Source organism: Salvia hispanica, chromosome 6 (genome assembly GCF_023119035.1).
Source record: "Salvia hispanica cultivar TCC Black 2014 chromosome 6, UniMelb_Shisp_WGS_1.0, whole genome shotgun sequence".
Taxonomy (NCBI): Eukaryota; Viridiplantae; Streptophyta; class Magnoliopsida; order Lamiales; family Lamiaceae; genus Salvia; species Salvia hispanica.
The window spans coordinates 10,137,201-10,194,631 of record NC_062970.1 but is presented as its reverse complement, the minus strand read 5'-3'; the positions used below and the strand labels follow the sequence as shown (position 1 = coordinate 10,194,631).

Below are 57,431 nucleotides of genomic sequence, written 5' to 3'. Positions count from 1 at the left end.
CTTCAATTTTCGATGCTATCTGAATTTTATCGGATAAAAGCCCTAATTCAATTGACACAATCTCAACATTTTTTAGAATCGAATCATCCCCAATTTCCCTGTTGACTATCTTCCTCAGCAATTCCTTCACCACCGTCTCCGGCTCCGAATCGCCGACAAAAATCGGGTTCCGTTTCCTGCTTCTCGACATTATCTCCAAAGCCTTCTTCAATTCCTCCCCCTTGGCAGCCCCGGAGAGGCGCGGATTCAGGTACACGCTCTGATTTGGCTGCGGAGAGGTTAATTGGCCGGGATTTGGGAGGAGCCTAGGTCCGATTCCCCCAATTCCAGCTCCGAAATTGACATTATTGGAAGCGACGTGGTGGTGATTGTGATGAGAATGAGGGGTGGAGGTGCTCAAGGACTGCTCGATGGCGGCCTTGACGGCGGGGCTGGAGAAGCTGGCTTCTCGCATCACGCGGCTGACGCTGGGGTCGTCGAGGATGGAAATAATCAGCTGCTCGAGCTCCACCTTCACCGCGAGAAGCGGCTGCTGCTGCTGCTCGGGGCAGCCGCGCCGCTGGTGAGCCTGGGCCCGCTTCAGCGCCGCCATGAGGGCGTTCGAGATCGGCGGCTCGGCTCCCGAGCCGTCCACGTTCTGAGCCGTCGGCAGCCGCTCGAGAGCCACGCTGAAACAGAGCTCCAGCGCCCTGCACTGGAGCGGGTGGCTCGAATTCGGGTGGGACCGGATGCAGGCCTGCCGCAGGAATCCGGAGGGCGAGGCCAGCAGCGTCGCCGCCACGTGCAGCGGCGTCGTCTGGCCGTGGTTGCGGCGGCTCGCCTCCGCGATTGAGAGGTTGAGAACACTCGCAGCCTCTGGCGTTAGGGTCTGCTGAATAGTGCTCAAACCTGCTCTCATATTCCTTCTTCTTCTCTATCAAATTCCAAAATTGGCTTCGAAATTCCCCAAATTCTGAGCTCAAAATCGAAAATTGGATCTTGATTCAGTTGAATTGGAGATTGACGGATTTGTTGGGCTCTAAAAATATGATCTTTTTGTGAGACTAAAAAGGTGTGTGTGAAATTCAAAGGGAAAAGGATAGATCGGACCAGCCTCCTTCACACAAACGCCCCTCTCTCTCTCTCTTCTCTCTCTTCTCTCTCTATCAGAGGGGTTGAAGATATGAACACCCTCTTCTTTAGCATTCAATACACACAAAATTATCCCTTCCACAACAGATGGTGATGGCGTAATAAGGCTTTTATTATTTTTCTAATCAAACTTTTTCTCCCATTTGTGGGGTGACATAATAATGAATAAAAAGGAAAAGAAATAAAAAGGAGACAGTACAATATTCCTATTTAAATAACAGCATAAAAAGCCAAAAGGTGCTAAAAGTTTAAGTAAGAGGAGTCAGAGAAACAGAGCATGCAGTGTTTGTTTTCTTGTTTTATTTAAATAGGCTGGGAAAAAAGAGGATGAGGAAGAAGGAATTTGTGGAAATTAGAGCCTTGGAACTACTCTCAATTTCATGAAACTCAAGTTAATGGCCACGGTTAGCACTTAGCATCAATTTATATTAATTATCTCAATATGTAAATAACCTTGTGATAGTAGAGAATAAAATAATATAGTTACTGTGATATTATTATAGTATTATCTTGGGAAAGATTATGGAAAGGTGAGAAAAGAAAGATAAATGAACCTTTTAGGCTAAGATGATGACTGGTAACTTGGTAAAGATTGCTCTCTCTCTCTCTCGCTTTTCTTAATGTAACTCGCTCTCTTAAACATTCATTACTAAAACTGTACATTGACTGCCTTTTTAGCCCTCACTTTATTTGTGATTAGTTCGCATCTATCATTGACAAAGTGGAATCCCACATCTATTAACCTGTGCGTGTTGGCACGCGCTACTAATATTTTAGTGTTTAGCTCACTTTAAGTGAAACATTTCTAATTCAGCACGGAATTCATGCAACATTTCTAATTCAGCACGGAATTCATGTAGTATTTAATAAATAAATAAATAGAAACAATAAAGTATAATAGAGAATGAAAAAGTAAAAAAGAGTAACCATTCTACAATTACAAATATATCATTGAAATATCTTAAATAATTGTTATATTTTTTTTATTTCAATCTATTCTAATATAAAAAAATATTATAATAATACTTTAATCACATTTTCTTTATGTTTATCTCATATTTTACTAATTTTATTATAATGGTTTTAAGCCATCCTTAAATTCTGTATGGAAATGAAGAAAGTATATTTCAATAGATTAAATAGTGAAATTAACTATTCATTTTGTTAATATTGAATGTATTTTTATAAATATATAAGTATAATATTATTTTATATATTAGTGAATAGAGAGTAAATAAATAGAAAATGAAATATGTATTTATTTTTTATATTTTTAAAAAATATTACCATAATATTTCAAAAATTAAAACTTTTTTGAATTGCATGAAAGAACTAAAGCGAAAGCAATGTTAAACCATGACAACCATCGTAATTTCCTCAAATGTGTCTATCTACTTTAATGAATTAATACGGAGTACTTAAATATATAAAACTGAGTAGTAATATGTTTACGTACAAATTTTATGTATTTGAAAGCCACATAGGATCACTGAAATATTTTTCCGTGGTCGCAAAAAATTTAATTTTGAATAAATTTGATGTAAAAAAAAATCATCCGCAGCAAGCTACAATTTTCTCAATGTCGATAATTCAAGTTAAATATATAAAACTGTGTCAGTTTTGGATAAATTTAATATTATTGAACTTACAATGTAATATTGCGTTAATTCTCATAATGGAAGTGTTTTTTATTCCTTTGCTGCTGAAGAAACATCGAATTAATAGATTCTTTGCTTTAAAGACTATGTTAAAATAGTAAGAGTCTCGACTTTTAAATTCTTTCTATTTTTTCATCATTACCTGAAAAAATAATTTTATTATTATTCATCATTTTCACTCCAATAAGAAATAAATTATCACATCAATATTTCACAAATATAGATGGCGAAATTCTTTTTTAAAAAATGAGGGAAATAAAACAAGAGATTAAAAGGAGAATTTTCTTATCCATCGTTTTTCCATGATCAAATTTCTTATCCAATTAGCATAAGAAACTTGATAACAAAAAAATCTAACTTATGTAGTAATTGAAGTTTGATGTCGATTAATACGAGTCATCTATGCATTTATGTTTATTGATATAGCTTTTTTAGATGGTGTACGTAAAGATTTCTTTTTGTAATAGTCAATGGAAATTATTTAATTATCAGTTAGTCCTAAGGAGAATGTGTAGTTTATATCAATGTCTGGAACTATTAATAAAGCTGACTTTCTCAAGTTGTTTATAATTTTTTTAGTAGAAACCTAGTTATATAATAATTCCATCTTGAAGTAAAAGCATGGCCTCTAACTACATTTAGTTGCTAGCTAAACTAATAGCCATTAACTAACTCGCACAACTTGATTAATTAGCAATTAAATAAAACATAGATGTGACAAAGTTCAAAATACACTATAAAATAGGTAATTTCCAAACAAAACGTGGAAGCTATATGATAATTTCACTCCTTTAATTTAATGTTACCTAATTTTATTGCTACACTAATAGCAAAAATGCAAGATAGGGATGTCAATATAGTCTGAAATTTGTGGGCTAACTCGAATAGCCTTTTAATTGTAGAAGGTCAAGGATGAAAATTTCTAGTCGATAAAATTACAATCGGATTAGCCTCGATAGTAGTATATGTTTTTTCCAAGGCATTTCACTAGCCTTACAAACAATCGCGAACTTTAGCAATTTTCAATCTAATTATATTCTTCATTTAATTATATTTAAAATTTCAAGAATAGTTAGTTACGTGCTCCTATTTGCTATAATTGATGTATGAAAACATGAATTCAACAAAAATACATAAAATTTTGACTTTCTAACTTGAAACATGTTTTTGATATTACAAATCAATTAAAGGGTGTTATAAAAAAACTAAAGGGAGTTATTTTGTTTGAATTCGTTTTATTTATAGTCAAGAGTCGTGTATATATGAAATTACATAACTAAGCTTCATAATAAATAATTAAATTAAAGAAATTAAAGTTAGTTCCTTAAGCATTAAATCCTTTAATTAATGTACAAATGTTTAAAACTTCATAATAAAGAGAGTAATTATGTTATATGACATAAAGACAGGGTCCAATTTCATGAAGCTGAAAAACAAACAATATATGTGTACGTAAAAAAGTTATCAAACTTATTAAATCTTACTTCTAACTATTAAATTCCTGTTTTATTTGCTAAAATTATTATTTAATGTTTTTTTAGTATAGTAATTAATTTATATGCAATAGTTTCTTATTTATTTCTCCACTCATTATTTCCACAAACGCTAAATGTGATTATTTTAGAAGAAAAAAATGTTTCAGATCGTATTAAGAAGTCAAATAGTATATTTTGGAGCATTCCAACTTTTTCTCCTACTTTTATATCTCTTCTATGTATTCAACTTCAAACTTCAATCATTTCAACTCTATTGATAATGGATGGAGTTTATAGAAAATTTAATCATAGATGATTTTTAAAAATCAATAATTGCATTTAGCAACTTAATTTTGTTTTATCCTATTTTTCAACATTACTGCTGTAGTGCAGCACGCGTAAAATATGTAATGTGAAAGAGTTGATAATTTGAGAAGCATTTTTTTGGATGAAACAAAAAATTGAACTTTTTTAGCACGCAAACGCAAGCCGAAAGTCCATCCCACATTACCCCTTTTTACATTAACACTATGCTTTTCCCTCTCTACCTTTTTAGTGCATTAATCATTTTGGGCAAACAGAACTTAAAAGGTTTACTTATCACATTAAAATTAGATGGTTTTCTGAGATGATATTAAAATAAAATAAAAATAAAGGACGTTGTCTAGGACTTTTTCTAGTCATTTATAATTCACTGGATTAACTAAGGAGGTTGAAAACATCTTATCATGTTATATCCATATGAATTGTATAACTCTAACCAATTGCTAATTTACTTATGGATATGTGAGGAGAAATAAATATTACTTCCTAGGTTCCGTTTTAGATAACCATATTCTTGAATAACACCTGAGTTTAGATAGAGTAGTATATTGTGATAAAGTAGAGTGGAAAAAACGACTGAATATTTTAATAAGTAGAGAATAGAGAAAAATTTATTCTCAAATATAAAAGTGGACATCTTCAGTTACATAAAATGAAAATATGGTCATCTTATGAGATGGAGAGATCAAATGACAATACTTCCTTGGTCTGAACTTTTAAAGGGTCACAAATTTTAATGCGCAATTTGGTAACATAAGAAAGATAAAAAGAAAACATGATTGACGTAATATTGGTGAAGAGTGAATCACATCTCATTAGAGAAATTTTTTTTTATTAAATTGAAAGTTTATAATTTATAAAGACAACTAAAAAAATGGAAATATTTTATATGGAAGGAATATAGAAAGATAACAAAAATGTTAGGAAAGGCGATGTCCTTTAGAAGGACATGAATGAATGTGACAGAAAAATGAAGGGTGCTTTTTGTCCAATTGAAAGCATACTTTTAATTTTCATTACTTTTTCAATTTACTATTCTCCATGGAGCAGTTATTATGCATGCGTCTTCTTTTTTTGGGTGGTTTAGATTCAGTACGTCTTATTGCAGTTTTAATAGCATCGTTAATTAAATGAATTTGGATCATATCCCACAAAATATATATTTAATTTAACTCATTCTTTTTTAATATTTCATTTTTTTAGTATTTTTTTAATATCTCATTCTAATTGATATTTTTTAAAATAAAAATATCATTCTCTCTACTTTATTCTTTTTTTTTACTTTATTATCTTTTCAATAAATATACAATATATTTAAAATTTAATGTCAAATAAAAAATGCTCTACTTAAAATGAGATGAAAAAAAATATAATTATCATATTATTGACATTAATTAAAAGAATAAAATATTGAATAAAAGTAAATGCAAATAATGATATGCAAATAATCCATACAAAGAATAACTATACAACAGGCTCAAGCAAGTACGTGAAAGGTGCTTGCTGATTGTGTGCTAACGTAAGATATGTAACGTGGAATATCATTTATATGAATAGTGATTAATGCATAACCACTTCTTAATACATATCTAGAAACCAAATTTCAACCATTAGATCAAAATATGAAAGGATGAAACTAGAAGGATTTTGAAAATATTTAATTTACTATAAAGGCGTTTAGGTTAACACCGTGTTTTCAAATCTATGTTATGAGCTAATACATCCTTATAGTTCACTAAAACACCCTTATATAGTAAACTCTGTATTTTCTAAACCGAAAGTTTTAAAAGTCAATATCAACCTTCCATTTTTTTGTCTGATAGTTCAAATTTGGGCTCTAACTATGCACTAAAAATGTAGTGGCTACTCTAATGCATAACTAAGACTAATTCTACACTATTAGATCTTAAAATGAAACTAGAAGGATTTTGAAAATATTTAATTTACTATAAAGGCGTTTAGGTTAACACCGTGTTTTCAAATCTATGTTATGAGCTAAAACATCCTTATAGTTCACTAAAACACCCTTATATAGTAAATTCTGTATTTTCCAAACCGAAAGTTTTAAAAGTCAATATCAACCTTCCATTTTTTTGTATGATAGTTCAAATTTGGGCTCTAACTATGCACTAAAAATGTAGTGGCTACTCTAATGCATAACTAAGACTAATTCTACACTATTAGATCTTAAAATGAGAGGATAAGATTAAAGCCCTTAGATTTTAATAAATACTCCCTCCGTCCACTTTAAGAGTAAGATTTAGTTATGACACGGGTTTTAAGAAATTGGTGAAGCGTGTAATAAACAAAGTGAGATAATGGTCGTTGGAGTGTGTATTAATTGAAGTGAGATAGTGGAAAGTGAGACCCTTTTCACTTTTTGTATGTTTAGGATTTTGTTTTGTTTTATTTTTATGAAAGTAATGGCATTTGAGTGTAAATTTCATCAACAATGAGGTTAAATTTTATGTCCAGATATGGTAAATTCTAAATGAAACTCTTAAATTGGGATGGACGGAAATGACAAAATAAGACTCTTAAACTGGGACGGAGGGAGTAGTAGACAAAATATCAATAAATGGTAAAATCATCAATTTATTAGAAACTAGTAATTTTAGTAGTTCTTGCTATATCAACATAGTGTATTAAAAATATCTACACAATGACATATGTATATGAACTCAATTACACTAAAATATCAACCGAGTTATATTGATATTGTATTCTTTTTAATCCGTCCCACAAGAATATGCACTTTCTAATTTTGGAACTCTTTTCTCTCTAATGAGGTGGGACCCATTCTCCACTAACAATACTTTATTTACTTTTTCGCTATACTTCTCTCTTATTTTACTAATTTTGCATTAAAATCCGTGTTAAACTCAAAGTGAATATTTTTTGGGGACAAAGTATATATTTGTTGATAGTAAAAGTGCTTGTTGAAATATACAAAAATTCAAATAAAATTATCAAATTTTATCATTTGAACGTTATTCGAATATAGTATGCAATTGAGATCTAGTTGGAATCCTTCCTTTAGTTATCATTTTTTTTCGACATTTCTAAGGAAAAAAAATAAAGATCCTAATTGCATATGTTCTTATTGAAATTTTGATAATTTTATTTATATTTTCAATATTTTCAATAATCAAGTGAATGTCAACCTACTATCATAAAATATCAATGCATGCATGTAAAATATCAACATAATTTTACTGATATACCATGTCATTGTGTTGACATTTTTCATATATTATGTTACTATCATCAGAATTACGAAAACTATCTTATATAAAAATTGATATTAGTACCCTTTTATATTAAAAGATTATTTTTAAATTAACACATAACATCATTTCAAACTATTAAATCATTAAAATTCTATGACCTAAATTTGATTATAGTTAGCATTTACGGAAGAGTTATTATTAAATTACATCCCTATATATCTAATGGTTACTAGTTTAATATTTTCTCATGGTAGTGTTACAAATGCCCATTATGACTATATAATCTGAAATGTAAATGAGGCAATGACACCCATGCCATTATTAGAATTATAGCAAACTCATAAGGATTTTGCTTGTAAAGAAAGACTAGTTATTTCTTGCATCATAATGTTATGATTAGAAATAATGTATGTGATATGGAAAAGGTTCATTCGTTTATTTGGCTGTCCATGATATTCAATTATGCGATCTTGTAGATATACATCTATAGTCACAACATTTTATTATTTTCATATTTACTTGGATATACAACAAATCGTCTAAAAGGACGCTCTTTTCATCATTTCACAAAATAATACTCCTAGTAATAAATAAATTCTTGGTAAACATAAGGCTCTTTATATTTTATTTTAATCATTTATGAGGATAAATGTGTGTTGTGCACGTGGGTGGTGGTTCATAAAATGATAGGGTGAAAACAAAATATAGCAGCCTTGAATAAGACGCTTGGAGCTTTAGAAAGTCATGAACGTGAATTAATGATAATAAAAACTTACTTTTCCGCTAGCGATTTAGGCTGTTAATTAAATACTATACTGTTACGTGTTATCGGTGATCAGACAAAAATATATTGAAAAAAATACTTATTCTTTTTCGACTATTTGTAAGAGAAAATTATTAGAAAAAAAAATCGACAATCCCAAACTATCTACTTCTAGATCAACGAACTTTTCCAAAGAACTGATAATTAATTTTTGGGAAGCAATCTACTCCATAGCACTTTAAATGTCACGTTGTTTAATTATGGCTAAATATAATAAGAAGAATTTGGTACACCTATTATCACTAGAATACTAGCTTAAAATGTCCAAAGTATCTACACTTTTCTTAATCTTACCTTTTCATACTTTTAATTTTTTGATTGATTCATGACGAAATATGATTATGATTTGATATAGGATGGCCATATTTCTATAATAAGCCAGTTATATTAGAGTTTCTCTCAACACTAAGGAATAAACAGATAATGAGGTGTGCGTGAGTTAACTAAGCGGTAAAGAGGTAATGCATGAGGTTAAAGGTTTTGGGTTCAAGTCCTTTGTCGCGCGGTCTTTATATTTAAATTCGTTTACCAATTAAAAAAAAGATAACGGGAAAATAAGAGAAAGAAACAAAAATAAATTGAAAGAGATTATACGAAGATGGAAATGCATGCGTTGGTGGCGATTAACGTGTGAAAAAGTTGTATCCAAATTCACAATTTTCAACCTTTCACTTTAATACTTTCTCAAAGTGGTGATAATGATATTTTCGCGCTGGACTCCTCACTTTCACTTCTTATCAAAGCGTTTTATCTATCATGGGATTCTTGTTCTCTACTTATGTCTTAAAATCATATATATACTATTATTTAAAATCATGTTTTCCGAAAACAACACAAACAACAACATGCTTGATCTATATTCTCTATTTAATCTCATCCAAATAGCCGCAACAAATTAGTTGCATACCTATCGAGATTATATTTTGGGCAATAATTTCGCCATACCAATTAAATTGAATAAATAATACAATTCTTCTTCAAATTACAAACGAAACGGCCACAGGCCTATTACACCAATTATAACCTTTTTCTTTATGACATCTGAAAAAAATCATATTCCTATGGTTTTATTTCCATATTTCACCGTAACAAAACAATAAGGTATCCATTTTTCCTTTTCTTTTCTAATGCCCTTCATGAAAATACCCAAATACTTCCTTCTCATCTAAATTACACATCAAAATCATCTTCTTTAAATCATCACGATAATTTTTTTCCGAATTTTACTATAGTGAATCCTCCCAATGATTTCAAGGGTTCCTTCAAGTAAGAAACTAAGATCCAAGCAATTTATCATTCAATGTAAAATAATACTCTTGTCGGGTTCAATATGTCCACTTTTCCTTTTTAGTTTATTCCACTCAAGATATTCACTTTTTATATTTGGAAATAAATCTCTCTCTCCTCTCTTCTCCTTTTTTTTTCTCTCTACTTATTCCACTTAAGAACTCCTGCTCAAATCGCGTGCCATTGGAAATGTGGACATCTTGAGTGGTATAGATGGTGTATATCCATTGGAATGACTACTGTAGGGTTTGTTTATTCATGTCCCCAAGTTTTCAACAGTCTTATTGATGCACTTTTTATTAGCACAAAAAATATCTGCAAGTATACAATAGATCTAGTATAGCTAAATGTTAGTACCGGATATCGAACACTAGGACTAGTTTCAAACGAATGAATTTTGGGATGAAATTTTGCAGAGAAATAGATCATATATCATAGATCATACACACCAAATTTCACCTAAATCTAACTACATTTGATCAATCCTGTCATCCAATCAAAACAGTATAAGAGCAAGGACCAAAGATAAATAAACCTAATCCAATGAAACAATAAATCAAACACCAAGTAGGCAACTACGCTATATGAAATCATATTGATGTGATTCCATTAACCCAATGATTTTGCCATTTTGATGATTGATCTATAATTTGAAACTCAAATCAAAAGGAAAAATAAAGATAGAATGAATCTAGCCTTCAAAAACTAGATCCTAAAGGAATTGATGGAGGAATTAAAGATTGAGAATGTGAATTACGAGGATAAACCCATTGATGGAGAAAGAACACCCTAAGCTAATTTCACCATGCTAGATTTATCAATGGCTCCACTACTCAAAGAATTCACAAGCTTTTGATTCATACCTTTACTTGATCGATACTTGATTAAATTAAGTGATGAAATAAAAAACCTATAAAATACGAATTAGATAAGAACTCTCATAAAGAAGAACAAATCTCACAAGCTACAATTTTAATCAGCAACCAACCAACAAAATGAAACAAATGACTATTTATAGTTACGTCTTCATTCCCAAGAAAATGGTCCATAAAATACAAGCATAAAATTGACGGATAAAACACCCGGCCGGGCGTTCAGGCACTTTTCAATCACATGCTCGGACAAACATTAGAGAACTCCAAGTAAAGAGCTCACAAAATTAACTGTCTATATATGCAATTCATCTATATATATCTATAATACAAATTAAATAATCTACGGAGGCAATGCAATCTCTCTATATGTACAATGCGATTTCTCTATATCTACAATGCAATATGGGGAATCCATTTACAACGACCATTAATTTATATTGCATTATAGCGTTAATAACTTTGCATGTTACGTGACATGTGACAGCACAAGATTGAAAGAGTCACTTTAAAAAAATTGGAATTATATGCAATAATAAAGAAATTAGAGAAAGAAATAAGACAGGATAGTGATGAATAAAATACCAAAAGATAAGGAAAAAGAGTATTATGGTGCTTGTAAATGCCCTAATTGTATAAACATTTCTTTAGAAAGCATAAAGCTAAATCATGTAGTACTACTACGTATTTCATAGGCCGAATTTTGACAGCCATTTCATAAAGTTCTTTTCACAAAACCACCTGACTACACCAGAAAAAAATTTCTTCCTTTTGGTTATTATCTTAAAGTGATAGCATTACCGTTTTAAAATGGTTTAGTTTTATGAGCTCATAAAAAGTGAGGATATAATTGTTTAAACTTCAATGATAGGAGGGAGTGGGAAATAGTTGGTAGTTGGCTCGGAAACGCGTAAAAGACAAGTGAAAGCGTGCGATACCAAAAGGCAAAAAGGAAAATAAGATGATGATTTTTGTTTGTGAAGACTTCTTAAAAGGTAAACAATTTTGGAGGAAAAAAAATAAAAAGGAGGGAGGGCACATTTCTAACGACTAGGTGGAAAATATCATAATGGGGTCACCAAACTTTTTTATGTGAATAGAAAGTCATGTTTAAATCAAAGAAATACACGATGACCAATCAATGTTTAATACTACTCATAAAAAGACAAACCTTAAACCCCAACTTTTTCTCCCCACTCGGAACCTTCTACTAAAGATTCTTATGTGTGAGAGTTAATTTTATTAATCATATATCTTGATATTAGGCATAACGTAAATTGGTGTATATATACCGATGGAAAAGACATGCATAATGAATGAATGGTTAATAATGTAATTGGAATACATGTGTATCATGAGCAGATATGAATCTGATCGCCCCTTATTCATCCTCTTAAAAGACCTGATAAGAATGACTATCAAACTTGCACTTGCAATAATGAAACACATCACTGACTTGGGCATATTCTGGTAATAATATTCATCCTTTAAAAAGTCTTATAAAAGGAAAAGATTGTCCACTTATTATAAAAGAGTCCATTTTATTTATTCGGAACAAGTTAAAAGGGATTTTTATCAATAATCGACATGTCTATATTTCCATAGCATGCAAAAACGGTGGTCTTTTTCTCAGTTTGCAATCAATGGCTAGTGGATACACAAGGCGGGAAGAAAATGTAAGTGAAATAGGGAAGTTTCTGCCTTAAATATAATTTCATGTACATGACCTACAGAAAAATATCATTCCCAGTACTAAAGAGAGAGAATTAATGAAAACTGTATCCTAATTTTATGAATGTCCGAAAATGTCTTTCGTGTCTTGGGGGTGGGGTGGGGGATGGGGATATTGGGCCAAAAAATTGTCCAAATAGTAAAAAGGTATTATAGATATATATGATTATACCCTAATTTGGTGATCCTCCCATTATATTTAAAATTTAGAGACTAGTTATGTTCAATCCTGAAATATCAAGGATTATTTATATATTTCACTTTTAATATAAAAACAGAATTCGTGATAGATAATTTAGTTTTTTAAGTTGAACATAGGACAAAAAGTCACAGTACACTTGTACAAAACTTCGTAATTAAAGATATAAATTAAATGAAAAACTCAGTACATGGAAATATGCTAATTAGTCGTGGTGCGCATTAGCTAGAGCCTCTAAAAATCAAATACAGCCCCCCACGTTTGACTTCAAAGTGCATTGCAAGTAGTACTAGTTAGAGTTAAGTGACAATAAGGAGGAATAACACTTTTGGAATTGGACGGTTAAGTGCAAAAGCCAACATTTTAAGGGTAGTGATTTAGAAAGATAATGTTATGCTATAGTACCCTTATGGTTTTTTGCCATATGTCATGACTAATTTACTCTAATAAATTTTTTAAATAGATGTATCTAATTAAGGAAAACTAAATTACATTAGGCACTACAGATAAAGCTAATATCTAAAACTTGAAGTATGGGATTTCACATTTTTTTTATAGGTATATATATCATTCTTTGTGTTAATTTAAAGCTATTATTTTCAAATAAATCATTGATTTATATTATAAATTAATGGTTATAGTATTATAACACCACATAACAAAATTATTATATTTAATTGTTAAATAATTTGATAGCTTAATATAGCACGATATGTGTTCCAATATTTAAGAATTTAAAGATATTAACTTTTTTAGAGTAAAGAAGTAAAATTCAAAATAAAAGAATTCTTAAATTTAAAACTGTAGTCAATTAGCATTAGTGTATCATGCATCCATTTTAATTTTTTTTCGTAATATTGTGAATTGAGCTAAAAACACTATATTTTATAAAGGAAAAAGATGAATATCAATTATATAGCTTTAAAATATTAAATAGATGAGTTCAGAATATGTTATTTCTTTTTTTTTTTTCAAGGTTCGACTATAACATTCCACATAATTAATAATTTAAAGAAATTAAAATTTTGGAAAGTAAAGAATTCAAATCAAAATTGTGAAATTCTTTAATTTAAAATCACAATCTCAATTAGTATTTATATACTATCAAATTACGGTTCGGAACTGCCGGTTCCGGTTCCAAAACCGGCGGTTACGGTTACGGTTCGGAACCGCCAATTTTTCTGCGTTTTTTTTTTTCCGGTTTTTCACGGTTCTTAACCATCGGTTTCCGGCGATTTTGGTGGTTTCGGCCCGGTTTCACGGTTTTCCCGCGGTTTTTCGCAGTTCAGGCACGGTTTCGGTTTCAGAATTTTTGAACCTGAACCGGACCATGGTTCCAAAAGTGACAGTTTCGATCCGATTTAAATCTCACGGTTCCGGTCCGAAACCGGAACCATCGATTACGATTTCCTGGTTAACCGCCCGAACCGAAAACCTTGGGCATCTCTACCTGAAACGACTTGGTAGTTAATTGCAGGGATCAGATCAACACGATTCACTAATTACCAGGACATATTTCGATTACACTGTCTTATTGAGATGGCGAATCTTAGAGTAAACATGCCTAAATATAAATGAAAAAGTGATTATACAATTTGGAATCTAAATACAAGATACGGAACTAGATTCTAGTTAAGTCATGTCCTTGACCGGGACGGAACCTCCAGCTAGATCTGGTATTATCTGCGCACTTAGACACACAAATCAGTAACACAAGGAACAAGATCCTTTCGGATCCAAGCAAAAGAAAGACGAAAGAAATAAGAGATTTGGAATATGACTCAGGTCACAACAGTGACAACACTAGGCCAAGGACCTCCCCAAATCTCAACCGATTGTCACAAAGAGAGAATGTCGAACGGACAGAACCACCAGAGACCAGTTTACCCTAGGTCTCACCGATTACCGCACACCACGGTCTCCTCCTACATGTGAATCAACCTACCAATCACGGATCTGAGCTCCACACACAAGGAGATCTAACCACAATGCCAGATCTAACACCAGATCTCAAAGGAAATCAAAGCAGTAACCTAAACTTGAGAATTTCACCGATACATCTCACTAAAATAAAGAATCATCGGTGGAGAAAGAAGATCAGAGAAGATGACATGCGAAACTGCCTTAGAGAGAGAGTGCGTGTCTGTAGAGAGAAGAGAGATCATATCATCGAACATAGAGAGTGAGGATGAGGGAATCAGAGAAGAGAGAGAGCGACGTTTTGTTTAATCACTTACAAAACAAACACATCGCACATCCAATGGCTCACAATATCTGTGCGGAGTGCACACGTGGTAGTCATTAGGAGTATCGGGTAAGTGGAATAGTTAAATGGGCTTCCATAAATGACAACTTTAAACAAGCACAAAGCACATTTTCAAATTTTCGTAACACCCTGTTCCCATCTACTCTTTAGCCCATCATACTCTAAACAGGTAAAAGAAAGCAGGTTGTAACACAAATCAGACACATATCTCACATCCTTCAATTTAGAACACACCATTGTTGAATTTCAAACACACAGAACAAATGCCAAGAATTTGACACTTCTTGTTATTGGCCATAGATGCATAGGTATTTTCCACAGGTTTGAAAGCAGAAAACACATATTTGATAGGAGTGATGTGATAGGTGCATCCAGAATTAATTAACCAATCATCCTTGGTAAAAGAACAACCAAGAGTAGAGTTCACAGAAGAATATCATGAGTCATGAGCAAACACCTTCAGAGTCAGTAATCTTAGCCAGGTTAGCAACTGAATGCAGTTGATTATTAATGTTCTTCAGATTTTAGGATTTGGACACTCCTTTTTATAGTGACCAACCTCACCACAATTAAAACATTTTCTGTAAGCCTTAGGATTCTTGCTTTTAGACCAAGATCTACTCTTCCCCTTCTTTTTACCATTACCATTAGAGCTACTGTCCTCGTTACCCCCTCTTGATTTAGATATACCTCTAACATTCAAAGCTTTAGACTGAGCATTTTTTAAAGCCAAGTTTTCTTTAATTTCTATTTTCTTTGACTTCAAAGAACTTATGATTAAATCAAGAGGAGCACTATCCCTGCCATAGTTGATAATAGCTTTGGCATCACTATAAGTATCAGAGATAGAGTTCATAAGGGCAATACTAGTATACTCATATATGGTCTTATCACCGGACCTCTTGATGTCTTGAACCAATTTATGAAAAATATCAATATTATCATCAATATATTTAGAAAGATCAAGTTTCAATAGTTTTTCAAAAAGATACATTCTGAAAGACATGGGAGTTTCAGTGTAGAAAGTATCTAGTTTTGTCTACAGATCAAAGGAAGACTCAATGGATCCAACCTTTCTTATTACAGAACCAGAAAGGTTGAGAATTATGGTGGACCTGACTAATTCATTCATTTCAGCAACCTTATCAGGCAGACTCAGTATCAGGAATAGTTCCATCTACAACCTGAAACACTTTTGCTGAATCAAAATACATTTTAGTTTCTATTTCCAGATTAAAAAAAAAATCAATTTTTCCATTGAAAGGTACAATTCCAACAAGTTGAGACATTTTTGAGAATATTTTCATACACCCAAAAGAGAAAACACACCCAACAACAACATAGCCACTGCACAAAAACTTGCTATCACAGAAGGGGGTCTTAAAGGCAGATAAGACATAGAAACCACATGAGACAATCATGCAAGGACTTTCCTAAGCTATGACAACACAAATAACAATTAAAACCACCTAAATTGCACTCACAAGCAGACTCATGCTAAATTTGCAATCAATATGTCACCCACAAGTGTATGGGGTATGTAGCACGTGGCAAATTGAAATTATCGATCCTCAAAGACTAAATGTCGGCTTGAGTACTAAGACCCAACTTTGAACACTATCTAGACTAATAAAAGGGGTTTTTGGTTTTTCTTAAACTACGAGCTAAGAACAAAGAACAAGTAAGCAAATAAAAGCAAATTAAGAAAGTAAAGCAAATAAAAGGTAGTTTTCACACAAATTGGGAAGGTAGGGATATGGATCCGTTGGTATGGATCACGGGTGTTCACCTAGGGATCATGCTCATCTATTCGGTCTCATGTGTGGCTAGGAAAGTCGGGTTATTTGGTTAGACCCCCTCTCGGGTGCATCTAACGCGTTGATCGGCCTCAAATGTCAGAGTCTCCTCCCTACACTTCAAGACCGACTCCTTAGACCTACGGACCCAAGCCCTCTCTCTAGCTATGCATCTCTCGATAACATAAAACGCACGGAGTTGTTGATTATTGAAAAATCTAATCAAGCATTTCTCAATGACAATAATTAGAACAAGACATATCCAATTGGTAGCTAAGCAATTAGATAATGAAAAAGCCCAATAACCAACAAAACTATCACAAAAGAGATAGATAAGCACAAATCAAGGTTTAACCTATGGATTCCATACAAACTTCACCAATATCTCTAATAAAGACTTAGCTACTCATAGTGGAAGCTAAAACAAAAGAAAATACAAGAACAACAAAGGAAAATATAATAGGAATGGAAAATGGAACTCCCTAAGGTGGACTTGATGTCGGGGAGAGTCTTCTTCTTCGATCTCTTGAAGATGGAAGCCTCCTTGCCTTCAATCCTCTTCAATCTCTCGATTTCTCTCTCAATTTTGCACTGGGGGAAGTTAGGGTTCGAAAATGAGTGAGAACCCTTTTATACTCGGAGTGAAAAATGGGCGAAAATGGGTATCTGCGTAAAATGTCCGATCGCACGATTGGCAAGATGAAGAACGCCCGATCGGGCAATATGGAAGTATCGCGATGTCAGCCAAAATGCCGGATCGGGCTTTTTGTCGGATGCGAAAAGCCCGAACGGGTTTTCTCTCTGGAATTCACTTCAAAACGCCCGAGCGGGCGAAATCTCTGGAATCAGCCATTTGCTCCGTTTTGCTCCGTTTTAACCTGTTTTTACTTCAAAACTCTAACAAACTCATTATTTCATCTAATTAATGACTATATGGGTGAAAACCTATTATAAACACCTCAAGTCAACCAAAACATGGGTTAAACACCTCTAAAACCATTTTAAACTATGAGTTTGTCAACACCCCCAAACTTAAACACTTGTTTGTCATCGAACAAGAAAAAAAAAAGAAAATAAGAAAACAAACTCATGTAAGGATGTGGAGTGTCATCATTGCCTCAGTAGAAATAAAATAAACAACAAGTATCAATGGCCTCGTATGCATGTAAAGTATTATGAAATACAACTTCAAGTTACTATCATGTAATCAACCTTGCCAATTTGCCCTTACAAGGAGAAAATGCAATGTGCATTTTAGAAATTTCACTCACTCTCAAAGTGTATAAGCTCATGACATAGCTCTCCAATCATCAGGGCATGCATAGTTTATCATAGGCTTGCTCGAAATCTACACTCTCCTCTACTACGGTGTGACTAAAGATCTAAGGTCCAAAAGGACTTCTCTATAGGTTGTAATGCAGGCTCTTTGGATAGGTGAGGTAATTTTTGGCTAAAGTGACTTTAATCCCCAAGATGTGACATATTCAACTTCACCAACTTTCTTCTCCAATCTTAGCTACTTCTAGGCTTTGCCTAGACTCTTCTCACCTATCAACATTCCACTTTTGTCTTTTCCAACCTTCAAGGCACTATTCTCACCAAAAGCCAAATTATTCACCATTTTTCACTTTCATTTTTCTTTTCTTTTTGTCTTTTTTTTTTCTTTTCTTTTTCTTTTTCTCCATGCTTTGCATGGTATCATCACTATCCTTTCTTTCCTTTTCTTTTTCTTTTCTTCTTCAATAAGCTCGTATTTACACTTGCTAATACCCCTTTCACACTTGCATTTCTCTTTGATATTCCAAAAGTAACACATAGGTAACCCAACCCTTGGTTTGTCAAAGAAAAGGTTTATAGGCTCAAAGTGGGCTAGTAAGGATTATTAACATAACGGGTCAAAATAGGATTTGGCTAATAAAAATGGCCTAACGTCCTCCCTTATCTCCATTACCACTATGTAGACTCAAGGAGATCGCGAACAAGTTCTAGAAACATATGACATGCTTGAGATAAAACACACATTTAGGAACAATATAGGCTTAATTCCCACGACGTAATTTTGGCAAAAGACAAGACACCATGCAATTCACTTTAGGCAATTTGAAATGAAAATCACACGTTACTTAGCCATATCAACAAGATTTTCGAAAATTTTTGCACAAAATCATCATTGGCAACTCCTCCAACATGTCTCACACTCGTTCAAACTTCACTCTCTCACCCTACTATCATTTTATCCAAGGGAGCTTATTAAACACACTAAGAAAACAAGAAAGACATTCCTAAAGAAATAAACTCAAAAACACACGAAAAACAATCCTAAAAACATAAGTGGAACAAGGAAAACATTCCCCAAAATCCAAAATTAAAGAAACACATAAGTTAAGATTACATGCCTAAATATCATCATCAAATATAGCCAAAATAATAGGGGTACAGGCCGGGGTATCATCAAATCAAAATAAAAATAGCATAAACAAACCACGAGGGAGAGAGAGGTGAAAAGAGAACCCACTAGACACCCCCCCAAACTTATTCCACGCAAAGCTAGGATAAGTTTGAAAGAGAGTGGATTTCTCATGGACCTTCACTGCGGAGGAGGGGGCGGATGCTGCCAGTAGCCTCTGAACTCAACGAGCCGGGCATTGAGGTTGGCCCATTGTGCGTTGTTGAAATCAGTAAATTGATTACAGTTTGTCTCATACTGACTCCAACGGGCTTCATTCTAAGCCCTGTACTCATCCTGCCTAACCTCCATCCGAGCTACTCTGTCGATGAGAGAGCTCATATCCTCATCCTCTCGCTCTTGTCGATCACGTTTCATCGAATTGCTCGTGCCGACCTCATCGTGGCGAGGAACCTCCTCTTCATCATCATCATCACCAACTTCTTCATTGTCCGCCTCCTCAACTCCAACCATGTAATCGGTTGTCATCCGCATACCGCGAACTAGGGTCATATGACTGCTATGGGAGAACGGGTGGATTGCCTGCCTTGCAAGCTCTGTGGGAGTCGGAATTCATGTTCTAGTTCATCGTATACTCGGGACCGTTCACATATGTGTTCAACGCGTCCAGAAGGGGGTAGTGATCATCATCTCTCTGACAAAGATAAGCCCGCAGGCGTCGGTCCACTGCAATAAATCCTGTTCTCCTCAGATAATTGAGGTCCATCAAGGACTCCCCAATATCCCTAACTAGGTCATCAGTGTATACTCCCAGATGGAGTGCAATGGACCCTATAACACCCCCACAGCATAGTGTGCCCTTATCCTTCTTGGATGCTCGCTCAAGGTGCTTGATCATGTAATGAGCAAGGTTGATTGGCCTCTTGTGAAAGAGACTCCATAATAGAAAGAGCTCATCCTGTTGCACGCTGCCTTGTTGTGATTGGGCAAACAGGTGGCCTACACACGCCTTTTGAATCATCCTCAACAAAGGGTTCCAGATCATCGATGTCTTAGCCCTGTTGGCTTGAAAGTTCTCATTCAGCCCGGCGATCGTCCTCCAAAATGCATATTTATCAAAATCATCCGGCTCTGTATGATCATCTGCTGTGAACCCATGCATCCCCTTGAAGTCCTCCATAGTCTACTCATATGGTTCTTCCTCATTCGGAACTTGATAGCTCTAATTCTCCTTCGATCTGCGACCACCTCCAAAGTGGAGAGAAACTCTAGCGTGAGCACTTGATAGGAATGGACATTTTCCCCATTGAAGAGCACTGTCAGTTGGACCACTTCACAAAGCTCGTCAAAACACTGTGCCAAGCCCAATTGAGTGAGGGCCTCCTGTTATGGAAATTTAGACACTCTATAATCGAGCTTTGCGAGTGCCCGCCATCTTCTCCTCTCGTTGCTAGAGTGCAACTCCACATCACAATCTTCGGCTCTTAGCACCATTCTCACCTACAAAGAAAATGTGACAAAATTAGGTCTTATTTGTAACCAAAACATCCACACTTAATGAACATTACCAAAGTGAAGGTACTCCCCCAAACTTGCCCTAAATCATACTCCCTCCGTCCCGCTTTAGCAGTCCCATTGACTTTTCTGCCATCTTTTTGTAAAAATGATAAAAAATAGTTAAAATGGAGAAATGGTAAAGTAAGAGAGATAATAATGTAGATAAGACTATTCTCTATATTATATTCTCTCTTAATTTAACATTTATCCTCTTTAACTATTTTTTATCATTTATACAAAAAGAGGGCAAAAAAAATCAATGGGACTGCTAAAGCGGGACGGAGGGAGTAGCACTTTTCTCACATGTATGCACAAAAGAGTACCCTTCACTATCCAATTACACATCACCTAATAATAGATAGATAACAAGTGTAGACATTACCCCCAAATCGTGCATTTACATCATCAATCGAAGCATACAAGCACAAAATCCAAAAGTGAAACTCAAATGATGCACAAATTTGTCCTACAACTTGGCCTAGCATGTAAAGATCAAAAATTCCACTCCATGAACCACAAATTCATCACTTCACACCAACAATTCACTCCCAAAATCCAAACAATAGCAAAATATAACAATTCAAACAACAATCAACCACAATTTCTCAACTTTACTCCAGAATGTAGCATGTATTCACAAATCATCCAATAATTACCACTTAAATCAAATACAATGCTATTTAACACAATTAAACTAACAATAACCAAGATTAGACCATGGGTACGTGAAAGAGGAGGAAGAATTCATACCTTTGAAGCTTAAAAACGAAAATCCCCAAAATTTTTCTTCACACCTTGAACTTGTGGAAATGGCCCAATTGATCCGATTAAAACTCGAAATTGAAGTGCTAGTGTGGTAATATAAAGATATAACCTGAATTGGTGGAGAGAAATGGGTGGAATTGGCCGGAAATCGGAAATTGGGGGTAGGGTTCGTTGAGGTTGGGCTCCGCTGAATGGACTGCCTCGAGCGAATTTATACTGCGTATAAATGCCCGATTTGGCATTCTGTCAATTTACAAACGCCCGACTCGGATGATGTTTCTGACTCCCGCTGATAAAAGCCCGATCGGACGTTTTTGCATGAGCAAAATGCCCGATCGGGCGAACTCTCTGCCTTGAGTCCCGATTTTGCCCGTCTTCGGTTTTTGACCCTTTCTTTCCTATTTTCATATTCCAACAACTACAAAACAAAAACATACCCAACTTGAAAGTAATTAGGGCATTAAACACACTTAAAACAATACACTAAAACAAACACTAAGAAAACTCCTAAAAATGAGAGAAAACCATATTGACTTAAATAAAATTGTACCTACTAGGGGTTGTCTCCCCCATAGCGCAATTGTTTAACGTCATTTGCCCAAAGGTTTTCAAGCTTTCACTTAATGGTCCAAGCTCACTCGGATCACTTCATCGGGGCCCGTCCTAGCTTTTGCGGCCAAATAGAGCTTGTTTAGCCGTTTTCCACCAAATCGGCTTGTCAATTTCCCCAAGGTCAACTCCATGAGATTCACCATTTGCCAATTTTGGCACCTCCTTCTTTTGCTCCCCCAAACTTGTTTCATTCTCAAGCTCAAAGAATCAATCAGGGACCAAGATCTCCTCCAAGGACTTCTCAACTTCAACATCCTTAGACAGTTGTATCACCTTGCACTCTTCAATTTCCAAAGGCACCTCTTCCACTCTCTTGGATTCTTCCATTTCATGGCGTTTCATCTTGTCTAACATAGAGAGGATAACCGTCTTGTTTCCATGCCTAAGGGTGAGTTCTCCCTTGGTGACATCAATTAGAGCCTTCCCTGTTGCAAGGAATGGCCTTCCAAGAATGAGAGGAACATTAGGATCCTTCTTCATGTCCAAGACTACAAAGTCAACGGGGAAGATAAAATCATTCACCCTTACTAAGACATTTTCAAGATTCCATTGGGGAACTTGACGGACTTATCCGCCATTTGAAGGGTGATGGTGATCGGCTTCAAGACACCAAACTTCAACTTCCGGAAGAAGCTTAAGGGCATAAGATTTATGCTTGCCCCCAAGTCACACAAGGCCTTAGTTTGCCTATCATTCCCTATCACACAAGAGATGTTGAAGCTCCTCGGATCCTTCATCATTGCCGGCATCTTTTGTTGGATAATTGCACTACAATTCTCGGTCAAGTTCACGGTTTCATAATCAACCATCTTCTTCTTCTTGGACATAATCTCCTTCAAATATTTGAGATAACCGGGCATTTGTTGGAGTGCCTCAATGAGAGGTATGTTGAGGTGCACCCTCTTGAAGATCTCATGGAACTTCGCAAACCTCTCATCCAATTTCTTCTTTTGTACCACTTTAGGGAAAGAAATTTTAACCTCTTTTGGATTGGAAGGAGCATTTGCTTCATGATGAATCTCGGGTGGCATATTATGTGACTCCACCTCTATTTCCTCTTCTTCTTTCTTTTCTTCCGGGACTTCCTTAGTTTCCACTTCGGGCATAGGAGGACTCTCATAGCTTGTCCTACTCCTCAAGTAGATTGCCTTGCAATCTTTCGGATTTGGAATTGTAGTGCTTGGAAATTGCCCCGGTTGATGTATTTTTCCAACGGCTTGAGCAATTTGACTAACTCGATGCTCTAAAGCCCCCAATCTTGTGGTGACCTCCACTACCGCCGTTTTAACTTTATCAATTCTCATGGTGGAGTGTGTCATTATCCCATCGGTCTTCTCCATGAGAGCTTTTAGAAGCTCATTTGTGACATCACTCGAAGATTTTGAGGGGCTAGGTACATTGGTGGCCCCACTTGATGCTCCAAATCCGGGAGATGGAGATGGAGATGGTTGGATAGCATTACTTGGATTTCCATATGAGAAGTTTGGATGCGCATTGAAGGGTGGGCGGTAGCCTTGATAATTACCACCCCCATTATTAAGGCGATAATTGTTGAAATTCCTTGGATTACCCCCTTGGTGTACATAATTGACATCTTCAACGGGCGGTTGAGGCCCTCCAATGGGTGCCACCCCCAAACTAAGGTCATCCACCTTTTGATTCAACATCATCAATTGTAGGGAGAGAAGGTTAACGGCATCCGCATCAACTACCGAAGCTACTGGCATTGAACCATCTCGATTTGCGCTCCAACCCTTACTAGTGAAGGCAAGCCTTTGAAGCATCTTCTTGAACTCATCGACCCCCTTGCCCAAAAATGACCCCCCGGAGCCAAAGTTTAGTTGACTTTTGATGAATTCCGAGCATCCATTGTAGAAAAGGCTCACTTGATGGCCCAGAGATAGCCCATGGTTGGGACACTTCTTCAACAAAGCATTGAATCTCTCCCATGCTTCAAGCATAGACTCTTGGCTCTTCATTTTAAAATGAGAGATCTCTGCTTATAGGTTGAGAGTAGAGCTAAGAGGGAAGAACCTCTCCAAGAACATTTTGGCTAAATCTTCCCAACTCGTAACCGAGCCTGACACAAGGTTATCGAACCAATCTCTAGCATATCCCGTCAATGAGAATGAGAATAGCATAAGCTTGATTGTATCTTCGGGAACCCCATTAAGCTTAGTTGTGTTGACAATCTCCAAGAATTTGGCTAAGTGCATATTAGGATCCTCCGTGGGTCTTCCCAAGAAAACTCATTGCTCCACAAATTGGATTAACGCCGTCTTCAACTCAAAGTTGTTGGCATTCACTCTTGGATCAATGGGTGGCATTGGGATATTAACGTTCCCAAATGCATTTCTAACCGGTGCATCTCTTCTCCTTTCCTCCTCTCTTTCCCTTCTCATCTCCTCCATTTGTTGTTGTAATTGGAGGATGATTTGGTCTTGATTAAGGGGACGTGGAGGTGGAGGTGGTACTTCCTCATTGTTCTCATTTGGTTATTCCATTGACTCAACTAGATGTTGAGCTCGTGCTCTCCTCCTTCGTCCTCCTCTTCTTCTATTGGTGGCTTCTATCTCTAAATTAATCGGCTTAGGGGGTAGATGCATTGAGCGTGTGAGCATAAAAACCTACACAATACAAGAGAGGATACAAAGGCAAATTAGAGCTAAACTAGAAAAAAATAAACTAAATAAAGCAAGTAAAATGCCTAAACTAGTATTCTCTATCATATCACAATATCAAACACAAAAGAAAATTAGTTCCCGACAACGGTGCCAAAAACATGACTCGTGCTAAATTTGCAAACAATATGTCACCCACAAGCGTATGGGGTATGTAGCACGTGGCAAGTTGAAATTATCGATCCTCGAAGACTAAATGTCGGCTTGAGTACTACGATCCAACTTTGATCACTATCTAGACTAATAAAAGGAGTTTTTGGTTTTTCTTAAACTACAAGCTAAGAACAAAGAACAAGTAAGCAAATAAGAGAAAATTAGGAAAGTAAAACAAATAAAAGGTAGTTTTCACACAAATTGAGAAGGTAGGGATATGGATCCGTTGGTATGGATCACAGGTGTTCACCTAGGGATCATGCTCATCTATTGGGTCTCATGTGTGGCTAGGAAAGTCGAGTTAATTGGTTAGAGACCCTCTCGGGTGAATCTAACGCGTTGATTAGCCTCTAATGTCGGAGTCTCCTCCCTACACTTCAAGACCGACTCCTAAGACCTACGGACCCAAGCCCTCTCTCTAGCTATGCATCTCTCGATAACATAAAACGCACGGAGTTGTTGATTATTTAACAATCTAATCAAGCATTTCTCAATGACAATAATTAGAACAAGACATATCCAATTGGTAGCTAAGCAATTAGATAATGAAAAAGCCCAATAACCAACAAAACCATCACAAAAGTGAAAGATAAGCATAAATCAAGGTTTAACCTATGGATTCCATACAAACTTCACCAATATCCCTAATAAAAACTTAGCTACTCATAGTGGAAGCAAAAACAAAAGAAAATACAAGAAAAACAAAGGAAAACATAGTAGGAATGGAAAATAGAACTCCCTAAGGTGGACTTGATGTTGGGGAGAGTCTTCTTCTTCAATATCTTGAAGATGAAAGCCTCCTTGCCTTCAATCCTCTTGAATCTCTCGATTTCTCTCTCAATTTTGCAAGGGAGAAGTTAGGGTTCGAAAATGAGTGAGAATCCTTTTATACTCGGAGTAAAAAATGGGTATCTGCGTAAAACGCCCGATCGCATGATTGGCAAGATGAAGAACGCCCGATCGGGCAATCCGGAAGTATCGCGATGTCAGCCAAAAATGCCCGATCGGGCTTTTTGTCGGATGCGAAAAGCCCGAATGGGTTTTCTCTCTGGAATTCACTTCAAAACGCCTGAGCGGGCGAAATCTCTTGAATCAACCATTTGCTCCGTTTTAACCTGTTTTTACTACAAAAAACTCATTATTTCATCTAATTAACGACTATATGGGTGAAACCTATTATAAACACCTCAAGTCAACAAAAACATGGGTTAAACACCTATAAAACCATCTTAAACTATGAGTTTGTCACAAGCACGCACAGATAGACAGTCAGACTGAATTATCTTCAAAACTGAATATATTGGGCAATAGCTTCAAGAAGCATACTCAACCAGTGATTCTCCCTATTTGACACGAATACCCCGGAAAGAAGATTTTCCAGTTCGCAAGCACTCAAAGAATGAGGGCACAGGGGGCCACTCAAGGCGGATAGATGCACTTGGTGGATAAGTAAGTTTCTCAGATGGCAGTATACTCACTGACACACATTTCAGCTAACATTTAAACACCAAAAAACCACACAACGGAAATAAAAGCAAGAAAGCAATAGCAACAAAAAGGAAAGTAAAGCATGCCATAAATCAAGAGCAGTTAAAACCTTTATCGCGGCCAGCGATTACTTCCAACACAGAAACCCAAACCTAAAACTAGAAAGCAGTAAAATGATAGAAATCAAACAATATACTAGAGTGGGAACCCTATCATTAAGGAGAACCCGACTATACCTTAGAGCCTGTACAGGAGGCTGAGCCTTACTCTGACGAGCCCACCTCCTTAAATTTTTACGACCAAGCGTGGCTGTCGATCCCCCCGTGGTTCTTATACCACTGTAGGGATCAGATCGACATGATTCATTAATTACCTGCACCTCTTTTGTTTACACCGCTTACTAACATGATCAATCTCAGATGTAACAGGCCGAAATACAAAAGATAAAGTGATTACACAATTTGGAATCTAAATACAAGATACGGAACGAGATCCTACATAAGTTCAGGTCCTTGACCGGGACTGAACCTCAAGCTATGATCCGATATCACCTGCACACTAGAGACACAAATCAGTAACACAAGGAACTAGATCCTTTCGCATATAAGTAAAAGAAAGACAAAAGTAATCAGAGATTTGGAATATGGCTCAGGTCACAATAGTGATTGCACTAGTCCTAGGACCTCCTAAAATCTCAACCTATTGTCACAAAGAGAGAACCGTCGAAAAGACTGAACCACCTAAGACTAGTTTACCCTAGGTCTCACCGATTACCGTACACCACAACAACCTCCTACACACGAATCAACCAACCACTCACAGATCCCAATTTCAACACACAAGATCTCTCAAGAACAACTCAGAACACCAAATCTCGAAGGAAATCGAAGCAATGACCTAAACTCAAGAATTTCACTAATAGATCTCACTAAAACAAAGAATCATCGGTGGAGAAAGAAGATCGCAGAAGATAACCGGCGAAACCGCCTTAGAGAGAGAGTGCGAGTGTAGAGAGAATAGAAAGTGTATCATCGAAGAAAGAGAGTGAGAATGAGGGAATCAGAGAAGAGAGTGAGCAACGTTTTTTTAATCACTAACAAAACAAACACACCTCACACTCAGGATCTGCTTGGAGTGCACACGTGGCGATAATCGAGAGTATCATGTAAGTACTGGTTAAATGGGCTTGCATAAATGACTTGGGCCAATTTAACTTCGTCGGGCTTTACCAACATTCAATGGTGTGTGTGGCCCAATAATCAACATTAATATTTAACAAAACACATTTAGAGGTCCTTGTACTAATATAATTTTATTTCATTTGATTATTCTACAAATATCTCGTTCATTAGGTATTTGTACGTAGGGGTGGTGCGGTATGGTATACCGCACCGAGAATGCCATACAACATACCGTAGTTCAAATTAATGTATGATAAAATGTCATTCCTATACCATACCGAATTTTTCGGTACACCGCAATTCGGTATGACAATTTCCGATATCATTACCATACCGTTTATGCGGTATACCTTACCATATTTCGGTATACCGTACTTTTAAGGTATACCGAAATAAGGTATGTCATACCAAGTACGGTATACTGAAATAAGGTATGACATATCATTATACCTATGGTTCATACCAAAAAAAATCCTATTTTATGACAAAATATTTAAAATAAAATACCACCTATTTCATAAGATTCAAATCAACACAGCTTCAACCATCAAATCAATACCGTGGACTCGCTTCACTACATGATTTCTCAATCCACTTGTACTGCCATAGCTACATAGTATTTGAATTGTCAGTAGTTGCATATTACGATTAGTTTTAAATTGTCAGTAGTTGCATATTACGATTAGTTTTAAACTGCCATCACTCATTTTTATTCTTACTTTTTTTCAATGATCCCAATATGGGCTACCACTTCTCATTTTAGGAGTTAGAGGAGGTTTCTCCATGGAAATTATTTAGCAATGATTCTCTTTTTGCAATGATCCCGGTATGAGATTTATGGTTTCTAATTTCTATTTCTAAATTATTGTTAGTTTTAAGTATTATTTATATTAATATATAATTGAATATATATATATATATATAGGTTTGTGTTAAAATGACAACACCTCTTAAAGTAACATCATACCACCAATCCTAGCCAAGCATTTGTACACAAGGACGAATAATCAGCTGCCATGTGGCAATCATAAAAATTATTCAAGGGTAAATTTTCGCGGACTGCAATATCCAATACGCTAGACTGCAATTTTTTCCGCTTTGCAATATCCAATCTGTTTGACTCTGCAATCTATAGATTGCGAGTCTAGTGTATTGGATATTGCGATCTAGCGTTATAATATTGCGGTCTAGCGTGGTGTCACGGTGTCATTTTAAGAGTGTTGTCATTTTAACGCACCCATATATATATATATATATATATATATATATATATATATATATATATATATATAGGGGTGCACTAGGGTGCCACCATAGTTAAAATAACATCATACCACCATATAGTCCGTTAGATCTCATCTATGGACGCCTAGGATTAAATTTCGTGAAAAAACACGGGTTTGCAGTCTACTGTATTAGATATTGCAGTCTATTGTATTAGATATTGCAGTCGTGGTAAATTGCAATATTGTTGTGGTAAGACTGCAATATTCAATGAACAGCACTGCAATCTGGTAACGTAAAATTAGAAATTTCCTATTTTATCCCTCCGTATTTTTACACGTGGCAGCATGAGAAGCACACGATTTTCAGATCCAATGGCCTAAAATGGTGGTATGGTGTTACAATAAAGAGGGTTGTCATCTTAGTACATCCCTAAGATGCCACCATAGATATAGGGGTGCACTATGGTGCCACCATAGATAGAATAACAGCATACCACCAATATAGTCCATCAGATCTCATTTATGGACGCCTAGGATTAAGTTTCGTGAAAAAATACAGGTTTGCAGTCTACTGTAGTAGATATTGCAGTCTACTGTAGTAGATATTGCAGTCGTGGTAAACTGCAATATAGTTGTGGTAAGACTGCATTATAATATAATAATGTAGATTTTCATTCTAATAATGTACACCGACTAATAATGCAACATTATAGTCTAATAATGCATTGATCACAACCATTCAATTCAAGGATCCAAGGGTTGTGATTTGTTTGAAGCTTAACACTAAAGAGCTGTGAAGGACCCTAATACACCCCTATATATATATAGGTTTGTGTTAAAATGACAACCCCTCTTAAAATGACACCGTGACACCACTTATACAACAATATTATAAACGCTACATGCAATATTACAAACACTACACATCAATCTATAGATTGCTTTGTATAGTGTGTCAGATATTGATGGATAAGAAATATTGCTGGATAAAGACCAAGCAAATTGCTTGACCGTCTTTTTCGGTGTTTTTTTTTTTTGCCACGTGTGCAGCTTATTATTCGTCCACGTGTACAAATGATTGGCTAGGAATGGTGGTATGGTGTTATTTTAAGGGGTGGTGGCAACATGCCCATATATATATATATATATGTATATAGGGTAGTGATAAAATGCAAACTTATATATTGTACAAACTCAAAACTCCTCAACATAGCTTCAACACAGTTTCAATACAATATCAACTCAGTGTAAAATTTCAAGATTTTAATGTCAATACGGTATCAACACAATATCAACACAACATCAATCATTGACTACCGTTAAAATTCTGTTGACATTTTTATGTTGATGTTTTTTTGTGATCTGTTGACATTTTTCAATGGTCCAGATCATAGTTTTGAGTTTGTACAATATTTAGAGTTTTCATTTGATCACATCCCTATATATATATATATATATATATAGGGGTGCGTTAGGCTCCTTTGCACCCTAAGTGTCCTATTTTCTTCTTAATCTTAGCCATTGGATCCTTGAATTGGATGGTTGTGATCAATGCATTATTAGTCTATAATTTTGCATTATTAGCCGTTGTGCATTATTAGAATGAAAATGTGCATTATTAGTCTATAATGTTGCATTATTTATATATATATATATATATATATATATATATATAATCGGTAAATACCTCATTTTTTGATATATACCATATGTGCAGTATATATTAATAGTGGTATGATACCACATAGTCGATACATACCTTATTTTCGATATATACCGAATCTGAGGTATACAGCGTTATCCGCGATATACGAAAATCTATACCTTACCGAAGTCTATCGGTAAGGTATCATACAGTACCACAAATTGTGGTATACCTCAAATTTGGTATTTTTCGGTATGATTTCGGTACGGTAAGTGTGGTAGTGCGGTATTTCGGTATATTACCCGCTTTTTCTTTGAGGGTTTGGAAACAAGAACTCGATTATGTAATGAGGAACCCTATTTGTACCTAAGCATTTTGTTATCATTAAATCCTTTTACAGTTTTTTGTTCCGTTAGGTTCTTATTTTATGTTTAATTTGGTTGGATCTTCATTTACTGGACTTCAAAATTTTATCAACTTTTGTTGTGTTGATTAAAATTATTTTTATCTTGGATTCTATCCAGTTGCAATCTCAACTCAAAAGTCATTGGGAATTCAATTCAACAATTCTTGAGTCGATATTGTAACTGAATTCAATTCAAAATAGAGAATTTTTTTTAATTAACACACGAAAAATTAATTAAATTACTAAGTCCGTTAAATAACTATTCAACCAAAAAACCTCTTAAATAAAAATACATTAGTATAAGTTTCTAATAAAAAAATTGTAAAAGAATCCAATGAAACAAAATATATTAATACAATGATCTCATAAAAAAAAATTGTGGAAGGACATAATAAAATAAAATGTTGAAGTATAAGGATTTTCATATGTGTTTTGCCTATTTTTGTATTTACTCAGGGAAATAATACTCCCTCCGTTCTATAATAATAAAGTCATTTTACCATTTTGGTATGTTCCATAGTAATAGAGTCATTTTCCTTTTTAAAGACGCCACCACGCCTTAACTTGGAGTTGGGTTTGGAAGTAACGTACTTAAGCTGGAAAACTAACATGTGATAGTGACTATCATAGACATTAAGTAAAGTGGAAAGCAAGTAAACTGATGTGAGCCAGATTAGCATGGTTTTTCCCCTTGGTTTTATTCACTTTTTAAGTGTTTTATAGATTAATTATTTTGAAAGTTTGCTTATATAGAATAAAAAAAATTGCTTATATAGAAAATAACTAAGGAAAAATGGACGAAGGAAGAAGGTTAGAATATAAACAGTAATCGTCCTTCAAATATTATTTCCTAACTTTCTTTTAACACCACTAATGTCTTCATCTTTAAAAGAGCTTCGGATCAGTACCTTGCTTTCCTTAGTTGGAGGCTCGTACAGAAAGTTATGGTTGTTTTAAGAAAGTTTCATAATGCAATCAAGAAGGTGATGGAATTTTGGCAAAAATTCAGGATTTAGATATATACATGCCTTTTGTTTTGAAGTCCAATCTCTCTTTCACTTTATATAGACTTCAAGAATTCAATATACATCTCAACCTTCTCCAAACCTATAAAACTTCTCATCATAATTCCCCTATTTCATTGCATCACCTTTTTCGTCATTTTTCTCTTTTTTTTCTCCCAACTTCCACGCTGCCAGATGGAGAACCCTAGAGATCCACACAAGAGAGGATTGATGATAGTCTTGATCTCATGCAACAAAATAATCTTCCATTGTTGTATTTTTATTTAGATTTTCTTTATTAATATTCCGTGTTTTGCTATTTTTTTGGATCATTCCTAATTCGTAATACGAATTATTTGGAACTTTATTCCTCCATACGAAGAAATTTATTATTTCTAGTTATTTAATTCCTATCTGTGGTGATTGGTTTTATCTATATGATTTAGCATGTGGCTTTTGAATAAGGTACTTAACTCGGCATAAGGAGAAACATAGTTAAAAAACACTAGGTTAAACTGTTCAGGGGATAACTTAAGGATGAAGCAATGGTGTTTATCTGATTTAGAAAATAATCTATAGCCTACAACACTACTTGTGCGGGTGAAAGATTAGGAAGTAGAGACTTTGTGAACAACCATATGATCCAAGGCCGAAAAGTATGTGAGCCCGGATGCATTGAAGGCTATTGATAGAGGATGTTGACAAACAGTGGCGGAGCCAGACTTTTAACGATGGGGGGCCCAAAAAAATAATCTCTTCGTCAGCAAAAAATAGGCTCATTTGTAGACGACAAGAGTTTTAATGAGAACTTGGTAAAATAAGAGAGAAAATGTATAAAAATATGGGTAGAGTAAGACAGGCGAGGGAAAATGAGGTAAAGTATGCGATGAATATTTTCATGTTTATAAATGTAACTATTTTTTATGAACATTTAAAAATGGCAAAATGAGACTTTTTTCATTAACAAAGAGAGTTTTAAAATTTATTGAGCATGTTCAGTATCGGAAACAACTCGAACATAAGCTACAGAAAAAGTCTGTGCGTGAGAAATAGATAATGAGAAAACTATGAATATTTTTTGAAGAGCATAGCATTGATATTAATTTTACTAGGATTAGATTATATGTTTACATATCTATAGAATTATTTTCTATTCTTAAATTATAAATATCTTATGAATACATATTTAAATCATTTATGAAAAATCACTAGAGAGAAAATCGTTTAAGAAAAATCACTAGAGAGAAAATCAATAAAAATACTAATGTAAAAAAATCAATACTATTACTCTAAATAAATATGACAAAAATCAATAAGAATTACTAATTTAAAATTTTAAAAATAAAGCCACAAATAAACTAAACATACCTTTAAAATCGATTTTACTTATTTTATTAAATATTTATACCGCCGTTGAGTTAAATAATTATCTATAAAAATCATTACATAAATCCAAAAGTTAAGCATTTGAGAATAAATTTGACACCAACAAGAATCGATCGTGGTACCTGGCGAATGAATGACCAATGTTCACACCAACTAGGCTAACTAGTGATATTATTAATGGAGCATATATATATTTTATATATTAAATGTTCAAATGGCTGGGGGGCCATGGGCCCCCTTGTCCCCACCGTGGCTCCGCCACTGTAATAACAAATGAAACTATACTAAATATAACAATATCAATGCTGACAAATGAAACTATAATAAGTACCCAAGAGAAAAAAAAAATCATTATACAAGTCTCATGAACCATCGCTCGCCATTGTAGTTTCAGCATTTTTAAATACATGAAAAAGAGTCTCATAAACTATTTTTTTATCACCAATTATTTTTTAGATGGAATCATATAGATTTCTATCACAATTATGACATAGAGTTCGTAATTCATACAACAAGAGGAGAGAGAAGGGTTGCATGTGGGCTGTGGTACACAAAATGTATAATATCCATGTGAAACATGATGGAATGGATGGGTGCAATGAAGCGAGATTGATGTAAAAATGTTCAAATAGAGTTTGCTTCTGTCTCAAAACTTGTCCATCTCATAATAGATGAACATACATACCTCAGTATGGCTTTAGATCCAAACATGACTTCGCTTTTTACTACCAACATCCTTTACTTCATCTTTATTCAACTAATATTTAATCCCTCTATTTTCCCACTCATTTCGTTATAAAAAATATGATCTTGACTGCTATATGCGAAATTCAACATGTGTGATTATTCTTGATTTTGTTGCAGACTCCAATATGTTAAGAAAGTTCAATTTTTGGACTAGAGTTTAGGGGTATAGAATGTAGTTGGAAAGTAAAAGTTCTTTCCTACCGGAAAATAAAATATATTGTTAATTTAAAATAGTAGTAAAAATCGATCACTTACTCCTTTGGTCCCTATTAATACGAAACACTCTCATTTTCAGTTTGTCCCAACCAAGATGACACATTTCTATTTTTGATAATTTTTTCTCTCTAACTAATACACTCAATCACTTTTTTTCTCTCTATTAAATATTCTACTTTCATTTTATCTCCATTTAATACTCTTTTTCTTACATCCATTCTTTCTCTCTCTAATTTACCACATCAACCAACAATTCCTTAAATCCCATGCCGACTATGAAATGTATCATCTTAGTTAGGACGCAAGGAGTATAAGTTTACAAGAAAACCTTTTTGAATTATGTGCCATACTGAAAATAACAAATAAAAATAGTAATAATAATAAATAGATATTACTCTCTCAGTTCCCATTTTATGTCTACATTTGTCATTTTTGTCTGTTTCCAGTTTTTGTCCACTTTCACTTTTTATCGTAAATTATAAGTAGGCTTCATATTCCACTAACTCTTTATAATTAATACATAAAAGTTGGATACAAATTCCATTAGTTTTTCAATTCAATTTTTTTTTATATTTTTTAAAATTCGTGCCATGCACAGTGGACTAAAATGAGAATGGAGGGTGTAGTGTAAAATTTATGTAAACAAGGATGTGCCATTAATGAATGAGTTGATTGATCACCAACATAATAATTAATAAGAGTACGCAATTTATCTAAACAAGCTTGTCAAGGTGTCTAATTGATCTTGTAGTCAGCTGATGAATTAAGAGTTCCTTCTCACAAAGAGCTTTCCCTGCCAAATTCTTTAATTTTTTGCTATTAATAGATTAACATGATGCTAAGCTCATTTCTGCATCCGAACAAAGATTGCCAAAAATAAACGTGTGGAGAAAAATCCATCTCATTAATTAGTATTGTTCTTCCTCATCCAAATTCAAATATGTAATCAATGATATCGTTATTCATAAATGCCTCTCTAGTTTAATTTATGTTTAGATGAGAGACAATGGGACCCTAAAACTTTTTCCATAGTTGAAGGCAAACCCCACACACTTTATGCATACATCAATATTGTCCGCGTATACTAGTGTGTGTGTGTCTAGTACGCAAATGTTATTCCATTTTTACTTGATTTTCACACACACGGTTTCCATTCTTTTTCCACACACATTATTTCCAATTTTTTCTACTTCTATTTTTTTACTTTCAAACACACGGTTTCCATTCTTAGTTTTTTTAATTAAGTATTTTTCTAAAATACACGATTCCATTATTATTATTATTATTTTCGGTTAAATATTTGCATTAATTTATCAAATTGATATTGTGTACTTTGACAATATGTAAATATATAATAAGTATAATTTTTAAATTAGGTCTTTTATTTTAAAAAAATCCTCTCTTCATCTCATAACAATAGTCTTATTTCTTCCATTTTAGTTGTCTCACAAAATTAGTCCATTTATATATATGTCATGTTTTTCTCTTATGAGGTGGACCACATTCTCCGGTAACATTATTTCAATCACTTTTTCTTTCATACTCTTTCCTATTTTATCAAATTTGTCAAAACTTGTGTCATCCCAAAGTCTTTAATTTTAGGGACAAAGAGATATGTTTTTGAGTAATTTTTTTTATCATCTATGTTGAATTTCATTTCCAAGTTATCAAATTAAATATATCAAGAAAAATTATCAAAAGAATATTATAAGATTTTGAACCATTAATACGAAAATGGGTATGAAAATGGGTTTACATTGTTTGATAATACGAAAAAGATGTGGGACGAAGGTTGATTGAAGTAAAAGGATTAGATCTTATTGTGATTGGGATTGTTAAACTTTTGAGGGGTTGAAGAAATAATGGCATCATAATATCGAAATGACGAAGTCTAAATTTGTGGTATGAAAAGGTGGACGGTGGATTCGGAATTTTGGATGTGACTAAAGAATTTTGTTGCTTAATTTATATACGTGTATGGTAATCTTATCACTGAACATGCTTCATGTACCCAATTTATTCTACCCCTCTTGTTTTTTTCTTTCCAATTGCTCCCAACGACTATGGCTCGGAATTGATAAAAGCAAACTTTATTCTGTCAACTGCCGATGAAACACTATTGTAATCCCAATTAAATTAGAGTCATATTCCATACAAAATGTTCCAACAAAATTGAGTTATTTCTTTCATTGATAAAAAATAAAACATCTAATCACTCGTATTTTACTTCATCACATACTTTATCTTCTCTTATCTCTCCTACTTTGTTAGTATTTTATATTATTATCATTTAATATATTCAACACAATTTCTATTCTTCGTATCCAAAGAAGTGACCAACTTAGTTGGGATAAATGGAGTAATAAAGAGTTAAAGTGAGAAAAAGTCAATTAAATGAAAGAATAATGTAGAGAAGAGAAAGAATAATAGTTAAATCGTAAAATCGAACCGGAACCGCGAAAGACCATAGAAAAACCAGTAGTTTGAACCGTGAAAAACCATCGAAAAATCGATGGTTCGAAACCGAAACCGGAACTGGTGGTTTCAAAATTATCAACACAAAATCAATGAATTATAATGTTAGGAGTTATCAATAAAGCACACAACAAACTTTAATTTTGGAAAATCGTAAGATTTTTCCGACTTTTACCGGAAGAAATATAAAAAGTGTCCAATTTTGGAAATCTATTTCCTACTCATGCCTATTCCAAGAATTTTGCCTCAAACTTGATTTGTTTTCGACGAAGACGGATCAGTCCGAGAAGTAGATCCCGGTTTTCAACATATATAGCTTGAACTAAAATGTAAAGTAGAGAAGAGTTCCGATATTACTTAATGAACTAATCTATAAATTACAGATGACATTATCTCACTACAAACCTTTAGAATGCGACTCTCGTGATTCCAATGAATTCCAATTATCTAGGCTACAAAATGACACAAGTGACATATAATCTAAGTGATTGATTTTTATGGTCCAATAAATTAGATTTAGTCTTGATTAAGGGTGTCATGTTTATCATATATGTACAACGAAATGACACCCCCCCGGTACATATAATCTAAGTAATTGATTTAATCCAATGAATTTGATTTAGTTTTCATTATAAGGGTGACATGCATGCAACCATAATTTATATACTCCCTCCGTCCACAGACAATAGATCACTTTTGTCATTTTGGGACGTCCACAAAAAATAGATCACTTTCTTAAAATGGAAAGTTTATCTCTCCTACTTTTCCCACTTTTTCTTCTCCCTCTCATACATTACTCACTTTTTTTCTCTATCTCTCTTACTTTACCTACTTTTTCTCCCCATCTCTCTTACTTTACAAATTCTGCATTAAAACTCGTACCATACACAAAGTGATCTATTTTTTTGGACGGATAGTATTACATATATGTATACTTTACACAGAAAGCATTCAACTTTCTTATATAAACAACAGAGGATAGCATAAATATCCTTCTCTTGGTGCTGTCCTCCACAAATTTATATTTAATTTTTACTAACATACATTATTGATTATACTACATATATTTCGTGTACTTTAAAACAACATCGTGGAGCAATTGCTTTAGATGTACACTTAGATTTCAATTAAACCACAAAGCTCCAGATTTTGCTTTTTAAAGGGGAGACAGATCTTTTGAAGACACTTCTCCCCAAAGAAACATTATTAGTTTTTCACTTATTATAATCGGAATGGTGGAGCATCAACTGCGTAGTGCGTAGGAAGCAAGTTTGGAAACGATTTTTTTCCAAATTTGCTTTGTTTCATTTTTCATAATCAAATACTACAATTCATTAATGGAAGAATCACTCTAACTTAGATGATTTCATGTGTCTTTTTCTGACAAAAAGTTTAATTATTGATGCATATAGTACTCTTCATTTTTTAATTGCGTTTGTAATAATGTTTGCTCTCATATGGAATTGATAAGTCTATTCTAAGTCTTGGTTACTGGTCAGTATATCGTGAAATGCATGTATTATCTGTAAAACAGTTGCTCAAGTGTGCAGGATTAAGAGATCCAAGTCAGTAGGAAACGATTCAGGCGACGCAAGTGAAAAGAGCGCTAGAAAGGTGCAATACTGACCAGGATGCATGCCAGAGAAAAGGCTCGAGATGGAGAAGAAGGATAGCTGGGATGATCATTAACAAGGGCAGAAAAGTCAAATCGTGAAGGAAGTCTACCCTAAAAGCAAGGGCAAGCCTCCCTATAAAAGAAGCCACTTGGAGAGAGACAAGGAGTTCTAGTTCTTAGTTCGCAAGCTCTCGGTTCTCATACACACTTAGTAGAATTCTCTCTAGAATATCAATCCTTCAGCATTATCCAGTCTCTCGTTCCTCGCCACAGCTATGGTCACTTGACGTCCAAGAGTCTGCCGGAGAAATCATCGTTCTACCGTTCCAGCCAGTTTGTCGTAGTAGTATAGCAGTATCATCGCCCGGAGTGGCAAAACAATCGTTATTTTGCTTTCTAGTTTTATCTTTACCTGTTTTCGTCGTTGGATTTGTTGCAAACATTTATCGTTGTTGCCTTTTGAAATACTTTGTGAAGATCCAAACGTTTAAGTTATGAAGTTTCTATTTCGTATGTCGCTTTGGTTCTAGTTTGCTTCATTCTGCCTAGGAAAGTTAGATCTAGTCGTTGCTTTTAATTTCTAAGTGTTTTCTTATCTGGAGTTATTGATCTAAGGTTGTAGTTATGTTTCAGTCTAATTTTCGTGCATGAGTCTTTTATTCTGCATTGTAATCACCACCTTGCATGTTAGTTAGTAGAGGTAAACTGCAGTTCCACCATTCATGTTAAGTTAATCATTTTAATCAATGGATCTTGAGTTTGAAGTTATGAATCTGAGTTTAGTCATGGAGTTTGTGTTCATATGATTTCTGTTAATACTTGGTGAAGAAGAAAATGTCAAAATCAACTTTAGCCTTGGACCACTTTTACTTTTTAAGTTACTTTTGCTTTTGTCTCCCACTTTTCAGTTGTGCCTTCCAGACCTGTCAGAAAGCCAACCAGCCACCAGATATGCTTTGTTGTCTAAATTTCCTCTTTTAGTAACTGTCTACTTTTCACATGCCTTTGAGATACCTTGTCCCCTATTTTCACGAACACAACCACATGCCTGTTTTCACGCCTACTAGTCAGTAGAGTACTATCTTTATTTCTCGCCTAGGTAAATCCCAACCCCAAAAGCGTGGTAGCTAACCAAAAACACCCAGGAATATCACCACAGTTATCCGAACGTGTCCATCCTTGTGGGATTCGACCCTTACCTCCATTATACTAATCAGTAGAAGTGAGTTGAGGAAATTTGTTTGATACCAGGCTCCGGTTATCGTGCCAACGACTCAACTAAGTCGGGAATCTCATCCTGATCAGTTGGATATACCCCTGCATTTACACACGTTGACAGAGACAAACCTGCACTTTAAAAATGGCGCCGTTGTCGGGGATGGATGGCGTTCATACCTGTTATTGTGTGTGATTTTTTTGGTGTATATATTGTTTATAATTTTCCTTTTTTTTTTATTTTCAGTTTATGAGAAGTAGCTCGGCTCCTGGCCAGTGGAGACCAAGGATACTTCCCCGAGGAACGATACTCGTTACCACTCGTTCTGGCCTGTCGACGGCACTGTCCGACCTAGGCACGAGTAGCGACGAAGAGAAAGAAGATTTAGAGTACCAACTCCCAGAGCTTCCACTCCAACCAGTAAGAGTACTAGTGAAAATGGCTGACCAAGGTGAGGACGACCCAGAGCTCGCAACGCTTACTGCGCATGCTGACGGAGACCCCCCTCAAGCCATAGTGGTCACCCGAGGCCAGACAGCCCGTGATGTGAAACCCCACGTTATTGCAATTCTGCCAACGTACTGTGGGAAGAGTTACGAAGGACCTTACGAGTTCCTAAATGAATTCTGCAAAATCTGTAAGGTGCAGAGGCGGCCGGCAGGAGCAAGCGAGGATGACTACAAACTGAAGGCCCTACCGTTTGTCCTAAAGGGAGAGGCCAACACCTGGTTCATGCGCCTGCCAGCCGACTCCATCAACACATGGGCCGATTTCAAGTCAGCCTTCCTGGCTGAGTTCTTCCCTTCTTCGAAGACGAGCGCATTGAAGAGAAAGATATCATGTATAAGGTAAGAATACGATGTGACCCTGAGCGAGTATTGGGAGAAATACATGAGTCTTCTAGAGTCATGCCCAAACCATCGCATGAAGGAGATAATGAAAAAAGAAACGAAGGATCTGGCAAATTCATCATCTGGAGGCTGCTGAGAGTCAGTGAAGCCAAGAAGGTCTTACGCAAGCTGCTGAATGCGAAAAAGACGTACGACAACGCAAGGGATGGGTACAGCAGAGAAAGGGTAGCAAGTGCTTCGGCTACTGACCAGGAGGAAATGATGGATCTAAAGATGGAGGAATTAAAGAATGAGTTGCTGACCGCAATAAAACAGAACACTCCACCACCTTCTCCGACTGGAGGCAAGGAGGCCCCAGAACTACCATATGATCAGCCAGACAACCCGCCAGATGTGGAGCAAGCAAATGCTGCAGGGTACTACAATTCTAATGGCAACTGGATTCCAGGGAAGCAGAGGGATGCACCATGGAGGGACCACCAAAACTTCCGATGGGGAGATGGAAATCAGAATCAGAACCAAAATCAAGGTCAGAATCAACCCAATCCCCACCCGAACCAAAACTTCAACCGCGGCCCAACGAACCCTGACCACCAGTCTAACTGGGCAGGAAGGAACCAGCAACCTCAGAACCAAAACCCTCAAAACCAGAACCCGAACCCTGCCTATGTGCCACCCCATCAGCGGAACAACCAGAACCAGAGCCAATATAACCAAGGGCCTCAACACAACAACCACAACCAAAACCAAAATCAGTACCAGCACAACCCCGACCAATACAACCCTCCTGCCCAGTATAACCAGTACCCACAGAACCAAAACCAGCAAAATTTCTCAGGCTACCAGTCAAACCCACCACCCCAGTATAACCAGCACCAAGGCTCGAACCAATTCCATCACCCAAACAGGTCGAGGAGGTCTATGGAGGACATGATGGGAGAGATGCTTGCTTCGCAGCAGAGCATTAAAAGCGACTTGCAGTCCAGTATTGAAATAATGCAAGGAAAAGTGCCCAGAAGAAGCATAGGACAAATATGGATATGATGAACAGACAGTTGGCCCAGCTCGCTAACTCGGTGGGCGAAATGAAAGGGAACTCAGGGAAACTCCCATCTACAGTCCATGTACCTGAAAAGGCAAATGTGAGTAAGATTACACTGCGGTCCGGAACAGCCTATAATGGACCTCCACTCAAGAACCCTATTAGGGAGTCTAGTGAAGCAAGGGTGCTGAGCGACACCGTCTCAGCGGAAGAGCTCAAGAGGCCTCTGCCTCAGATGGAGGATCCATTTTTTCTAAACGAGGAGCCTACTGGGGAAGGAAAGGAGGGAGAAACACAACCTAGAAACGAGCAACCTGAAGGAACAATACCCACAACCAAAACCAAAATCAGTACCAACACAACCACGACCAATACAACCCTCCTGCCCAGTATAACCAGTACCCACAGAACCAAAACCAGCAAAATTTCTCAGGCTACCAGTCAAACCCACCACCCCAGTATAACCAGCACCAAGGCTCGAACCAATTCCATCACCCAAACAGGTCGAGGAGGTCTATGGAGGACATGATAGGAGAGATGCTTGCTTCGCAGCAGAGCATTAAAAGCGACTTGCAGTCCAGTATTGAAATAATGCAAGGAATGCAAAGTGCCCAGAAGAAGCATAGGACAAATATGGATATGATGAACAGACAGTTGGCCCAGCTCGCTAACTCGGTGGGCGAAATGAAAGGGAACTCAGGGAAACTCCCATCTACAGTCCATGTACCTGAAAAGGCAAATGTGAGTAAGATTACACTGCGGTCCGGAACAGCCTATAATGGACCTCCACTCAAGAACCCTATTAGGGAGTCTAGTGAAGCAAGGGTGCTGAGCGACACCGTCTCAGCGGAAGAGCTCAAGAGGCCTCTGCCTCAGATGGAGGATCCATTTTTTCTGAACGAGGAGCCTACTGGGGAAGGAAAGAAGGGAGAAACACAACCTAGAAACGAGCAACCTGAAGGAACAATACCCACCTCGGGACCTCAAAGCCAGGAGGCACCAAAGGAAAATCCACAAAGGCTTACTGAAGAGGCAAAAAGGGGAAAAACCGTTTCCATATCGGTTTGTTACGAAGGGGAAGAAAGAAAACCCTGTGGATTTCATGTCGATCTTCGGAAAGCTGGATGTCACCATACCATTCCTCCAAGCCGTGAGACTGCCCCCTCTGGGGAAGTTTATAAAGGAGTTCATAGCCGGAAAAGCCCAGGAGGACGGAAAAATCATGGTGGAAGGGATAGCTTCAGCTATTGTGCAGGAGAAACTACCACCCAAGATAGCCGACCCAGGTATGTTCTCTTTACCCATAACAATTGGAGATGTAAAAATTGAGTATGCAATGTGTGATCTGGGAGCATCTATCAATGTTATGCCGTTATCCATTTATAATCGGTTGAAGGGGGTAAAGTTGTCAAACACTAGGGTGTTGATCCAATTGGCTGATAGGTCATGTATAAATCCTGAGGGTGTGTTAGAAAATGTGTTGGTCAGGATACAAGACTTTACTTATCCCGCTGATTTTTATGTAATTAAAATGAGTGAACCAGAAACTAGGGAGTCTAGCGGGATATTGTTAGGAAGACCATTTTTAAGAACAGCTAAGACAATTATAGATATGGCTGTGGGGACAATCTGCATTGACTTTAATGGTGAGAAATTTATTTTTGACATCAATGAAGCCATGAGAAAGCCAATAAATTCTGAAAATCTATGCTATGTTGATGTTATTGACCCCTTAGTCCAAGAATTTCTTGAGACCGAACTATTGCAGGAAAAACTCCAAGCCTTGGATGTGTATGCCCAGGCTGATGTGGAAGCAGCTGCATGGTGTGATCTGATCAGTAGCCGAGGGTTAACTGACGAGGAGATCGAAGGAGCAATTATGGAATTCTGTCAGAAGTCGGAACTAGCGGGATCCGCAAGGGCTTTACTACCGGCCAATATGGAGGAGAAATCAGATGGTGAACATGAGCAAGAGGAGGATTCTAAAAAGAACCCTCTACCTACAGACACACTACCCCCACAAGTGGAGTTGAAGAAGTTGCCAGCGAATCTTAAGTATGCCTACCTCGGGGAGGGAGACTCGTTCCCTGTAATCATCAATAGCGGGCTGACTAAAGAGCAAGAGGCAAGGCTACTAACTGTGCTGAGCAAAAACAGGAAGGCTTTTGGATGGAGCCTTACGGACCTGGTGGGGATAAGTCCGGATGTCTGCATGCACCACATTAGGCTGGAGGAGGGAGCCAAGGCACATAGAGATTCGCAAAGGAAGGTGAACCCAAACGTGCGGGAAGAAATATTGAAAGAGATCTTGAAGTTGCTCTCGCTGGGCATTATATACTCGGTACCCGATAGTGAATGGGTCAGTCCGATCCATATGGTCCCCAAGAAATCAGGGATCCAGGTGGTTAAGAATGAGAGGAATGAGCTAGTGCCCACCAGACTGGTCACTGGATGGCGAATGTGTATAGATTACCGAAAGCTGAACACTGCAACTAGGAAGGACCATTTCCCCCTGCCATTCATCGATCAAATGTTGGAGCGACTGGCTGGGAGGAAATACTTCTGTTTTTTGGATGGGTACAGTGGCTACTTTCAAATTTACGTGAACCCCGAGGACCAGGATAAGACCACATTTACATGTCCGTTTGGAACCTATGCGTATAGGCGTATGCCATTCGGCCTATGCAACGCCCCAAGTACTTTCCAACGATGTATGATGAGCATATTCTCGGATTTGATTGAAGATTGCATAGAGATCTTCATGGATGATTTCACTGTCTACGGAGACTCTTTCGACTCATGCTTGCAACATTTGGATGTCGTGCTGGAAAGGTGCCAAGCAAAGAGTCTGGTTTTGAATTTTGAGAAATGCCATTTTATGGTTACAGAAGGAATCCTCTTAGGACACGTGGTGTCAGAAAAAGGAATCCAGGTGGATCAAGCCAAGGTGGATGTCATATCCAAACTACCTTTCCCTACTGATCAGAAGGGAATAAGAGGTTTTCTGGGGCATGCCGGATTTTATCGAAGATTTATCAAGGATTTCGCCAAGATCGCCCAACCTCTTACTAGACTCCTCCAGAACGAGGTGGAGTTCGTTTTCGACGAGCATTGCAAGGCTGCTTTTAACCTTCTTAAGGAAGAATTGATCTCTGCACCGATCATTCAAGCTCCTAACTGGGATCACCCCTTCGAGGTGATGTGCGGAACTAGTGACTATGCCGTGGGGGCCGTACTGGGCCAGAAGATCGATGGGAAAAGGTATGTGATATTCTATGCATCTAAGACCTTGAATCAAGCCCAACGGAACTATGATACCACCGAGAAGGAGATGTTGGCTGTTGTCTATTCGTTCAAAAAGTTCAGGCAGTACTTATTAGGATCCAGAGTCATCGTCTACACTGATCATGCGGCCATTAAGTATCTCATTGCGAAGAAGGATCAAAACCCCGACTGATCAGATGGGTGCTGCTTTTACAAGAATTTGATTGGGAAGTAGAAGACAAGAAGGGGGTTGAGAAAAAAGTAGCGGACCACTTGAGCAGAATTGTGCAAGAAGGGAATAGTGAGGATGTGAGAGATCGATTCCCAGAAGAGCATTTGTGTGAAGTGATTTTCTCCGCAAGAAAGATCGACTGGGAAGAAGTAATGAGGCTTACTGGGCAGGACGCAACAACCAAGGGGAAGGAGAAAGTAGGACAGGAACCCTGGTATGCGGACTTGGCCAACTACCTAGTGACGGGAGAGCTACCAATGGTGCTAAACGTGACAAAGGCTCAGAGGATAAAGATCAAGAGTGAAGCAAAGTGTTATTTCTGGCGGCGTATCTAAGGCAACAGGACCCGAACAAAGATTGGGCAGCGACCCTAGCCGGATTTAGTCTGACCGGAGGAATGCCGGCGATACCAAGCCCTACCCCAACTGCGACCACCGTGAACCACCCATCACCACCCCAAATACCTCAAACCCCACATCTGTAAAGACCTCCCCAACAACAACTACACAGTCAGAACCCTCTAACCCTTCTCCCAAACACCAACAAACAGAGCCACTCAACATCAGCCCACTCTCCGCCTATCAAGAACCCAACTGGGGAGACACAGAGGAAAGAAAAAGCGAAGGGAGGGTAAGCGAGGGCGAGAAGGATAAAGCAGAGGAGACGACGACCACTGAAACCAGAGCCGAAAAAACAGAAAGGGAGGAGATAGATCTGAATGAAATGGCCAGGAAACAAGGGCTAATGACGGATGATGAGTTCCAATCGGTTTTGGGCGGTGGAGATAGGATAGTGGTAAACCCTGAAGGGGTGGCTGGGGTACTGGACCTCGCATCCCAGGTAGTAGGAAGAGGGGAAACAACCATGGGAGCAGATGAGTCAGAGGGGGTAGTCCACCAGTCAATGGAGGAAATGAGGGAAGAACAAACCGAGGGAGCTAAAAAAATTGAAGAGGAGAGGCAGGAACCAGAGACACACCAGTCTAGGGAGATGAAGGAAACAGAAGAAGAGACCGAAACACAACCAGGGGAAGCTTCAATAGTGTCTAAACCAAAGCCAGTAAAGAGGAGGCTAGTGTTGAAGAACGACCCCAAGGCCGAAAGGCAGAAACCCCAAAGAATGTCACAGAGATGCTTAGGAAAGTGGAAGTCTAACAAGGCAGGAGCAAACACAGCAGCAGATGCAGTGGAGGTCTCTAGCGAAGACGAGAAGACTACTCCTACAAAACCTGGGGAGAAGCCCTCGAAAACTAGCCAGAAGGACACCCAAATGGCAACAGGGACAGTTTCATCAACGCCGACTGACCAGAAGGAAGATGCTGACAAGGTGGCTGAGGGTCTGGACCTCGCATCAGAGTCAGTAGGTCGGGAGGAGGCGATAGGAAGTGATACTAGTACCCGCATGGTGACCGATCCTACTACCCAGGAGGACGCTTCAACACAAGCCGACGAAGAAGCAAAGGCAATGGAAATCGAAGACAAGTACATCCAGGAAAGAAAGAGAAAGGGGAACGCCCCTGTCAAGAAGAAGCAAGTCGTCAAGAAACAGCGCACAGCCAATACCGGTATAGTGATCAGAGAGACGGAAGAAAGAAGGAGGTTAAGTGACAGCGACTACACTTCCAGCGAGGAGTCAGACTCAGAGAGCGATATCTCTCTAGAAGGGAAAGAGTACCATGAGCAGCAGCTCCCCGACAACCACCAAGAACTAGTCCATCCTCCGGTAGAGAGGATTGTGTACCGACGGTGGAGGGTAGAGCTCACTGATGAGCTTATGGAGGACATGAAGCACTACAACACCAAAAAGCTTCAAGACGCATTTGATGACAAGGAAGATAGAAACAAGCAAGTCAAATGCGGAAAGGTACTCCACATACCCTCTCTGGATGAGTTATCTGTACGAGATTCTTTCCTGGCTAGTATGGAAGCATTGGGTTTTGAGTGGCTGTTAGAGAATAGGGACCCGGAGATATCAGTAAGATTAACGAAGGAGTTATTCACTACGTTTAGGTTCCAAGTCACAACGGACCTAGACGAGGTGTCAATTTCCTTCAGGATATTCGGTGGAGAGCTTTCCATGAGTCTGATCGAGTGGACCGTGCGACTGGGAATGTGTAGCCTGGAAGGAGGCTATAGGACCAGAATGGAGAAGCCGAGAGAGGGGGGTACCGAGGAGGCACGTAGACTTTGAGCCGCAGGAAGCCTGGGAGGAGCTAACCCACCCTGATGTTGGTCAGTTCGCCTCCACCACATCCAGATCCACCCACTTCAACAATTCCATGCTCAGACTGGTGCAACTCTACTTAGGCTACAACTTACTGGGAGAGAGTAATTCAGCTTCCAGAACGTCTATGACTGAATTGTACATGGTGTGGTGCGTTAATCGCAGGAGGAGGCTGCATTTGGGATTCTGGACAGCCTACCAATGCCACCTGATAGCTACCTACCCAGCTAGGAACTTGTCCCTTTGCCAAATACTAGGAGCCTTCGTGCGCAACAACATCATCATAACAGAGGCAGATGACCTATCTCCGATGTACATGGTCGACGTTCCTGGACTGTTCGATATACCCTTCTTCGTCCGCACAAACGTGGTATACTACCGAGAAGGAGTCCCTCAGTTCTACCCGATGGGAGAATCCCCTGGTGGAAGGGCACAACAGGGTCTAGAGGGGCAAGCTGGTAAAAATGAACAAGCGCAAAGGCTGAGCCAAGAAAGTCTGGAGAAGGCAGTAACTGAGCTAGCGGAGGAGAATAGACAATCACGGGCAGAGATGGCAAAGCTGACAACCTTGATGGAGAGCATACTGAAGGAATTAGCGAGAGGAAAGGAAAGCGCAGGAGCTGGAACAAGTGGCCATGGAAGCCAAAACGATGAACCAACCGAACCTGAGGAAGAAGAAGGTTAGGATCCAGAGGAGGCAAAAAACAACCAACCAGAATCCACTGAAGAGGAACCAAAGGAACCACCTGCACAGACCCCTGCGCCAAGGATGAGCAGGAGGAATGTCTGATCGACCACCCCCCAAATTGACCAGTTAGTTTTCTTTTTAATTTTTAGTTTTCTTTTATTTCTAGTTTTTTTACTATTGTTAAATAGGTAGAATTATGTGTATTTAATGTGAGCAAACCCCATTCATAACACTTAGCCTATCTAATAGTCTAAGTGTGAGAAGTAAAGGGTTTGCTACTTCGGTGCATGTGTTTTGTTTATGTTTTTTGTGTTCTGTCATAAGCATGTTAACTCACACTTAGCCTACTGCGTAGTCTAAGTGTGAGGAGTTTATATGTTTATATATCATGTTTTGTAATATTCTGTTCTGTTTTGTTAAATCTATGTATATATCTAAAACTCTCCCACTTAGCCTATTGCATAAGTGTGAGAAGTTTTTAGATATAGTATGTGTTTGTTATAAATGTGTGTCTGTCATACTAGTCATTCCCATTTTTCACTTCACAACCCGTATCTGGGGCAGACACTTGTGAAGAGAGAGGGGAGAGCAAATGGTTAGTATGACATGTATATATGTGTTATTTGAGTCAGTGCATGTTAGTGTTTTTAGGGTTTGTTTAGGTCTAGGAATTATGTGTGTTTTTTTATGAATGGGCTTAATACTCAACTGCCTCGAACTGGCGGTGAGGGGAATTGAGGGAGATAAGGCATGCCGGAAAATAGAAACCACCCCTTCCAGTAACCCCTAGCCAGTATAGGTGATGCAAGTATGAAGGAAAAACTCATCCCTTAGGTCAGACGCGAAAGCCCTTTTAAAAATGGTAAGTTAGAAGCCTAAAGTGGGACTACTTCCCACTAAACACAGAAAAAAAGAAGAGTGGCTACCGCATGATGTCTTGGGCAAGGTGATCGCGTGCAGCAAACCCTGAAGACAGTAGGAAACCCCCACGAAAAAAAAAAAAAACCCTACCCTTAGAACCCCATTTTCTAACCTGATCTACACCCCGAAATAACCCATCAGCCACTAGAACTGTGTGTGTGCATGGCATAAGGCAAGGAGGCAACTACCCAGGAGGACATACAAAAAGGACCAGCTGGAGAAAAGAAAAAGAAAGAAGGAGAAAATCGATCTGGAAATTCAAGGTCCAAAATATAAGAAGGAATAAGCAAAGCCACAGAGAAAAAAATCGAAGAAAATGGTCGCAGATACTTGACCACCAAAAAAGAGAAGGGAGGAAGAAGGAATAAGGGTGGCGAAGCCACAATGAAGCTACTGACCAGTTGGAAGCCAATGTCAGAATTGTCCAACCGAAGAAGAAGCCCTAGCCAGAAGCCTAAATGCACACAGTTCTCCTACATCAAAATAAATAGTTAGTTTTTGAACCTTAGAGCCTTAGGAACAACCACCCCAAACATTACAAACCAATAGCCCCGTTACAAGCCTTAAAGACCTTCAGGAACCGCACGTGATCTCGAGTCCAAAGCATCGTGGTTCAAGCATTGAGAGATAACAGTCCTAACATCCCTTATGAGGATTGAGTAACTGAGTGAACCCAGTGTTTGGCCTAGGATTGGGTGATCCCGACAAGCGGATATACTGACAGGGGAGGAAAAGGGGGGCGGCGGAAGTTCAAGGCTGCCTAAGGCCGGATTGCACCTGATCTCAAGGGGAGGGATGGTTGAAAATATAGCCTGTTCTATGTGTTTAATTGTTTTTATGTGTTCATGTGTCTGTGTCGTTGCCTGTTTTTTTTTCTTTGCGTCAGAGTCTTGAGTCTAGTTAGGTAGAGTCGGTCAGGGGGAGTAACCAGGCTCGAATTCGACATAATTCTTTTTGTTTGTCTTCATGCTTGAGGACAAGCACGTGGTAAGTATGAGCAATTTGATAAGTCGTATTCTAAGCCTTGGTTACTGGTCAGTATGTCGTGAAATGCATGTATTATCTGCAAAACAGTTGCTCAAGTGTGCAGGATTAAGAGATCCAAGTCAGTAGGAAACGATTCAGGCGACGCAAGTAAAAAGAGCGCTAGAAAGATGCAATACTGACCGGGATGCATGCCAGAGAAAAGGCTCGAGATGGAGAAGAAGGATAGCTGGGATGATCATTAACAAGGGCAGAAAAGTCAAATCGTGAAGGAAGTCTACCCTAAAAGCAAGGGCAAGCCTCCCTATAAAAGAAGCCACTTGGAGAGAGACAAGGAGTTCTAGTTCTTAGTTCACAAACTCTCGGTTCTCATACACACTTAGTAGAATTCTCTCTAGAAGATCAATCCTTCAGCATTATCCAGTCTCTCGTTCCTCGCCACAGCTATGGTCACTTGACGTCCAAGAGTCAGCCGGAGAAATCATCGTTTTACCGTTCCAGCCAGTTTGCCGTAGTAGTATAGCAGTATCATCGCCCGGAGTGGCAAAACAATCGTTATTTTGCTTTCTAGTTTTATCTTTACCTGTTTTCGTCGTTGGATTTGTTGCAAACATTTATCGTTGTTACCTTTTGAAGTACTTTGTGAAGATTCAAAAGTTTAAGTTATGAAGTTTCTATTTCGTATGTCGCTTTGGTTCGAGTTTGCTTCATTCTGCCTAAGAAAGTTAGATCTAGTCGTTGCTTTTAATTTCTAAGTGTTTTCTTATCTGGAGTTGTTGATCTAAGGTTGTAGTTATGTTTCAGTCTAATTTTCGTGTATGAGTCCTTTATTCAGCATTGTAATCACCACCTTGCATGTTAGTCAGTAAAGGTAAACTGCAGTTCCGTCGTTCATCTTAAGTTAATCATTTTAATCAATGGATCTTGAGTTTGAAGTTATGAATCTGAGTTTAGTCATGGAGTTTGTGTTCATATGATTTCTGTTAATACTTGGTGAAGAAGAAAACGTCAAAATCAACTTTAGCCTTGGATCACTTTTACTTTTTAAGTTACATTTGCTTTTGTCTCCCACTTTTAGTGGTACCTTCCAGACCTGTCAGATAGCCAACCAGCCACCAGATATGCCTTGTTGTCTAAATTTCCTCTTTTCGTAACTGTCTACTTTTCACATGCCTTTGAGATACCTTGTCCCCTATTTTCACGAACACAACCACATGTATGTTACTTTCACGCCTACTAGTCAGTAGAGTACTATCTTTATTTCTCGCCTAGTGAAGCTTGGGAATTTTCTTCTTGTTTAGAGACTGCATGCACAGAAAGGAATAACAAGTTTCCTAGGTCCAGTGAATCCACTAGATCACAGGGTCTAGGAACTCACGGAACGTTGGAAGATCTCGGTCGTTGGACACACAGAATATCGCTTCAAAACCCTCAACCACGTATACTAAAATTAGCACAGGGAAGTAGGGATCGATCCCACAGAGATGAATGCGCAATTAAACATGCTCAAGGATTCGGGACTATTTTTGGGTTGGCTGCTGCCACGCATTTTTTTGTGTTGAGGAGATTAAACTAAACTTGGAGTGAAATCTGCTACGCTAACAGCTAGATCTAGGCAGAACGGAATCATACATGTAAACTGTAAAACGAGACAATCACTAGATCTAAGAAACTATTTTCTAAATTACCTAGACCTGGGAAATGAACTGACGGTGGGGACCATTTGCTGAAAAGGTAAAGTACGGATGAAAAGCTGAAAAACAACTAACTAAAGTACCAACTAACAGCGACATCATCTTCTCCAATCAATTTGCATAAAAATTTCAGTAGAAACAAAGATGGAACGTGAATCGGAAACGAAGCAGACTGAATTTAAAGCAATTAAACGAAGAACAATTTAAAACTAAGCAGATATGCGACTACTAGACGAAGTAAAATGAAAAGAGAGCACAAAAAGTTCGAAATCCATGAACAACTTGATTCCACTGTTCAGATCCAACTTCGGATGCTAAATCCACTCCGGATCCAAGCATCCGACACAAACTCCGACCAAAAGTATACCCATAGCTACAGATTCGCCAAACAACCACCGATCAACAACAACAATTCAGATCCACAACCTATTTCCCAGATCAAGCACAGAATTATCCAAAACAGAGAATAACATTCAACTGCCGAAATAAAACCTCAAACAAAAATTCAGAATCAACGTAAATCAACACAAAATAAACACCATCATGACATAAACCAAATGCATAGATAACGGTAATAGCAAACAACCAAATCGACTTCCAAAACGATGAAGTTCGACGGAATAAAGGTGCGAAAAGTTGAATGTAAACAGATTGTTTCTTCGCCCTCCGTGAGGTCGGTGTTACCACTGACTTTCGCCGAAGATGAACCCCTAGAAACCCTTAACTACCCCAAAATTCCCATTTTTCCCAAGTGTGTGTGTGAGTGTGTGAGCTGAGAGCAAATCATCTATGTGGCGTGTGTTGCATACTCCTTTATTTATAGGCGTTGAAGTGGGTCCAGCGAGGTATGAATAGTCTTTGTTGCCCTCAGCTATTGACTTCCTTCGTCTAGCCATTTTTTTTCTCTTCAACTCTGCTCACTTTCCTTCATTTTCCTTCGCTAGTTCATTGCCTCCAGCTCTTTCTGGATCTAGCGATTCCTTCACACACCTGGCTTAAAAACTGCGTTAGACCCAGCAAAATAAAGTGTTTTTTACCACATAACCGATGCATGAAATTAGCCTTATCACCTAGGTAAATCCCAACCCCAAAAGCGTGGTAGCTAACCAAAAACACCCAGGAATATCACCACAGTTATCCGAACGTGTCCATCCTTGTAGGATTCGACCCTTACCTCCATTATACTAATCAGTAGAAGTGGGTTGAGGAAATTTGTTTGATACCAGGCTCCAGTTATCGTGCCAACGACTCAACTAAGTCGGGAATCTCATCCTGATCAGTTGGATATACCCCTGCATTTACACACATTGACCGAGACAAACCTGCACTTTCAGGAATATCCTATATCTCATTCTCTATCCTTAATTTAATTAAGTTTGGTCTAACTAAGACTTAATTCGTCCCACAAATATATATCTATGTTTTTGATGTCATCTTATACAATTAGAAGTAATAGTCGCACTGTAAATAACATACCATAATAAAAGAGAAAATTAATAAATATTTTGACTCGGCATAAGTCTAACAAATTGTTTGATTTTATAAAAAAAATGGCATGTGAAAAGATTAATGAAACGTAGGTCTCTTTTATATATTATTAACATTATAGTTGAATATGAATATAATGATTTACTGGAGTATGGATTTCACTTGTTAAAATTTGCAAAAAATTTAATACTCCCTCTGTTCTATTAGAAATGAAACGATTTCTAAAAATGGAAACACAACTCTTTCCACATTTTCTTTTCTCTTAATTTACTCTTTTTTCATTCATTTACAAAATAGCACTGCATAAAATCATGTGTCAAAAAGCAAATATTGCATATTTAATGGACGAAGGAAGTATATTTTACCTTTTTTTTTTAAGATAAATAGAGATATACCTCTCTCATTTGCCTTTCTAATTTACTATGAAATATGAAAATGGACACCATGATATAAGTAATCATTTCTCTTCAGTATCAACGTAGTACTATACTTTTATATTTTCACTCGTAGATTTAAATGCTAGGTTATATGTCTTTCATCTTTAAATTTTATACTATAAATAGATTTGATGTCAGGATAATACATAGTCTTCATCGATAATTTCGCCAATTAAAAACACTAAGAATTCATTGACGCGACACTTAACTATGGAGTCAAAGAAAAGTGCCTTTAACTATCCTAATTAATAATATTACATTGATTATGCAAATCTCAACCACTCTTTGTGGCAGTCCTCACCAAAGTTAAATTGTCATTTTCAGGTTCCTTTCTTTTAGATATTAATATGGCTGATATAAATTGTATTCTCCTGTGCAAATTGAAGATGCATTTTGCCGTTTCGAGACGTGCACTAATAGAAAATATATTCATTTTCTTTTTCATTTTTCAGACCCACTATTTTATTACATTTATATTTTATTATAAAATTAAAAATATATAAAAATGAGATTTGTATTTCATTAGCTTCTTTCACAATTTTCGATATAAAATTAAACAACATTTAATACCTAGTGTTCACTCAATATTTTATTATTTACTTTTGGCTTACATTGGTAATATTCTTATATTTTTGGTTTTTATGTTTGAAAGTTAAAAAATTGGAATATTCCTGCTAAATATAGTTTAGAATTTGTTTCTAGAAACAAGTATCTTTAAAAGTATAAAATCAACTGATAAATAAATCAACAAAATTTAAAAACTCCGTTTGGCTTCGTTAAAACTCAAATAGTTGGAGATCCGTGGTTTACCCATTATAATAACTAGTATCACACTTATCTTGTAATACCCGCACCCTTATTTCTATTCTTTTGTCTTGTTAATGTCGAACTAAAGATGTAAAAGTTCTCTTTTCATGAAGAGTTAATGGAGCTCGAGCCTTTTGTGAAACTTGATCCTTTTTGGTTGCAAATAAAAGCTAAAGTAATCAAATGAACTAAACAATAGGAAATACGTGTAGAATATCACGGATTTTCGAATAGCATTACTAGGCAATACAATGAACAACTAAAAAGATAAAACGTGCATGGAACAAATGGCATCGGGCCTCTTCTTCCGGGCCGAAAGTCGCGGCCCGTATCTGATCGGCCACCGGGCCCAGGGCAGCGAGCCCACTCTCCGAGACAGCTAGGTAGTAGCCAAGATTTCTCTCTCACCTGCAAGATAAAAACAAGTTTTAATGGCTAAGGAACAAGAGTAATTAAGGGACTACTATTAGAAGGGGAGAAACAACCTTTCCTTTTGCTATGGAGGACCAAAGACTCACCAAGAGGGGAAAGTCAATCCTGCAAAATCCTCCACACTATGCAGCACCTGTTTCTACCAGCCACAATCAAACAATGGAATTCATTAGCCAAGTACCAAGTACCCAAACTAGGCACCAAACTACATTAAGATAAAGTGGCTGCAAAAGATCAAAGAAAAGGGAGATTTGCTGCAGGAAAATAACAAGAAAATACAACAACTTCAATTAAGGCTTCACGAGTACACACTCTTGCCTATAAAAACCCCTCCACACCACTTATGAACTCCCTTCCACATACTTCAAAATTTCCAGCAGTATAGAGAGTTAGAGAGTGGAACGAAATAGTGAGCAGCAACAAGGACAGCCCCATTCCTTCACTATCACAAGAGGTAACACACAACTCTCCTTATGACTCCCTTTTCATCCATGTAGAAAATCACTACACAACCATGCTTAAGCACAAAGATATCACTTTGCAAATCTACAACAGAAATAGTAGGGAAAACAAGCACGAGCATATGTAGAAGCGCCTCAACTTAGAAATCTCGAATAGCATGCTAAATCTTAAATGAAATCACAGAGACACAAGCACACCCTCTGTCTTTTTCGAACCTCATGTTTAGACTCAAGAACTTGGAGCTCCAGAACTTCCACATCATAACAAGCTAGTTTAAGGAAAACCATAGTCTGCCTCATAGGCCAAATTCAGTAGCAAAACAATACGAACTTCACCGCCAGGAACAAATACAAGGATTTTAATTTCACATAGCTACTGTCCAAGTTTCAAACAAATATACTAAGTAATGAAAGGGGGAAAAAGAACTTAGCTTTAAGGCCGACGGGCGGCGGCGGCGGCGGCGCTGGTATGCCAAGCGGACCGATCAGCGTCTGCCTCAGCCAGAGATGTCAGCGACGGCGCTGAGTCGCCGTGAAAGGACGGGAGGCAGCAGCGGCGAGCTGCGATGACGACGATAGAGAATTCGTCGGAGGGAGCCAGGGGAGGGCTGGAGCTTTGACGGGCGTGAGTCGCCAGGGAACGCCGGAGAAAGAGAGAAAGGCGATGCCTTTTTCCTGTCGGCGACTTCGCTGGCGAAGTACGAAACGACGGCGGAACTGGATGGCACGACGGAGATGCCGAGGACCCCTCCGCGACTCCAACTGAGAGCGATGAAGGAGCACGAACGACGACCCGCCTCACGGAGTGTCTGACCGCGATGGCAGTGCTGCCTCGCTGAGCTCACGACCGGCGGCGACACCGGATGGCGGATGGCAGCGTCGGACAGAGGCGCTGTTTTCCCCAAATCCTCGCGCGACGGCAGCGGCAAGGGCTCGTCGCCGGCCCATAGCTGGCGACTGACGGCGCTGACGGCGAGACAGCGGCGACCCGACGACCGGCGCGGCGAACGGCGAACGGCGAGGGAGAGGAGCCGTCGATTTCTCTTCCAAGTTAGGGTTTTTGATTTGGGAATTTGAGAAAAAAAAGAGAGAGAGAGGCCGATGGCTTTTGAGAGAAGGGAGTAAATTGGGCCTCTTCTTGGGCCTCTATTAATTAAATGCATGGGCTAAGGTTTTATTCTAAAGAATTGACTAATTCTTTAATAAACTAAGAAGTTGGGGCTAATAATTAAAATAAAATGGGAGTTGGCTTTAGCCTAATTAAATCATGAGCCCACCTATGTTGCTCAATCAAATAATTGAGGTTAAGTAATGGTCCGCTAAATTATTTCCACGATGATAAATTTAATTCCCGGACTTTAGTATTAGCGCTCGAGTAATTTATGGTGCGAAATGATGAAAAGACCTCTAGTCTATTTAAAGTATTGCAGGGACTTTTTTTATGAATTAAGGAAAAAGAATAAAATGATCACGCACTTAAGATGCATTCATGTTTAAGTTTAATGGATATCTCAAAATCTAATTAAATATTATTTTATTTCCTAAAGTGGGCGTCTTTCACACGCCGTCTAAGGCCAAGTTAAAAGAACTTACGGATAGAGATTTTTGGTTTGAGGTGGTAATTCTTTTTTCAAAACGTGATTTCAGCGATGAAAATGTGAATCCTTGCTCAAGTATGTTGTCATGTCAAAGTGTTTGTTTTATGATTACCTATCTCACTGGCTATGCCAATTTAAGTTAAATCGAACTCGGGTCCCAAAGAGGGCCGCAAACCCTACTCTGACTAGTGGTCCTACATACAAGGGACCGTGAGCTAACAAAGGAGTTGGTCGGTCCAGTTGACTGCCGCGGAATGTGGCCACATTCCCCGTCTACATACTCGCTTCAGCATATGAGTAGATCTATGCTACTATGATTGGCGCAAATCAAACTCTTAATGAAAAAGAAAAGTATTTAGCGACTCGGGTCTTTTAATAAAAACCCCGCGATCAATTAACCGTAAGCATTGACAATTTAAAATAGAACTGTTTTTGGTAATGTGCTCACCGAGTATATCAAATACTCAGCCTCCCCGCATGTTATTTTCAAATGTGCAGGTTGAACGTGGACGAGCAGGCGAAGGTGTTGGGAACGATCCTTAAATAAGTAGATACGTAGCCCATAGTATGTCTCCATACATACTACTTTGTCTTGGACTTTTCCGCTGCATTAGGACTTGTACTAGGAATTTATGAACCTAGACCGCACTCTGATTTTATTTTGGCCTTGATTCACATTCGCCTATGAGACTAATGTCCTAAGTTCGAAGATAATTGAGTTATTTTTATTTTTGACA

General features: G+C 37.4%; 2 protein-coding genes, 1 long non-coding RNA gene and 1 other non-coding gene across 4 annotated transcripts; 2 read left to right on the top strand and 2 right to left on the bottom strand.

The window, feature by feature from the left end:
- Positions 1–22,660: 22,660 nt before the first annotated feature.
- On the bottom strand, positions 22,661–24,112 carry LOC125194660. Its single transcript, XM_048092905.1, has one exon. It carries the CDS (start codon positions 24,110–24,112, stop codon positions 22,661–22,663), a length of 1,452 nt encoding a protein of 483 aa, XP_047948862.1.
- On the top strand, positions 24,036–24,142 carry LOC125197591. The gene has a single exon (XR_007172127.1). It is a non-coding gene; the product is annotated as a small nucleolar RNA R71 (small nucleolar RNA).
- Positions 24,143–40,480: 16,338 nt separating this feature from the next.
- On the top strand, positions 40,481–41,467 carry LOC125194659 (serum response factor homolog B-like). The gene has a single exon (XM_048092904.1). The coding sequence runs from the start codon at positions 40,481–40,483 to the stop codon at positions 41,465–41,467; it is 987 nt and encodes a 328-aa protein (XP_047948861.1).
- A 12,939-nt stretch (positions 41,468–54,406) lies between these two features.
- On the bottom strand, positions 54,407–55,182 carry LOC125191650. The gene is made up of 2 exons (XR_007171197.1): positions 54,689–55,182; positions 54,407–54,611 (listed from the first exon to the last, which is right to left on the bottom strand). It is a non-coding gene; the product is annotated as an uncharacterized LOC125191650 (long non-coding RNA).
- Between the last annotated feature and the right edge of the window lie 2,249 nt (positions 55,183–57,431).

Coding starts and splice junctions, on each gene's coding strand:
- LOC125194659 (XM_048092904.1), top strand. CDS start 40,481: ATGCCCAAACCATCGCATGAAGGAGATAATGAAAAAAGAAACGAAGGA.
- LOC125194660 (XM_048092905.1), bottom strand. CDS start 24,112: ATGAAGAGCCAAGAGTCTATGCTTGAAGCATGGGAGAGATTCAATGCT.